This window comes from Mus musculus, chromosome 16, assembly GCF_000001635.26.
Source record: "Mus musculus strain C57BL/6J chromosome 16, GRCm38.p6 C57BL/6J".
NCBI lineage: Eukaryota > Metazoa > Chordata > Mammalia > Rodentia > Muridae > Mus > Mus musculus.
The window spans coordinates 62311701-62383789 of record NC_000082.6 but is presented as its reverse complement, the minus strand read 5'-3'; the positions used below and the strand labels follow the sequence as shown (position 1 = coordinate 62383789).

The window sequence follows — 72089 nt, the reverse complement described above, 5'->3', positions numbered from 1 at the left end:
CATCATACTTTCATAGATGACTAACCCCTGATTAAGACAGATCACCTATTGCTTCATAAGGAACATCTGGCATCAAAGATAATTCCATTGACTCGAAATCTCATAACATGTAACATCATTAAACTGAAGAAAAGACTGTCATTCTCTTTGCTTATAATGATGTATTTCTACCAAAAAGTCACATAAAGGTACTTTATACTTTCCCCCAGAGATCTATGAAGAATAAAACATGGTTTTGAAGATGTCCCAGAAGTTTTCTTCCAAAAGACAGGAGGTCTGTGAACAATGAAGACAGAGGCACAGAGCATCTTTCTCAGAGTGGCTTCTAATTGTCTAATACTCGTTTGGCTGATCTATAACCACATGTACCAAAAGAAGAGGCAATTGATTTCTAATGAAAAATATGTTTCCGTAGACATATGGTCCATAAACATTATCACTTTCTCTCCAGATAATAAACTTAAGTGGGGAAAAAATACCTCATAAAGAATTACATCATTGATAGACTTGAATTGATGAGAAAGCTTTACTGTTTTCTGGGAATAAATCAAGATATCATTATTTTAATACAATCTGTAATGATGTGAAGTCAATGCTGGGAGCTGTTTCAAGTTTATATTAGGTAACTGTCACTTTAAAAATAAACATTTATTCCACATTTATTGAAGAAAATATTCTAAGTTAAACTAGTAGTGAAAATTAAAATAATAAAGTAAGTGTGATTTTCTTAAAAGACAATTTTGTTTGAATTAGGGTTGCAATTATCTACTTAAATGTTCTTAAGAATTTTCCTCACACTAATATTGAGTACTGTGTGTTTTGAGAAGCACTTTTGATATAAATCTTTCCTGGGGTCCATTGGAAAAATTATCCTGACATTACTTTTTAATGGAAATAACACTGTTTTGAGGAATTAAAGTATATAAGACAAAGAGGTTAGCATAAGCTAAAATATTTTCATTTGTGATAAGCCTATGAATGTATAAACAGAAAAATATCTATAAAGTACATGCACAGTTGTGAAAATAGAATACCGTTTTTATTTGGAATACCTTAACTGATGATTTATCTTCCTGTGAAAAATAAATGAGAGCCCCTCAAAAGAAGGAAACACAAATTCACTACATCATCATTTTTATGACTATCATACTGAATTTTGATTAGATTATCACCTAGCATTTACTGTATCTTAAAATATAATATCAGAGAAGAACTATCAATAGTAATATATATTTTCATTTACTAAAGCACTTAAGTTTATTTAAGATTATGGGTTTTTTTTTTTTGACTGTAAAATAAAACCAAACCTAAAACAAACAAATAGCCCAAACTCTCCAAGTGCTTGAATGGTCAGGCCTAGTCCAGAGTTTCTTTTGAAGTGCATCCAGGAAATTACTTTGAACCTTTTTGTGTTCTTGAGTTTAAAATATAAACAAGCTCTGGAATACCAGGTTATGTTTTCAAAACCTGGCGATAGTCCTGGAAGAAGTGGAAAATGAACATTTTTCAAAGCCTGGCTGCGTGGTCTTTTGTTAATACTCTTCATACAATATTTTAGAATGTTTTATACAACACTATAATTTATTTACAGTATATCCACGGAACCTTCCCTCTAGCCCCAATGCCTATGTACTAGAAGTTGGTTTTCTTTATGTTCTTGCTTTATGACCTTGAGTAGTTCACCTAGTTTCTCTGCACCTAAAATACTACAGTTTATCACACCCCATCTCCCCATTCCCCTTCTTCTTCTGTTCCTCCCCCCCAACCCCCCCCCCCCATCCACCATGGTTCTCAACCCACCCTGGCACATCAAGTCATGTTAGGACAAAGGGACTAAATGCATACTCTCACACTGAGACCAGACAAGGCAGCCTATCTAGGGTAAAAGGATGCAAAGGGAGGCGATAGTCAGAGTCAGCCCTGTTCCACTTGTTATGGAAACCACATGGAAAACAAGCTGCACATCTGCTACATAAATGTAGAGGGAGTAGGTCCAGCCCCTGCATGCACTTTAGTTGGTGCTTCAGTCTCTGTGTCCCCTCATGGGCCCAGATTAGATGACTTTGTAGATCATCGTTTGGTGTCCTCGACGCCCCCAGCTCCCTCAATTCTTCCTCCTACTATCTCGCAAGACTCTTAGAGATTCACCTAATGTTTGTCTGTTGGTCTTTGCTTCTTTTTCCATCAGTTTCTGGATGAAGCATCTCAGAGGACAGTTATGCTAGGATCTTACTTAGAAGTACAGTATAGTATCATAAAGTATCAGGTGTTAGTTCACTCCCATTGAATGGGTTTTAAGTTGGGCCTGTAATTGGTTTGCCATTCCTTCAATCTCTGCTCCATCTTTATCTCTGTTCTTGAAGGCAGGACAAATTTTGGGTCAGAGGTTTTGGAATAAGTTGGTGTCCCTCTCTCTCTATTGAAAATCCTGTCTTGCTACATGAGGTGGCCACACCAGCCTCAAAATGGCTATGAGTCTCAGCTAGGCTCACCATTATAGACTGCCTCTCACCTCTTTTGTCTGTGTTCAGTGTTCAGTGGCTTTAAAGGCACTTATTGTTCTTGCAAATGACCTATTTTGTATTTTCAGCATTCTGTGGGGAGCCGCCCTCACATTCGCCGTTACAAGATGGCGCTGACATCCTGTGTTCTAAGTGGTAAACAAATAATCTGCGCATGTGCCAAGGGTAGTTCTTCACTCCATGTGCTCTGCCTTCCCCATGACGACAACTCGGCCGATGGGCTGCAGCCAATCAGGGAGTGACACGTCCTAGGCGGAGGATAATTCTCCTTAAAAGGGACGGGGTTTCACCATTCTCTCTCTTGTGCTCTTGCTCCTGAAGATGTAAGCAATAAAGCTTTTGCCGCAGAAGATTCCGGTTTGTTGCGTTCTTCCTGGCCGGTCGCGAGAACGCGTGTAAGAGTTGGTGCCGAGACCCGGGACGAGAAAATCCGGGACGGAAATTACCACCACCGGCGCAAGGAAGATCCCTCATTCCGGAACCAGAACTGCGGGTCACGGTCATAAAGGTTCCCGCAAAACAGACTGTTGAGAAGGATCCAGCCTGGATTCAGAACTCTTCAGCTGGGGAACGGTGGTAATGAAGTGTTCCTGCAACACAGACTGTTGAGAAGGATCCCGTGTGGATTCAGAACTCTTCAGCTGAGGAATGGTGGTAATGAAGTGTTCCCGTAAAACAGACTGTTGAGAAGGATTCAACTGCGTGGATTCAGAACTCTTCCGCTGGGGAACAGGGGTAAGTACAGCTTTACAAGGTACGTCTGGTCTTGAACTTTCTAACGAAATTCAAGACAGTCTATCAGAAGTAAAGTGGGGAATAGCTTTACAAGGTACGTCTGGCCTTGAACTTTCTAACGAAATTCAAGACATTCTTATCAGAAGTAAAGTGGGAAATAGCTTTACAAGGTATGTTTGGCCTTGAACTTTCTCTAGTGTTAGGAGCCTTTTTGTTCCTTTTCACATGTTATCAAGTGGTTAAGGCAGGGCTGAAAATTCTGGATGAAATTCAGGGCAATCTATCAGAAGTAAAGTGGGGAGAGAGAGTAGGAGCAAAGAGGAAACATGGTGCACAAAATAAGTATACAGGCCTTTCCAAGGGTCTTGAACCCGAGGAAAAGTTAAGGTCAGGTAAGAATACCTGGGGAGAGATTGGAAGGAAGGAGAAGGAAAAAGAAAAGAAAAAAGATCAATCAGCGGAGGTCTCTAGGAGAAGGAGCCTATACCCATCACTAGATGAGCTCAAGGAGCCAGTTCTTAGTAGTTCTGAATCAGATGAAAAGGCTATTAGGGCCTGGAAGGCTCTCTCCCGAGCAGGTGAAGCCACTGGACAACTAACAAAGATCGTCCAGAAACCCCAGGAGTCCTTCTCAGATTTTGTGGCCAGAATGACAGGCAGCAGAACGTATTTTTGCAGATTCGGAGTAAGCCGCACCTCTGGTAGAACAGCTCATTTATGAGCAAGCCACGCAGGAATGCTGAGTGGCCATAGCCCCAAGAAAGAACAAAGGCTTACAAGACTGGCTCAGGGTTTGTTGGGAGCTTGGGGGACCTCTCACCAATGCAGGCTTAGCGGCCGCCATCCTCCAATCCCAAAAATGCTCCATGGGCAGAAATGAATCAACGCATAGATCTTGTCCAGGAACAACTAGATGTATTATGGCAAATAGCTCAGCTGGGATGTGAACAAAAGTTTCCGGGATTGTGCGTTACTTCCATTCAGTATGAGAAATTTACTAGGGCAGCTAATTTGTCAAAAAGTCTTTCTCAGTATATGTTACAGAATTGGACGGCTGAATTTGAACAGACCCTTCGGGAATTGAGAATTGCCATCATTCAGGTCAACTCCACGCACTTGGACCTGTCCCTGACCAAAGGATTACCCAATTGGATCTCCTCAGCATTTTCCTTCTTTAAAGAATGGGTATGGGTGGGATTATTTGGAGATACACTTTGCTGTGGATTAGTGTTGCTTCTTTGGTTGGTCTGTAAGCTTAAGGCCCAAACTAGGAGAGACAAGGTGGTTATTGCCCAGGTGCTTGCAGCACTAGAACATGGTGCTTCCCCTGATATATCTATGCTTAAGCAATAGGTCGCTGGCCATTCAGCCCTTGCACCCCACGAGGCTAGTCTCATTGCACGGGATAGAGTGAGTGTGCTTCAGCAGCCCGAGAGAGTTGCACGGCTAAGCACTGCAGTAGAAGGGCTCTGCGGCATATATGAGCCTATTCTAGGGAGACATGTCATCTTTCAAGAAGGTTGAGTGTCCAAGTGTCCTTCTCCCCAGGAAAAACGACACAGGACCAGACCAGGACCCCTCTGGGTGATGAGCCTGGGAGGAGGTTATGTGTACGGCTCCTTTACCTGCACACTGGGGATTTGACCTCTATCTCCACTCTCATTAAAATGGGTGGCCTATTGCTCTTATTAAAAGGAAAGGGGGAGATGTGGGGAGCCGCCCTCACATTCGCCATTACAAGATGGCGCTGATATCCTGTGTTCTAAGTGGTAAACAAATAATCTGCGCATGTGCCAAGGGTAGTTCTTCACTCCATGTGCTCTGCCTTCCCCGTGACGACAACTCAGCCGATGGGCTGCAGCCAATCAGGGAGTGACACGTCCTAGGCGGAGGATAATTCTCCTTAAAAGGGACGGGGTTTCGCCATTCTCTCTCTTGTGCTCTTGCTCCTGAAGATGTAAGCAATAAAGCTTTTGCCGCAGAAGATTCCGGTTTGTTGCGTCTTTCCTGGCCGGTTGCGAGAACGCATGTAAGAGCATTCAGCTTGGGAGATTGAGCCGCTCACAACTTCCTGTGACTCCAGTTCCTGGGGATCTGACACCCTCTTCTGGCCTCCATGATTAACTGCCTACATGTGTTGTACATAAAGGTAAGCAGGCACACATACACAAACACACATACACATACACACATACACAAATACACACACACACACACAACAAATACACACACACATAAACACAAACACACATACCAAATACACACACACATGAACACACACACAAACACACATACACACACATGAACACACACAATAAAAATAAATATAGTGAGCTTGGAGAACAAAATTCTTTTATTTTTTTTTATTTTTAAGTGACATGAATTTTCCTTCAACATTCAAAATGTTACAAAATCAGGTTTTTGTGAAAATATGAATTAGCTTTTAATAGAAGATTTACAGTTAGTTCTATTTAAGTAATTTTTCTATGAAAGGAAAACCTGCACAGACTTAAAATACTTCTAAATAAGAGAAGGAAATTTTGAAATTATGCACTTGTCTGGTCAGAATTGTGATGGAATTAACATTGTATGATGTCTGCAAAGTCCTCAGTTAGTGTACTTTTTATTTGCACATAAGCACAACCAGACCCACATCCACCCAAACACATTTCACCTGTATCACAAGGTTTCTGGGATATAAAAAGTATTATTAATATTTGAAACTCTGGATCTCAAACTCATGGCTTCATGGCTTTACCCATGTTGAGCAAGTACTACCACTGAGTAGAACCATAGAACTTTTTTTTTTTTTTGCTTACAGCAAAAACAGTGGGTAAGGTGCACCAAACCACTTCTTAGGTAATGCAGGTTGCATATGAAGATGATAGTTTTCAGAAATTTTAGTTCATGTCCAGTGACTTGTACCAGAAAATGAAGACTCCAATTACTGGAGACTTTGAGGTTTTTGTGCTTATCCTTTGGTGATGCTCTGATCTGGAGTACGGTTGAGTATTATCTTGAAACATAACGTGGTGTCTTCTAGGGAAATGAAGGAAGGTATTTCTAGATCCATTACCCAGAAATCTAATGAAACATGTCTTCAAAGGAAAGCAAATGGAAAGGCAAGCAAATGCTTTCTCTCTTTAGAGTCATTCAACATCTCTACTTCTCTCTAGCAGCTCCCCATCATTGCCAGCTTCTCTATGTAAGTGGGATCTTTGTTTGGAACTATACAAAAACAATTGAAAAATTTGCCTTCATAATAATTCTCTTGCCTAGATAAACCACCTATGGCTTGAATTCTACCTCATACTTTTGAATTACTCACACTTTATTATTTTTCTTTGTTTTGGCAAGCCCTTTAGCCCTTAGAAAGCTGTACTTATAAGTATTGTCTTAGAGATTATGACTTTGACAAGAGTTAGAAGCGTGACTAGAAAGGAGGGAGTGAAGCTGAATGCAAGGTCATACTCTGAAATGCTTCAATAGAACCCATGAAGAGTTGTGCCGTGCCCTGACCTTGGGACGTCATTTGCCTCTTTGTGCTGTACACTGAAAAGTGACAGGGAATTGTACGGGTATCACAATGGTTCACATATTTTGTTACCTCAATTCTCTTCTATTCCCCATTTTTTTTTTTTATTCTTGCTTACATACCCTAACAGGAAGCACCTCACTCTTGATTTTGGCTATAGAATTTGATTTCTAGAGACTCATGACTGAAACTGAAGTGTTTTGCAACTTTATGAGATTTCTCCCATAAATATGAACTTACATGATAATTGTTTTAAAATGATATAAAAAATCAAAGTATCATTGCCAGCACAGTTTATTAAATAAGCTTACGAAGCACTAGCATAGCAAGCTTCTGACGTGCCAGTCTTCTGCCCCTCTGCCTCTTCACTGCCAATTTAATCACAGAAGCAGTAATCTTCATCTCTTCAGTAGCAGTTTTATTGACTTCAGTACTCCTTCATATTGGAATTCAGTTTTAAAACCACCAATTTCAGCCAGTGTCTGTTTGCTTCTTAACCAGGGATTAACATTTTTAAGTGTGTCAGGGCTGTTCTTTTGGTTCACTGCATTTACTTATTTACTTTTTAAGATAATAACTTTCCATTTTTAAATTTACCCAGCATTATAGCTACACTCATAATCTATAATTTCCCAGCACAATCTATGAAATATTAATGAGAATATTTTAATGACCATATTTTAAACCACCCAGTGTAGTAAATGATCTATCATTTCTATAGAAATTCATTTTCCCAAGCCTCTACTTATTTCTTTCAATCTGCATTAGTTGATCTCTAAGGCTGAAATACAAATGATATCTTCACAATTCCTTCATCCGCCCCTTAATTTTTTGAATCTTTTTGAATCTTTTATTTTTATGTTTAGTTTTGTGTGTGTGTGTGTGAATTCCTGCATAGTTGCCTGCCTATCTGCCTATCTGCCTATCTGCCTGCCTGCCTGCCTGCCTGTCTGTCTGTCTGTCTGTCTGCCTGTCTGTCTGTCTATATGTGTGCATATAATGGAAGCTGCGCATATCTCCCAAAAGAGAGCTATAGGTGTAGTTATAGGCAGTTGTGCATCTTCTAAAGTGGATGCTTGGGTCTGGAGTCATTATAGCCTTTATTCTTTGAAATTTTTTTCCCATTTCTTAGTTTTGCCATTCAGTTTTTAAAGGAATACATTATATAGCCTTTTTGTTTTTCTTAAATTAACAACACTGAGGTCTTTTGAAACAGGTCAAGTGATAGCACTCATTTAGATTCCAAGTTGGAGAGCCAAAAGTCATTGTGATTTTTCTCAGTTTACTTTGGTTTCTACTAAGCGAGCAAACAACAGTGGACAAGTATAGAGGGTTTAAACATGAACTTGGAAGGAGAAATATTTATTGCCAAATTGTCCTCAAAATTTCATGGTCAGTGCATTCTACACATGCAGCTACCTTGGGGTCAAAAATGCTTTGAACCACATGCTTGCTGCTCTTGATTCTATTAGCTTGGTGGGATGGGTCATGTCAACATTCAAGGGTCTGCTCACAGCTTTCTTGCTTTATTTATTATTGGAGCAGTTGGCCATGTCTAACCATTCTGGCTTGGTGAAAGTGTTGCTATTTTCTTTGTGTGCTTTGTTGATAAGTTGGTTGAAAAGAGTATTGTGGATTTAGAGTAACTTTTCATTAAATTTTGCCCATTTTATCCAATTCCTTCCTGGCATCCTGACATAGTGAGGAAGAGTAGCTTGGGAGGGTCTGCCATATGTTCACACAGGAACAACTGCTATCCTCCCTCATCCTTGAAAATAAAACATCTACAAACAAGTACATCTATACAGTTCAGGAGAAAATGTAAAATGAAAATCCAAAAATAGTTTAGAAAAAGTCAACAAGACAAATAAAATAGAGACTGAGGTAATAATAATACAGATAACTTCTTTGAAACAAGTAGTCTACCTTGTATTCCAACTAAACAGACACTGTTGGAATTTATAAAAGCAAATCTAACTATATGCTATGTCAAGAAACCAAACTTAAAACACAAAACAACGGTGTATTAAAAAGTGAAAAATATGTTATATATTTATCAAAGTGTGCAAATTTGGAGTAGCTATACTAATACTAAAGCAAATAAATTTAAGAACAAGAGCTATCGCCAGAATTTAAAAGTATTATCTCATAATAACAGGGCTGAAATATAAAATGATCATGTCACTCCTAAGACTGTACATGTGTGGTTAAGTGTGCTTCAAGCTGACAAGACTGAAAGAAGAAATAGTCAAATACACAATGTGTCCAAGTAAGACATCAATCCTTCTCTTAAACTGGTTGCTAGAATCGTCTCAAGCACAGTTGTTTTTTCTCATCCACAGTGATGTGTCAAGATCCCAATGAAGGCTGAAGCTGCAAAGCTAAACTATTACTGTTGTACGTTTATTTTTCCTACATACACATATATCAGATAATCTTCTGCCTTCCCTTTCAGGAAAGGAATATATGGCTTTCCTCTGCTACATCAGAATTCTCAGCAACATTAATAGAAGAGTCTTTACAAAGTAAAAAAAAAAAAAAAAAAAGAAGTTTTACTTGGCCACAAGTGCTGCAACAAGTGATAGGAGATCCAGTAGTCCATGGGTGGGCAGTGTCTCTCTCTAGTGAAGAACAGTGGACAAAAGAAAGAGCAGATTCACTTCTTGGGTGAGACAGACATGGGGAATATGAGATTTCATTGAATAATTAAACAGTGTGCAATCTGTAGACTGCTGAGTCTTGCTTGACTATTTCTTGTCACTGCTGTGGAATAGCCTGTGTGATGCCTTGCAGCTCTGTGGGCAGCCATCACTGAAGTTCTGTTTGCGTGAAAGGACTCAAAGTCTCTTGCTCAGAGCAGTGATATCCAGTCAGCCGAGGGAATTTCTCTATAGTTCGTCTGCAGCATTCTTTCATATTTTCTTCATCTGATTGTAAAGCTTTATGAACCTGTTCTGTAATACAATAACGTACTTCACAACCCATTGGTACTGCTGGGATCGGTCTTCTGAGAAGCCTGCATGGACACAATTCTGCAGGTAATGGGCTGTTTCAGTTCTGCTTGAGGTTTCATAGTTATCTCCACTCCAGCAACAGCTGTCTTTTATTGTTATCATTTGGAATAATAAAAGGGAGGACACTAATATTGCTTTCAGTATTTCTTTCCAGTAAGTAATTGGGATAAGTGAAAACGGTGTCCCGATGTTAACAGCGAAGCTGATAGCATTTTAGTATGTTTTTATAAAATGTGAGCATATTTAAAAATTGGGCACTTTTGACCAGCTAACCACAATCTGAGTGCTGTATGTCAAATTTCAGTCCAGTTTATTTTTGGTAAACTAATTTTCATAAGCCAAACAAGCAGATGTCTCTGACTAACAAAATGAGCAATCAAACAATAGAATCAAAGCTGTTTAGCCTCCGAGATTCAGTTTGGATGTGGATACCTATCACCTCTCTGTCAAATCTGCCATTTGTGTGTGCTTTTACAAATACATTTTTATTGTCTCAAAGCTACTTCCATCCATGTATGTGTTATCTAGTCACATGTAGGATACATGAGTAGAGAGAATTAGTTGGGATGTATCACATGCACATCTCAAAGTCTAAAACATGAGTGACTTAGCATTTTGATAAAAGATTGCTCACACCTCATGTAAAGCAAGCATTTAGAACTCTATAGATAATAACTCAGAGTTTCCTATAATTTGGTTGTGTAAGAACTAAAATCAACGACAAAATTCAACAATGCACTCATTTATCCATAAAATACATTACCTATTGTATCAAGGGGAGAAGCCATTGAGAGAAGAGTCAGATTGTCTCCTCAGACATGATCTCAGGTTATAAACAAATGCATGTAATATAACAAAAATGGCTTCTATCTTTACTTGTTTGGCCAAATTAATGATCTGCCATGACTTGAAATGATTATACAGAATCTACAAACCATGTAAATTTTATTTAGTGTGTTTCAGAAAAAGGAATGATCCCTTTGAGTTGATGCTTCAGAGTACACATCACAAGTAACTACTTTGAATTGTGCATTAAACATAGGAATGAATAAGGACTTGAGGAAAAAACATTGAAGTTATCACCTTATGTAAATTTTCTCTATAAGTCTGTCCTATGTGTTTAGGAATTAAGGCTTGTTTGTACATTGTAACATGCTTTGTTCCCTCATTTCACGAAAAATATGTGATTAACTTACTGTTGGCACTGTCTAGAATTGAGTGTAGCATAGTGACCAATATAGGCCTGGTCTTTGCTGTACAGGGATTTCTCTGAAGTGAGCATATAACACAATAGGTACTCTATTAAGGAAGCATAGTGTGTAATGAGGTTGAAAGGAGAATTAACTTACTCAGCCTTAAATCCTCTGAAATCCTTTCAGACTGAATATATTCTATTTGGGAAAAATTAGGAAGTTTAGTATGGCATCCTAGAAAATGATGAAAAATATCAATTCTAGGAATGGAAACAACTTTTGAGTGTGTAGCGTATGGAACAAGATAGATGATGCAGTAGATTTAATGTGAAGAATAATTAGGAGTAAATATAGAAGACAAAGGGACTGGGACTTCCATAAGATATTGAAAGTCCCTAAAGAAATTTTGAATGTTTTATTAAATGATCAATAGGAAAAAACTTAAATTGATATATGGAGAAATGATTCAAGATGAACTAAGTCTTGGGATAAGAGGCACAGTTTTTTGTCTGGTATACACTCATAGAGCCTATCTGAATGAAGTGAGCCAGTGATAGGACTGAAAAGAAATAAAATGATGAGTTTCAAAGCTAATTTGAAGGTATGATAGGTCCACACCAAGGAGACGGCTTGTATATTGGCTACAAAGAGAGAATTTGGGATGATGGAAGGACTGGTTTTGCCTTGGGCCAGGGTAACTCATTTAGAGTGCCAGACATTGACCTATAGCATTTGCCACTTGAGTTTTATATCTTTCTTGCCTCAATTCTGCTACTAAAATACCATAAAAACTCTCTAGGTCTACTGAGACCACCAATACAAAGTCAATTTGCTTCATGACCCTTGAGGAGAGGGCTGATTTTGAGGATTTCATTTTGTAAATGGCTGTGGGCTCACACGGAAATGAGCTGTGACACATTCAAAACCATCTTAATATTGTAAAGTGTTGAAGGCAAGGGTATTTGCATACCTCTGTCAGACAGTCTCCGACAGGAACTCCTTTCACCTTAAAGCTCCATTCATCCTTCCAGTGATCACATTCAATGTATGACTCATATTCATTCGACTGCTGTACTCAGAGCATTTAAAGGATCCATGGGCCATTTACTTCTTTTAGAGATTGTTAGCAATGCTATCTTGGGGATTTATGCTTCCTTTACCATGTTTCGTGAACTGTGAGGTGGGTCTTTGCTATTCATTTATCCTAGTCTGGGAAAAGCAAAAGCAGAAATAAGGGAAATAGTGAGAAGGGCAATGTTTATATTTATTGTTTGCACATTGAGCACTGGCAAAACACTATTCTGCATTCATATGATAAATATTCAGCACCTTGTGTATCAGCTGTAGAATTACACAGTGAAAAGAATAGGTTTTTATCTGCATTCATATTGATTCCTGGGTAGTCATACATCACCTTTATTGAAAACAGCACACGGCTGACTACGAAAGCAGTGTGTTCTTGTACTGCTATGCTATGCTAACTTGCAGCTCTCTGGCTCTACATATTGTACCTTTTTTTCCTCACATATTCAAACATCAGCTGGGTCTGGATAACGGGATGGAAACAAACTGAAATTAGCTAACCTATTTTAAAAATGGAATTTCTTCCTTCCTGTGCTATATTTTTGACCAGACTGGAAAGCCCCTTGCAATATCACAATCTACTTCCCTTCAATATGTTAATTTCTTTCCTACTTTCCAGCAGAGTCAATGCTTGATCTGTACTCAAAGTTTTCATTGTGTTCCCTTTCATTCTCACACTTACACTGAGCTGTCTAAAAGCCATTTTTCCTTAGGCTTCTTATGTAAATGATAGGCATTTTTATTCCTGGTGTCCCTTCTCTCATCTTCTCATCTTCAGATGTATCTATCCCTCTTGCAGAATTGTTGGGGCCTGCCTTCCTTCCTTCCTTCCTTCCTTCCTTCCTTCCTTCCTTCCTTCCTTCCTTCCTTCCTTCCCTCCTTTCAGCAAAATTTGTCATTTGTGCCAACATATAAAAAAAAGTAAGAAATTGTATTAAATGAAGTGAGCTAGTCACACAGCAAATTCAGCATGAACCCACTTGTGGAATCTAAAAGAGGTAAGCTCTGAGAAGCAAAGAGTAGGATGGTGTCAACCAGGGATGCTGAGGGAGAAAGAAGGGAGGAAGGAGATACAGTATACATGCTATAAAATTTCAGTTAGGAAAAAGGCACCTATTAAGCACTGCGGAGACTGTATAATGGCACACAGAATTTGTACAGCTTGCTAAGAGTAGATAGTAATGTCTCACAACAAAATATGTGAAGTCATGAGTGTATTGGTATAGCCATTCCACAATGAACACCTTTCAAACATCATCTTTCAACACATAAGGACATTCAGTTTTTTAGAAATTAAAAATGAAGAAAAAACACATAAGCTACATATATTGTGATCACGTCTTACAGATTTTTAGTTTTTAGAAGACATTAAATATTTTCAAGATCTTTTTGTAATCAATAAATGTAATGTTTTGCCAGTTATTTGGCAAATGTGCCACAGATGACTTCTGAGTTTGTGTCATTTAGAAGAAGAATGTAATCTTGAGGCTAGTTGCAGCTTTTTTTGTTTTGTTTTGTTTTATTTTTGTATTTGCTTGCTTTTTCTTTCCACTACTCATTATCTATTCTCTACCAACTCCTTTACCTTTTTGAGTTTATCTATTATTCATTTTCTTCTCAAACTCCACCTTTAATATCAAATGTTTCCAGTAAGTATCTGAAGTAATCTTTCCCTAATGGGTCCGTGCTGCATATATAGTTCAGATGGTTATCTTTTTAAAGATTTATTTATTTTTATTTTTTGTGTGTTATGTGTTTTATGCATTTATATGTGTATGTTTTACGTATGTGTGGTTTCCTCGGAGATCAGATGAGGACATCAGATCCCTTGAAACTGGAGAAATAGACAGTTGTGAGCCATCCTAAGGATGTTGACAATTAAACTTGAGTCCTTTGTAAGAATAAGTGCTCTTAACTTATGAGCATATGGTCATCAGGCCACAGACTATTATTTTTCTTATTTGTCCTCAAATCAAAATCACTTCACAATCGTGTCTCTAAGAAGAAAATACACAGAAAGTATAATGGGACATTCTTGTTTTGTATTCTCTAGAGTTTGAAGGGTTGGGTGAGATTACTCCTTAATTAACATGTTCAGGGAGAGTATGTTATGGGGTATGATGAATGTGGATATGATCCATTAATACAAACAGGATTGATGGAAGGAACCAACCATCTTGATATTAGAGAAGAGTAAAAGCATGTGCCATGAACATAAGGAGTTGGATGGTAATGAATTTGATGTGATCAGGAGAGAAAAGTGGGGAAATTATACTTTGAATATATGGAAATAAATATTTCAGAAACCTTGACTATGTTAAACCCAGAGTAAAATTTAAAATATATTATATTTATATTTTATTTCTATGACAGGGCATATTTTGAATATACCCTATTTAGTCTAGATGTTCTAATCTATCTTGATGTGTTTTGTCATTCCTGCTTAATCTTGCATTTGACATAGTTAAGGGTTACTTGAAGTTTAAATATTCTAAAAGAGTTGATCAATTTCTTACCCATGGCAGGATTTTGGCTTGCAGCAAATTCATCACTTACCAAAAATCAAAGTAAATTCTTATTCCTTTTTAATATTTAAAATGTGATAAAACTTGCATTCATTATTATATATTCCAGGAGGCTTAGTAGGTAGGCAATACTAGATGGAAGAAATGTTAATAAAATTTATCCATGGGTCTACTTTATGGGAATGTAAAATTGCTGAGAATTTTGCTTCATTCTTCAGCATAGGTTGGTGATTTTGTAGCTTTTATACATGACTTTGAATTCTAGATATTTTCTTTACTGACTATTGTTAACCCATACAAATTAAAAAGTCTTAAGCCCTAATTTCATTCTTCCATAAAATAAAATATCATTCTATGAGTAATTTGTGGGGAATAAATTAGATGAGGTGTGTGGAAGGGTCCTGCTTGCTACTGAGCCCATACTGCATTTATGACATCCTTCTGTGCATAGACTTGACATAGGTGTTGACTCACTATAACTTTCCTTGTTTTAAGGATTTCTTATAGACTGGAAAAGAAGCATTCTGTACTGAAACAATGGTCAGACGTGGTTCTTTTGAGAAGTGTCTGGAAGTGTTTCCCATTAATGGATTAATGGATTAATCCAGTCACTGATTCTAAATTTTAGTAAACTATTAAATAGGGTAGACTTGTAATAGGTGGGACCTAGATGGAGATAGAAGGTAACTGGATATGTTTGTTTGAAGGACATCTTCAGGACCTCTTTCTTACTTTCACTCTGCTTCTTAGTAAAGACAAGCGTGTTTTCCCCCATGCCTTTTCTCCATGCTGTTTTTTTCTTTTTTTCTTTTCTTCTGTTTGTTTTGCTTTATCCCTCTCTTATCATGGTCTCATCCCCCAAAGCAATGGATCTATCAGACCAGGGGCTAATAGTTCAGAAAATATGATTCCAATCAGCCTTTCCTCTTCTATGTTGTTCTTATAAGGTTTTTGTCACAGTGGCGATTAACATGCCTCCTAAAGTCCTACGAGACACTTGTGCACAGAAGCGATCCTGTGCTGCATGATTGATGTTGAGCAAGTCCCAAGCCATTGACATGTAGATCAGAAAATAGAGGAAACAAATCTTTGTCAGCTGATTAGCAATCTGAATATTTCAGAGACTGCACTTATGGTATTGCTGTATTTTCAGTCTTAGCCTGGGGAACTCAGTTTGGCTGCTGGGTGGGAAGTTTAATTTTCTCATAGAATGCCTGTAGATTTTTTTTTTTGACTGCAGTTCATGTTTGCAGAGATTCTTTGAAATGTTCTCTCTGGTCCTCTTGGCTATGGATAGCCTCAAAGATGAAATCCCAGGATGCTTCTCATTATCTTGGCCCTTTGACCCTGAGAATATGTGTGTTAAGTTGGTCTTTGCAGAGGTAGTAATAGCAGTGTTCTCTCTAGGGACAATCTGCAACTCAGAGAAGTGACTCTGTGAGAGTCTAACTCTGCTGATAATTTTCAAGGGATCTTTAATTTGAGATAGAGTGGAGTACAAGTGAATACACTTTCCTACTGGAAAATTATGTAGAATAGTTCTCTGAAATTAAATAGAAACTCAGGGAGCACTAAAACACAAGTGCAGGGTATCATTCCTAAAATTGCAGAATTACCCATCTTAATTTATTTTACTAGGTCTACAGTTTGAATTCTTTCCTGTCAATGTGCTTTAATTGGGTTTCGACTATATATGATTTAAATCCCTTCTTCTGTAGCCCATTCTAGGTTCAAACTCAATAGATAGACCAGGGGAACCTCCTGCATTAGCTGCTTGAGTGCTAGAGTCACTGGCTTGCACCAAGGCCATTAGTGCAGCTAAGTATTTTGATTCCTATTGGCATCTTCAAAGTGTCTTTTTTTTCTTTTCCATTTTTTATTAGGTATTTAGCTCATTTACATTTCCAATGCTATACCAAAAGTCCCCCATAGCCACCCACACCCACTCCCCTACCCACCCATTCCCCCTTTTTGGCCCTGGCATTCCCCTGTACTGGGGCATATAAAGTTTGCGTGTTCATTGGGCCTCTCTTTCCAGTGATGGCCGACTAGGCCATCTTTTGATACATATGCAGCTAGAGTCAAGAGCTCCAGGGTACTGGTTAGTTCATAATGTTGTTCCACCTATAGGGTTGCAGATCCCTTTAGCTCCTTGGGTACTTTCTCTAGCTCCTCCATTGGGAGCCCTGTGATCCATCCATTAGCTGACTGTGAGCATCCACTTCTGTGTTTGCTAGGCCCCGGCATAGTCTCACAAGAGACAGCTACATCTGGGTCCTTTCGATAAAATCTTGCTAGTGTATGCAATGGTGTCAGCGTTTAGATGCTCATTATGGGGTGGATCCCTGGATATGGCAGTCTCTACATGGTCCATCCTTTCATCTCAGCTCCAAACTTTGTCTCTGTAACTCCTTCCAAGGGTGTTTTGTTCCCACTTCTGAGGAGGGGCATAGTGTCCACACTTCAGTCTTCATTTTTCTTGAGTTTCATATGTTTAGGAAATTGTATCTTATATCTTGGGTATCCTAGGTTTTGGACTAATATCCACTTATCAGTGAGTATATATTGTGTGAGTTCCTTTGTGAATGTGTTACCTCACTCAGGATGATGCCCTCCAGGTCCATCCATTTGGCTAGGAATTTCATAAATTCATTCTTTTTAATAGCTGAGTAGTACTCCATTGTGTAGATGTACCACATTTACTATATCCATTCCTCTGTTGAGGGGCATCTGGGTTCTTTCCAGCTTCTGGCTATTATAAATAAGGCTGCTATGTACATAGTGGAGCATGTGTCCTTCTTACCAGTTGGGGCATCTTCTGGACATATGCCCAGGAGAGTACTACTGGATCCTCCGGTAGTACTATGTCCAATTTTCTGAGGAACCGCCAGACTGATTTCCAGAGTGGTTGTACAAGCCTGCAATCCCACCAACAATGGAGGAGTGTTCCTCTTTCTCCACATCCACGCCAGCATCTGCTGTCACCTGAATTTTTGATCTTAGCCATTCTGACTGGTGTTAGGTGGAATCTCAGGGTTGTTTTGATTTGCATTTCCCTGATGATTAAGGATGTTGAACATTTTTTCAGGTGCTTCTCTGCCATTCGGTATTCCTCAGGTGAGAATTCTTTGTTCAGTTCTGAGCCCCATTTTTTAATGGGGTTATTTGATTTTCTGAAGTCCACCTTCTTGAGTTCTTTATATATGTTGGATATTAGTCCCCTATCTGATTTAGGATAGGTAAAGATCCTTTCCCAATCTGTTGGTGTTTTTTTTTGTCTTATTGACGGTGTCTTTTGCCTTGCAGAAACTTTGGAGTTTCAATAGGTCCCATTTGTCAATTCTCGATCTTACAGCACAAACCATTGCTGTTCTGTTCAGAAAATTTTCCCCTGTGCCCATATCTTCAAGGCTTTTCCCCACTTTCTCCTCTATAAGTTTCAGTGTCTCTGATTTTGTCCCATGTATCCTATCAGACCACCATGGCCTAAGACTGATCTTCAATAACAACATAAATAATGGAAAGCCAACATTCACGTGGAAACTGAACAACACTTTTCTCAATGATACCTTGGTCAAGGAAGGAATAAAGAAAGAAATTAAAGACTTTTTAGAGTTTAATGAAAATGAAGCCACAACGTACCCAAACCTTTGGGACACAATGAAAGCATTTCTAAGAGGGAAACTCATAGCTCTGAGTGCCTCCAAGAAGAAACGGGAGAGAGCACATACTAGCAGCTTGACAACACATCTAAAAGCTCTAGAAAAAAAGGAAGCAAATTTATCTAAGAGGAGTAGACGGCAGGAAATAATCAAACTCAGGGGTGAAATCAACCAGGTGGAAACAAGAAGAACTATTCAAAGAATTAACCAAACGAGGAATTGGTTCTTTGAGAAAATCAACAAGATAGATAAACCCTTAGCTAGACTCACTAGAGGGCACAGGGACAAAATCCTAATTAACAAAATCAGAAATGAAAAGGGAGACATAACAACAGATCCTGAAGAAATCCAAAACACCATCAGATCCTTCTACAAAAGGCGATACTCAACAAAACTGGAAAACCTGGACGAAATGGACAAATTTCTGGACAGATACCAGGTACCAAAGTTGACCTTCTAAACAGTCCCATATCCCCTAAAGAAATAGAAGAAGTTATTAATAGTCTCCCAGCCAAAAAAAGCCCAGGACCAGACGGGTTTAGTGCAGAGTTCTATCAGACCTTCAAAGAAGATCTAATTCCAGTTCTGCAAAGTGTCTTTAAAGCACTTGATCTTCAGCAGTGCCTTGCTTTAACCATAATGCAAGTTGCCTCTGCATTTTGATGTTTACCAGAGAAGCAGGTGAGAAGGCAAGACTTTAACCAATGCCCCTGAGTAGTTCTCTAGTAAAAGAGGGTGGGAATTTCCAGAGCATACAGCCTATAAAGTAGCTCTGTGTCTTCTCTGGGAATGAGGGGAGGTGGAGGTGGAGTAGAGTCATAGTGTTGGTGGAGACACTTTCCATATGAATGTAAGAATAATAAAAGGATAGAGAATGATAACTAAAGTGTTTGAAAAAATCACATTCAAGAAACTGTCAATAATTCATTCAAATCAAATAACTGGTCTTATTTTGTTTTTAAGCAGTGCTGGGATTGAACACATGACCTCATGCATGCAGGGCAAGCACTGTACTCGCTGTTCTAAAGTTAACATTCCAAAACCTTTAGGTAAGATGGCGTTCTTCCAAAAATCTGCACCATTGTGTGGTAGTGTGATGGAATTGCCCATGCTGACTTGGTTATTCCTTTGTACGATCACATGGTCTGTCTTTTCAACTTCAAGTATCTTATCAACCTGATGATGAGAAGGAATTTGCTTATAATTGTGCTTGAACATTTTCAGACTTTCTGGGATGAATACAAATGGGCTGAATACACTCCTACCTCCCTTTTCCCCCCTGAAAATTTTGGAAACTTTGTACAGAAATGTATTAGCTGATTGTCTTATAGGAATTTCTTAGCCAGAATACCTATAAATTGACAGCATGTAGCAGAAGAAGGAGGTGTCTCTTTCAGTTTTCTGATATTCTCAAAATATGTAGGCTATCTCTGAGTTTCGGACTCAGCATACTCGCTAAATTCAGGAAATGATCTCGCCTATAGCTTTCCGGTAGAGATGATTTTGTACTCCTAGTAAGTCAAATAATTTCTTCAACTTTAGTAGAATCAATGTCTGGAAGAAATTCAGCATTGGTTTTCATAGCCATTTCTCTAGTCACTGATTAAAAACTGAGAATGAAACAATGCATCTTAACTATTTCCAAAGAATATCAGCAAACCCTGCAGGTTCCCTGTCCTGGGAATGCCACAGTGGGGAATGTGTCACCCAGGATGCTCAACTGTAGCCACTGAGGGAGACAGGTTTCTTGCTTTCTCCTCATCACTTTCCTGCCAGCCTTCACTCCAACACCAATGGGTTCAGATCAGTCTCTCAGTCCTCGTCTGATCTAATTTCTATGTCTCCCTCATAGATCATGTAGCTTCTGAAGGCCAGTATTTTTCCATTTGTACCATAATTCCAAATAAAATGGGGTCTCTGGAAGTGCAAGTTTCAAACTACAATATTTGCTTCAGAGAATTAGGCATATAAATCATCTTTATGGTGGACCTCAATTCTCTATACACAAACTCGTTCGTTTAGTGTATTTTTAAAGCATACATTTTAATCTTTTGTGTTTGCATGTGCACTTAGTTGTGATCACATCCAATTGCAGGTGAGTGCTCATGGAGCTCAGGAGAAAGAGAAAGAGCCCTTGAAGCCAGAGTTCCAGTTGATTGGGAGCTTCTCAGTGTGGGTTCTGGAATTAACCAATCTCAGGTCTTCTGAAAGAGTAGCAAGCTCTCTTAACTGCTGTGCTGTCTGTCTAGCCTCGTGTTACTTTTCTCTATAAATACACTTCTCATCTCTTCGAGAAAGTTCTCTCTCAATGGTTTTCTCCCTTCATCCAATTATGGTCAGACACTCTTATGTCATCTTCAAACATTTAATTTTACTAAATACAATTTGGGACACAGAAAAAAATCATAGTTGCTTCTCAGCATACTCTACTCAAATATTATTATGAACATACATATATATATATATTTATACATATATACGAGTGTATATATTTATCTATCTATCTTCATGTGTTTATACCTATCTATGTATCTATCTTTGTATCTATCTATCTACACAAAAATAGGTATTAAAATAGACTATGAAAGGGAATTGGGAGAAATTGGGGGGAGAAAATAGAGTGGAAAATGATGTAAGTATATGTTAATTACATTTAAGAAATAAAATCTACTTATCTTATCTTTCCAACAGGAATATATGCATTAAGAGCCCTTGTATCATTTAGACTATTTATATACCAAGTGATCATAATCTTGCACTTTTAAATAAGTATTATTGATTTTTGACTATCACCCTCTAAATTATTTTTTCTTACAGCACACAAGGATCCCAGAATATATCTTAAAAACACTTTATCAAAAATTGTGACTTGATTGATAAAATTTGTTTGTTAAAGTAGATTCCAGAGGAGCTTCTTCGTTGAGCTACTGTGGTCATAGCTCTTGGGAGATTAGCATACAGACTGAAGTTTAAGAACTACTAAACTATTGGCATCCTGATAGTGCTAACCTAACTCCTGTTGCATTTGTTCTGTATCACCATGGTCTTCTGATGTCTCTGCTAATAGTTTCCCAGGGAAGACAAGGCTTCGTAGGTTTCATTCAGTGTGCTTTTTTATATTTAATTTTGACAGAAAGCTCAGCAAAAATAATATGTTACTACAGCCTATGCTTACCTCAGATTCCTAGAAAACATTTCTAAAGACTACACACATTACACAGAACCTTTTTATTCAGTTGCAGAAATCACACATATCTGCGCAGTAACATCCCAAAACACCAATGAAAAATCAGGGTGTTTCCTTTGGCTTCAGTAGTTTTTCTGTTTTCAGAACATATTGGAATTCAACTCGGATGTAGATGAGTTAGTGCAAATGACAAACTGCCAACAGGCTTCAGAAGAGATGAAGTATTTGAGGGAAATGAGGTACCATTTATGACTGTTTCATGCAAGTTTCAGTTCGCACTGAAGATATGGCTTCTTAGAAATCGCTCTTTGTTATCAAAGAAGGGGACTGTGTACTGTGACCACCTAATTGCTTCTTCAGTGTCAGATCACTTTCTTTTCTTTTTTTCTTTTGAGAGTCAAAAAACTCCGAAAACCTCCTATCCACTCTCCCTGCTAGCCAACCCACCCATTCCTGCTTCCTGCCCTTAGCATTCCTCGACCCCCCCCGCCCCACCCCTGGGGCATAGAGCCTTCACAAGGACCAAGGGCCTCTACTCCCACTGATGACAGACTAGGTCATCATCTGCTACATATGCAGCTAGAGCCATGATCCCCACCATATGTTTTCTTTTATTGTTGGTTTAGTCTCTGGGACCTCTGGGAAGTACTGTTTAGTTCATATTGTTGTTCCTCCTATGGAGCTGCAAACTCCTTCAGCTCCTTGGGTCCTTTCTCTAGCTCCTTCATTGGGGACCCTGTGCTCAGTCCAATGGATGTCTGTGAGCATACACTTCTGTATTTGTCAGGCACTAGCAGAGACTCTCAGGAGACAGCTATGTCAGGCTCCTGTCAGCAAACACTTGTTGGCATCCAAAATAGTGTCTGGGTTTGGTGATTGTATATGAGATGAATCCTCAGGTCGGGCAGTCTCTGGATGGCAATTCCTTCAGTCTCTGCACTGAACTTTGTCTCTGTAACTCCTTCCATGGCTATTTTGTTCCCTCTTGTAAGAAGGATCGGAGTATCCACACATTGGTCTTCCTTTTTGAGTTTCATGTAGTTTGTGAATTGTATCTTGGGCATTCTGAATTTCTGGGCTAATATCCACTTATCAGTGAGTATGTATCACATGTGTTCCTTTGTGATTGGGTTAGCTCACTCAGGATAATATCCTCCAGATCCATCCATTTGCTTAACAATTTCATAAATTAATTGATTTTTGTCTTCTTAATCTAAAGACAACTTATTTAAGGAAAGGAAGGGATAAGTTGAACTTAAGTAGACCTGTGTAGAAATTAGTTGTAGGAATATGTAAACCCCAATCCTGTACTGGGAACTTTAGAAGTCTCATCAATGAGAATGTGTATTTTGACAATAATCTTCTGTTTTTATTGTTTGCTTGTGGCCCTCAACTTAGGTACTTTTCTTTAGCATACTGGAATCCCAACACTGTATCAATAGTCCCTAGTGAATCTGTTGTATGTGCATAGAACTTGTACCCAAGCTGCCACAGCAATAGAGACTCTGCATTCTGTATCAGTTCTCTTTGCTCTTTTTGGAAAAACATATTTCTTAGCAACTAAAATCAGTTGTCCCAGTAAGAATCAACTTCTAATTTTAAAGAAAATTAACTTCTCAGGTTTGCATGCACAGTAATGTAATCTGTCTTCTTCAGATACACATCTTTATAGTCTGTTCTCCTTTGTTCCCATCCTCTACTGACCCTTCTTCAATTGTTTCTCTTACTTCTCTTGCTTAGTTTTTCTTGTGTTTTTCTTTAATCCTAGATATGCATTCAATTACCTTATTTCCACCTTTGAAGAAAGATTCTTCCTCCCCTCTCATAAGTTCATTTGTAACTTCATGACCTACTCACACAAATATAAATAAACATACACATATCTACCATTGCATAAGTTACATTTCTTGTGATAGATCATCCTGACAGACTCAATTTAAGATAAGGAGGTTTTATTTTGACTCACAGTTCAAGGTCATGTGCTGGGAAGCCACAGTTCTAGGCAATTGAGGAGGCTAATTCCAATGTATCAGCAGACAAGATGCAGACAAAGATGATGTTAAAGCTCACATTGCCTTCCATTTTGTTATATAGTGTAAAACTCAAATTCATGAAATGGTGTTACCAACATTTTAGAGTCTCTTCTGGTCTCTGAGGGAGTGGATGGGTAGGTGGGGGAGCACCGTCATAGAAGCAGGGAGAGGGAGGATGGGATAGGGGGTTTCTGGGGGCAGGTGACCAGGAAAGAAGGTAACATTTGAAATGTAAATAAAATATCCAATAAAAAAGATAATCTATCACTGCATACTCTTAGGGTACTCTCTTTGACCTAGTTGACAATATTAATCACTACAGTAGACATAAGCTTATACTTTTAAGTTTAAGTTCTGCAAATAAATAAAAATATTGTATTTATCTTTCTGAGTCTGGCTTATTTCAATTCATTCAATGATTGCAGTTGCATCCATTTTCCTAAATGCCATCATTTTATTTTTCATGTCTACACTGGATTCCATTGGTGTATATGTGCCACATTTTATTTGTGTATTATCCACTGATGGACTTATATAGTCTCATTTCTCATTATTTTTGTACATATATGTTTCTCTGTTCTGGGATGTTGCCTTTTTGTACGTAACTTGACAGTTCTTTATTGTTCTTATTTAACTTATTGTTCTTGAATTCCTACTTAGATGGCATGTTTAACATGTTAAGGGTTCTTCCTGATTTGTTCCATAGGCAGAACTTCCCCATCATTGAATGCCAATAGATTTTTCAACTCTCAGGACACTTATCACATTCTGTCTCATATTCTTTATTTGTTACCTGGTATCGCTCTTTGCTTATCTTCTGGGACCCTGGATGATGTGCTTGGGAGAAGTGTTCTTTCTCTCTACCAAGCTGATTACAAAATAGTGGATAAATATTTATTGCTGAACAAATAACTGAGTAGAATTTAAAACACATCTGTTTTAGCTTATTTTGTGTATCTATAATGAAACAAATGGACTAGTTAATTCATAAGTTTATATAGTTTAGAATTTTGAAATAACAAAATCATAGTGCCAAAATTTCAAAAGCATTTTCTAAGCTAGGCCATTCCATGGAGGAAGGTAGAAGAAGAAGAAGAAAGAATATAGAAGCAAACTTGTTTGAGGGAAAGAAATCCAGAAGGAGGAGACAAAAGAGGGAATTAGACATGAATATAGTCAAAATATGTTGTATTTATATGTGAAAATGTTATAATGAAATCTGGGACTTTATACAATTAGTGTACACATATTAAAACAGGATTTCTTTGATAACTGGTTCTATCCAAATGAGCTGTTAAAGAATATGCTAAGACTATTTTGTTACATTCATATTTTGAGACTGATCTATTGTATGATTCAATGTAGGGTTCTGCATGACTCATATGTTTCTGAGATTTTTTAAAAAAAAATCAGAGCCGGGCGTGGTGGCGCATGCCTTTAATCCCAGGACTTGTGAGGCAGAGGCAGGCAGATTTCTGAGTGTGAGGCCAGCCTGGTCTACAAAGTGAGTTCTGAGACAGCCAGGGCTATATAGAGAAACCCTGTCTCGGGAAAACAAACAAAAAAAACAAAAAACAAAAAACAAAAAACAAAAAACAAACAAAAAACAAAAATCAAAAATCAAAAAATAAAATTAAAAAAAAATCAGCTTAATTTTCTTTTTTTTTTTTTTTTTAAATTAAGGACTATAGCAATGAGTTGAAGTGAATTTCCTAGTTGTTTTAACTTGTAGATTACTACTGTATGGGTAAAATTACTACTGTGGAGGCTAATTCCTTCTTTAAAAGATACTATGGGTTTCATTAGTATACTTTGTTTTTGAAGTTCATGCATTACCATGCTGTAAAATCAATTCACGAGTGACTTATAATTCAAGGTTACAAAACTTTAGGTATATTTTCTGTATTGTAATTTTTATTTTAGTTAGATACATACATGATCCAAATTGTTCAAAAACATGCCCATGACTTGGGATTCTCCCCATCTTTCTTTTCCTCCTTTCCCTCCTTCTTTGTTCCCTTCCTTCCTTTCTCTTTTTTTACCCCCTTACTTGTCTGTGAACATAATGACACAGCCTTTTAAAGAGCCTCTCTCCAAGGGTCTATGTGGAGTCATGGTGGCAGTGTCATTCAGATCTTACTATTGACTGACGTTAAAAAAGAACATGGTTTCTTCAGAACAAATTTATCCCTAGGCTTTGGATGTGCCTCGCAGGAGCTCACCCCCAGTCTGACAGGCAGGTATCAACTCTGAATAGACATGGATAATTGCAAAGTTGGTAAGGATGGAAGTGGCTGTAGTCCAATTCAGAGGGAAAAAAAAACAAAACAAAACAGAGAAGCTTGTGTCAGCTTCATAACACCTTCCAAGGGGAAAAAAAAGTAAGTTAAAAAAATGGCTTCTGGAAAAGATTTCACAGAGTGGTCTTCACTGCTGGTCATTTGACTCATGTGCCAATCCTTTCAATGTACCCATAGTGAGCATCTTCAGCTGCTATCCTGAGTTGTGCACTTCCTGGATTAAACTCAGATAAGAGTATGAATACTTTCAAGTTGATTTTCTGGGAGAAGCCTTTTGCTAAGGAAGAGGGAGGGTGTATAGCAAATGAAACACAAGAAATTTGGAGGTGGGGTGCATATACACAGGTAGGTAAGAACACAGAGAGGCATATTGCTGTATCCAAAGACAAATCCTACCTACTCAAATGCCCCAGGGTCACAGTGCTCCATTTACAAATATAATACTTAAGTAATTACCCAAGGATGAGTCATTGTGATACTGGCAATGAAATATGGCACTGCCACTGAAGTGTGACAAATGAGCCCTCAGAGGGGATGACCTTGTGCAAACCCATTCTTGGAACTGGCAAGGGGGAAGGTGAGTAGGGGACAATGTGAGACAATAAGAAGTGGTGTGGTACAAAATGCACACATGCAAAAGAGAGTTAGAGGTTTTCAAAACAGGTTATCAGTCTCCATTAAAACAAAATAGAGACTCACAGAGCCTGCTTTGGACTTAAGTTTGAACCCACAATTATCCTTATCTTTATTATTCTTGGTTTTTTCTTTTTTACTCTAAGTATAATGTATAACATTTTTTTCAAACTCTCGTCTATATAGAGTGACAATTCCAGAGCTACCCAGATTCCTAAGGAAAATGAAATTCACAACTCAATATATTTTTCCATTAAGCTCTTCTTTTCCTGTCTCATATTATTTTTCCCTCATTTTTACAATGTGCAAAATCCCATTAATTTATTCCTAGTCACTAGTAATTTATATTTTTCCTCTTATGCGTATAACTAATAAAGTGTAACATTGCACAGCATACATGCAGAGTTCTTTCCATTTCTAATAGTTAAGATTCAAATAGTCAATAATTAAAAAGCTACTTCTAACTTTCAGCATTAGCCATGAGCACCATACTGCCCTCTGGGTAGCTGCATTTGTAACTGGGAGCTGATTGGTCTCATGTCAGCTGATAAAAGATAATAACAAGAGAGTCTCAGAGGGCCACCCCTTTTTATGGTGAAGTGAGATCATCGTGAGCTTCATGTTTTATAGAGTTCATTTTACAAATGGGTATCTGACATCTGCTTTGAAAAATTCTTCTTTTTTAAATTAGGAATTTCATTTACATTTCCAATGCTATCTCAAAAGTCCCCCACACGTTCCCCCACCCACCCACTCCCACTTCTTGGCCCTGGCATTTCCCTGTACTGAGGCATATATCTCCAAAATGGCTACTAATGACAGCTTATACCTGTTAGACAGTGTTATCTCCTCTGTGGTCTGTGGATCATTTAGGCCGACGTATAATTATAATTCATGTTTGGCAGAATATTTGATTCCTTCAGGTCTATCAGCATTGATGCATAATTTTTCATTTAATACTTCTATAAATCTATTAATTAAAATCCTTTCTTGTTTTTTAACTGCTTACAATTGAACAAACTCTAGCAAAAACTTCCCATTAAGGATATTATAGCTTCCTGCTTGAGCTCTAGCTGACATGATCCCCACCCCGTTGGTGGGACCTTGATCCATATTCGGAGAAGGGAATAAAATTGCTTGTATCTCAGCAACAGAGAGTATTGTGTGTGCTGTCATTCTGACAGGTCTGGAACAGGGGCTGCACCCGGAGGGCTGCTTTTGAACAATCAGCCAGGCAGAATTTCCTTCTGCTCTCTAAAGGCACCTCGCTCATTACAGTGGGTAATGATTAGAAAATGAGCTCGGAGGGAGGAGAGAGTATGCAGATCTTTCAAAACTCCCTTTCAGGTTCCTCCTCCATTGTTAAACCTTCCATTTCATTTCAACCCCCTGCAAGCCCCGTGCTCGGAATGCCTGCAACCCTTATTACGGCATTCTCTCATTGTGACTTCTACTCAGGTGCAGTCTCCAAACATGCTGAAAGTGTTCTGCTCTGTGCTGCAGTAGGAAGACACCCGTCCCCCTATCAACACCTCTGGTCTCCATTATGGGATCTTCTTAAGGTTAGTCCATAGATTGAAGCCTTGCTGAACAACTGAAGTGTAACCATTATCAAACATTTAAAGAGCTTCAAATTAATGTGTTACTAATTAGCTCAAACACCAAATGAGCTGATTTCAACCACCCAATAGGATGCATAATGGGCTCCAATACTTAAATGTATTGCCATGAAAAATGTAGGTATTGCCAACACAGTGACTTCTTTGTGTTTAATGGTACATTTCTTTTTGAGTTTGTTTTCTCTGAAGATTTGGAAAACAATGATTGTCTGTTGTTCAATGCACCAAAGAATGCCCCAAGGTGAACAAGGCAATGCCTCAAAGAGTGAGATAATATGTAGCAGTTTACAGGAAAGACCTAAATCAATCTAAAAGCAGGAAGGAGTGCAAATTGTACCTTTATGAAGAGACAAGAGTAAAGTATCCAATATTGACATGAGAGGACAACCTCACAAGGTGTTGTCTCCAGAATGGAAAATTAGAAATTTCTGTCTTCAGAAGGAGCAGCAGTGAATACACAAGGAAGCCTCAGCACTGTGGGCTTTTGCCTGTGTTCCCTTCAAATGGACTCAACTCCTTTCTGCTTGTTTATTCATTTTTTAAAGGAATTGTTTTCAGGGCCCATTTTATTTCAGGAAACAGATATATCTAGAGATAAGATGCTTGCTCTTATAAGTATTATAGTCTGTATAGTCTGTGTGTGTGTGTGTGTGTGTGTGTGTGTGTGTGTGTGTGTGTGTGTGTGTATTGTGGGAAGTGGTTAAGTGTTGAAATACATAAACTGTAGAATATAGGCCTTCTTAAGCATCAGCTATCATTACTGTCATACACCAAAAACTTTCTGTGCATTGTTTCTCCTAATATTTTAGTCCATTTGTTTTAGCATTAGAAAACAAAGAAATTGTTTTAGAAAGGCATGTTATTAAAAATACTTAGTGAAATAGCCTAAATTAATTATTCATAATAAATATCAATTTTGTTTACAGTTTCTTGATATTGCTCTTCATGATATATGTTAATGTAAGACTTGTACCATGTACAGGAACTTGAGGAATGATGTGGTTCAATCTATATGTTACAAATGCTACTGGGTTTATGAAGAATAAATTTGATTTTTTTTTAACCTCTCATGTGGTAGGAAACAAAAATTCATTTGAAAAATCTATCTCAGATTTAGAGTTTTGATCTTTCCTGGCCTAATGATTCTGCAGGTCAGGAAGCTTTTGTGATATTACATAGAAGCTTGGATCTGTCACCTCAGCCAGGACAGGATTTCATAGTTAAACAGCTGCTGTTGTACAATGTGCTATTGCTAAGATATGATTGTATGTTAGGGTAAGCACACTGCATCATTTTCTGTTTTTGATGTTTTTGGATTAACACGAGTTTACTAGAATATAAATAGGATTTAAGTTAAGGGGGAGCTTTATGGGGTTTGGAATGATGAATTGTTTTGCTTATCTTTTATTATCCAAGTTAGGTATTGTCAATTCACAACCCCTTTGCTTAGTTGGTGTTTTTGTTTTGTTTTGTTTTTGTTTTGTTTTGTTTTTTAGATATTTTCTTTATTTACATTTCAAACGTTATCACCTTTCCTGGTTTCTACTCCAACCGCCCCCCCCCCCACATGTCCTCTCCCCTCCCCCTGCTCACCAACCCACCCACTCTTGCTTCCTGGTCCTGACATTCCCCTACACAGGACCATCAAGTCTTCTCAAGGGCCTCTCCTCCAATTGATGACCCACAAGGTCATCCTCTGCTGCATATGCAGTTGGATCCATGGGTTCCTCCATGTGTACTCTTTGGTTGGTGGTTTAGTCCCTGGAAACTCTGGGGGTTCTGGTTAGTTCATGTTGTTGTTCCTTATATGGGGCTGCAAACCCCTTCAGCTCCTTGGGTCCTTTCTCTAGCTCCTCCATTGGGGACCCTGCGCTCAGTCCAATGGCTGGCTTCCAGGCTCCACCTTTCTATTTGTCAGGCACTGGCAAAGCCTCTCAGGAAACAGCAATGTCAGGCTCCTGTCAGCAAGCTATTGTTGGCATCAGCAATGGTGTCTGAGTTTGGTGACTGTATAAGGGAAGGATTCCCAGGTGGGGCAGTCTCTGAATGGCCTTCCCTTCAGTCTCAGCTCCACATTGTAACTCCTTCCATGGGTAATTTATGCCCCCCTTCTAGTAACAACCAAAGTATCCACACTTTGGTTTTCCTTTTTCTTGAGCTTCATTTGGTCTGTGGATTGTATCCTGGACAGTATAAGCATCTGGGCTTATATCCACTTATAAGTGACTGTATACAATGTGTGTTCTTTTGCGACTGGGTGATCTCACTCAGGATGATATTTTCTAGTTCCTTCAATTTGCCTAAGAATTTCATGAATTCATTGTTTTTAATAGTTGAGTACTACTCCAATGTGTAAATGTACCACATTTTCTGTATCCATTCCTCTGTTGAGGGACATCTGGGTTCTTTCCAGCTTCTGGCTATTATAAATAAGGTTGCTATGAACATAGTGGAGCATGTGTCCTTATTACATGTTGGAGCATCTTCTGGGTGTATGCCGAGGAGTGGTATTGTTGGGTCCTCCAATACTACAATGTCCAAGTTTCTGAGGAGCAGCCAAACTGATTTCCAGAGTGGTTGTACCAGCTTTCAGTCTCACCAGCAATGGAGGAGTGTTCCTTTTTCTCCACATCCTCCTTGCCAGCATCTGCTTTCATCTGAGTTTTTGATCTTAGCCATTCTGACTGGTGTGAAGTGGAATCTCAGGGCTGTTTTGATTTGCATTTCCCTGATGACTAAGGATGTTTAACATTTCTTTAGGTTCTTCTCAGCCATTTGATATTATTCAATTGGGAATTCTTTGTTTAGCTCTGCACCCCATTTTTAATATGGTTATTTGATTCTCTGGAGGTTAACTTTGTGAATTGTCTGTATATATTGGATATTAGCCATCAATCATGTGTAGGGTTGGTAAAGATCTTTCCTAATCTGTTGGTTGCCATTTTGTTCTATTGACAGTGTCCTTTCCTTTACAGAAGCTTTGCAATTTTATGAGGTTACATTTGTCAATTCTTGTTCTTAGAGCATAAGCTAATGAAATGATCATGTGTTTTTTTTCCTTTGAGTTTGTTTATATAGTGGATTACATTGATGGATTTCCATATATTCAACCTTCCCTGTATCCCTGGGATGAAACCTACTTCATTATGATGGATGATTGTTTTGATGTGTTCTTGGATTCGATTTGTGAGAGTTTTATTGAGTATTTTTGCGTCGATATTCATAAGGGAAATTGGTCAGATGTTCTCTTTCTTTGTTGGGTCTTTCTGTGGTTTAGGTATTAGAGTAATTGTGGCTTTATAGAACAAATTGGAGAGTGTTCATTCTGTTTCTATTTTGTGGAATAGTTTGAAGAGTATTGATATTAGGTCTTCTTTGAAGATCTGATAGAACTCTTCACTAAATGCATGTGGTCCTGGCTTTGTTTGTTTGGTTTTTGTTTGCTTGTTTGTTTGAGAGACTATTAATGACTGCTTCTATTTTCTTAGGGGTTATTCAACTGTTTATATCATTTATCAGATCTTGAATTAACTTTGTTATCTGGTATCTGTCTAGAAATTTGTCCATTTTATCCAGATTTTTCAGTTTTGTTGAGAATAGGCTTTTGTAGTATGTTCTGGTGATCTTTTGGATTTTCTCTCTTTCTGTTCTCTCTTCCTTTTCATTTCTGATTTTGTTCATTTGAATACTGTCTCTGTGCCCTCTGGTTAGTCTGGATAAGGCTTTATCTATCTTATTTATTTCCTAAAGACCTAGCACCTGGTTTGGTTGATTCTTTGTATAGTTCTTTTTGTTTCTACTTGGTTGATTTCAGCCCTGAGTTTGATTATTTCCTGCCTTCTACTCCTTTTAGGTGTATTTGTTTCTTTTTGTTCTACAGCTTTCAGATGTGTTGTCAAGCTGCTAGTTTATATTCTCTTGTTTTCTCCAGTTTTGGAGGCATTCAGAGCTACAAGTTTTCATCTTAGCACTGCTTTCATTGTGTCCCATAACATTGGGTATGTTGTGGATTCATTTTCATTAAACTGTAAATAGTCTTTAATTTCTTTTTTTTTTTCTTTCCATTTTTTATTAGGTATTTAGCTCATTTACATTTACAATGCTATACCAAAAGTCCCCCATACCCACCCACCCCCACTCCCCTACCCGCCCACTCCCCCTTTTTGGCCCTGGCGTTCCCCTGTTCTGGGGCATATAAAGTTTGCATGTCCAATGGGCCTCTCTTTCCAGTGATGGCCGACTAGGCCATCTTTTGATACATATGCAGCTAGAGTCAAGAGCTCCGGGGTACTGGTTAGTTCATAATGTTGATCCACCTATAGGGTTGCAGATCCCTCTAGCTCCTTGGGTACTTTCTCTAGCTCCTCCATTGGGAGCCCTGTGATCCATCCATTAGCTGACTGTGAGCATCCACTTCTGTGTTTGCTAGGCCCCGGCATAGTCTCACAAGAGACAGCTACATCTGGGTCCTTTCAGCAAAATCTTGCTAGTGTATGCAATGGTGTCAGCGTTTGGATGCTGATTATGGGGTGGATCCCTGGATATGGCAGTCTCTACATGGTCCATCCTTTCATCTCAGCTCCAAACTTTGTCTCTGTAACTCCTTCCAAGGGTGTTTTGTTCCCACTTCTAAGGAGGGGCATAGTGTCCACACTTCAGTCTTCATTTTTCTTGAGTTTCATGTGTTTAGGAAATTGTATCTTATATCTTGGGTATCCTAGGTTTTGGGCTAATATCCACTTATCATTGAGTACATATTGTGTGAGTTCCTTTGTCAATGTGTTACCTCACTCAGGATGATGCCCTCCAGGTCCATCCATTTGGCTAGGAATTTCATAAATTCATTCTTTTTAATAGCTGAGTAGTACTCCATTGTGTAAATGTACCACGTTTTCTGTATCAATTCCTCTGTTGAGGGGCATCTGGATGCTTTCCAGCTTCTGGCTATTATAAATAAGGCTGCTATGAACATAGTAGAGCATGTGTCCTTCTTACCAGTTGGGGCATCTTCTGGATATATGCCCAGGAGAGGTATTGCTGGATCCTCCGGTAGTACTATGTCCAATTTTCTGAGGAACCGCCAGACGGATTTCCAGAGTGGTTGTACAAGCCTGCAATCCCACCAACAATGGAGGAGTGTTCCTCTTTCTCCACATCCTCGCCAGCATCTGCTGTCACCTGAATTTTTGATCTTAGACATTCTGACTGGTGTGAGGTTGAATCTCAGGGTTGTTTTGATTTGCATTTCCCTGATGATTAAGGATGTTGAACATTTTTTCAGGTGCTTCTCTGCCATTCGGTATTCCTCAGGTGAGAATTCTTTGTTCATTTCTGAGCCTCATTTTTTAATGGGGTTATTTGATTTTCTTAAGTCCACCTTCTTGAGTTCTTTATATATGTTGGATATTAGTCCCCTATCTGATTTAGGATAGGTAAAGATCCTTTCCCAATCTGTTGGTGGTCTCTTTGTCTTATTGACGGTGTCTTTTGCCTTGCAGAAACTTTGGAGTTTCATTAGGTCCCATTTGTCAATTCTCGATCTTACAGCAGAAGCCATTGCTGTTCTGTTCAGGAATTTTTCCCCTGTGCCCATATCTTCAAGGCTTTTCCCCACTTTCTCCTCTATAAGTTTCAGTGTCTCTGGTTTTATGTGAAGTTCTTTGATCCATTTAGATTTGACCTTAGTACAAGGAGATAAGTATGGATCGATTCGCATTCTTCTACATGATAACAACCAGTTGTGCCAGCACCAATTGTTGAAAATGCTGTCTTTCTTCCACTGGATGGTTTTAGCTCCCTTGTCGAAGATCAAGTGACCATAGGTGTGTGGGTTCATTTCTGGGTCTTCAATTCTATTCCATTGGTCTACTTGTCTGTCTCTATACCAGTACCATGCAGTTTTTACCACAATTGCTCTGTAGTAAAGCTTTAGGTCAGGCATGGTGATTCCACCAGAGGTTCTTTTATCCTTGAGAAGAGTTTTTGCTATCCTAGGTTTTTTGTTATTCCAGATGAATTTGCAAATTGCTCCTTCTAATTCGTTGAAGAATTGAGTTGGAATTTTGATGGGGATTGCATTGAATCTGTAGATTGCTTTTGGCAAGATAGCCATTTTTACAATGTTGATCCTGCCAATCCATGAGCATGGGAGATCTTTCCATCTTCTGAGATCTTCTTTAATTTCTTTCTTCAGAGACTTGAAGTTTTTATCATACAGATCTTTCACTTCCTTAGTTAGAGTCACGCCGAGATATTTTATATTATTTGTGACTATTGAGAAGGGTGTTGTTTCCCTAATTTCTTTCTCAGCCTGTTTATTCTTTGTGTAGAGAAAGGCCATTGACTTGTTTGAGTTAATTTTATATCCAGCTACTTCACCAAAGCTGTTTATCAGGTTTAGGAGTTCTCTGGTAGAATTTTTAGGGTCAATTATATATACTATCATATCATCTGCAAAAAGTGATATTTTGACTTCCTCTTTTCCAATTTGTATCCCCTTGATCTCCTTTTGTTGTCGAATTGCTCTGGCTAATACTTCAAGTACTATGTTGAAAAGGTAGGGAGAAAGTGGGCAGCCTTGTCTAGTCCCTGATATTAGTGGGATTGCTTTCAGCTTCTCTCCATTTACTTTGATGTTGGCTACTGGTTTGCTGTAGATTGCTTTTATCATGTTTAGGTATGGGCCTTGAATTCCTGATCTTTCCAACACTTTTATCATGAATGGGTGTTGGATCTTGTCAAATGCTTTTTCTGCATCTAATGAGATGATCATGTGGTTTTTGTCTTTGAGTTTGTTTATATAGTGGATTACATTGATGGATTTTCGTATATTAAACCATCCCTGCATCCCTGGAATAAAACCTACTTGGTCAGGATGGATGATTGTTTTAATGTGTTCTTGGATTCGGTTAGCGAGAATTTTATTGAGGATTTTTGCATCGATATTCATAAGAGAAATTGGTCTGAAGTTCTCTATCTTTGTTGGATCTTTCTGTGGTTTAGGTATCAGAGTAATAGTGGCTTCATAAAATGAGTTGGGTAGAGTACCTTCTACTTCTATCGTGTGAAAAAGTTTGTGCAGAACTGGAATTAGATCTTCTTTGAAGGTCTGATAGACCTCTGCACTAAACCTGTCTGGTCCTGGGCTTTTTTTGGCTGGGAGACTATTTATAACTGCTTCTATTTCTTTAGGGGATATGGGACTGTTTAGAAGGTCAACTTGATCCTGATTCAACTTTGGTACCTGGTATCTGTCCAGAAATTTGTCCATTTCGTCCAGGTTTTCCAGTTTTGTTGAGTATAGCCTTTTGTAGAACGATCTGATGATGTTTTGGATTTCTTCAGGATCTGTTGTTATGTCTCCCTTTTCAGTTCTGATTTTGTTAATTAGGATTTTGTCTCTGTGCCCTCTAGTGAGTCTAGCTAAGGGTTTATCTATCTTGTTGATTTTCTCAAAGAACTAACTCCTCGTTTGGTTAATTCTTTGAATAGTTCTTCTTGTTTCCACTTGGTTGATTTCACCCCTGAGTTTGATTATTTCCTACCGTCTACTCCTCTTGGGTGAATTTGCTTCCTTTTTTTCTAGAGCTTTTAGAAGTGTTGTCAAGCTGCTAGTATGTGCTCTCTCCCGTTTCTTCTTGGAGGCACTCAGAGCTATGAGTTTCCCTCTTAGAAATGCTTTCAATGTGTCCCAAAGGTTTGGGTACGTTGTGGCTTCATTTTCATTAAACTCTAAAAAGTCTTTAATTTCTTTCTTTATTTTTTCCTTGACCAAGGTATCATTGAGAAGAGTGTTGTTCAGTTTCCACGTGAGTGTTGGCTTTCTGTTATTTTTTTTTTTTTTTTTTTTTTTGTTATTGAAGATCAGCCTTAGTGCATGGTGATCTGATAGGATACATGGGACAATTTCAATATTTTTGAATCTGTTGAGGCCTGTTTTGTGACCTATTATGTGGTCAATTTTGGAGAAGGTACCATGAGGTGCTGAGAAGAAGGTATATCCTTTTGTTTTAGGATAAAATGTTCTGTAGATATCTGTCAGATCCATTTGTTTCATCACTTCTGTTAGTTTCACTGTGTCCCTGTTTAGTTTCTGTTTCCATGATCTGTCTATTGGTGAAAGTGGTGTGTTGAAGTCTCCCACTATTATTGTGTGAGGTGCAATGTGTGCTTTGAGCTTTATTAAAGTTTCTTTAATGAATGTGGCTTCCCTTGTATTTGGAGCATAGATATTCAGAATTGATAGTTCCTCTTGGAGGATTTTACCTTTGATGAGTATGAAGTGCACCTCCTTGTCTTTTTTGATGACTTTGGGTTGGAAGTCAATCTTATCAGATATTAGGATGGCTACTCCAGCTTGTTTCTTCATACCATTTGCTTGGAAAATTGTTTTCCAGCCTTTCATTCTGAGGTAGTGTCTATCTTTTTCTCTGAGATGAGTTTCCTGTAAGCAGCAAAATGTTGGGTCTTGTTTGTGTAGCCAGTTTGTTAGTCTATGTCTTTTTATTGGGGAGTTGAGGCCATTGATATTAAGAGATATTAAGGAAAAGTAATTGTTGCTTCCTGTTTTTTTTTTTGTTGTTAAAATTGGCATTCTGTTCTTGTGGCTGTCTTCTTTTAGTTTTGTTGAGGGATTATCTTCTTGTTTTTTCTAGGGCGTGGTTCCCGTCCTTGTATTGGTTTTTTTCTGTTATTATCCTTTGAAGGGCTGGATTCGTGGAGAGATAATGGGTGAATTTAGTTTTGTCGTGGAATACTTTGGTTTCTCCATCTATGGCAATTGAGAGTTTGGCTGGGTATAGTAGCCTGGGCTGGAATTTGTGTTCTCTTAGTGTCTGTATAACATCCGTCCAGGCTCTTCTGGCTTTCATAGTCTCTGGTGAAAAATCTGGTGTAATTCTGATAGGCTTGCCTTTGTATGTTACTTGACCTTTTTCCCTTACTGCTTTTAGTATTCTATCTTTATTTAGTGCATTTGTTGTTCTGATTATTATGTGTCGGGAGGAATTTCTTTTCTGGTCCAGTCTATTTGGAGTTCTGTAGGCTTCTTGTATGTTCATAGGTATCTCTTTCTTTATATTTGGGAAGTTTTCTTCAATAATTTTGTTGAAGATGTTTGCTGGTCCTTTGAGTTGAAAATCTTCATTCTCATCCACTCCTATTATCCGTAGGTTTGGTCTTCTCATTGTGTCCTGGATTTCCTGGATATTTTGAGTTAGGATCTTTTTGCATTTTCCATTTTCTTTGATTGTTGTGCCGATGTTCTCTATGGAATCTTATGCACCTGAGATTCTCTCTTCCGTCTCTTGTATTCTGTTGCTGATGCTCAAATCTATGGTTCCAGATTTCTTTCCTAGGGTTTCTATCTCCAGTGTTGCCTCACTTTGAGTTTTCTTTATTGTGTCTACTTCCCTTTTTAGGTCTAGTATGGTTTTGTTCATTTCCATCACCTGTTTGTATGTTTTTTCCTCTTTTTCTGTAAGGACTTCTACCTGTTTGATTGTGTTTTCCTGTTTTTCTTTAAGGACTTGTACCTCTTTAGCAGTGTTCTCCTGTATTTCTTTAAGTGATTTATTAAAGTCCTTCTTGATGTCCTCTACCATCATCATGAGATATCCTTTTAAATCTAGGTCTAGGTTTTCGGGTGTGTTGGGGTGCCCTGGACTGGGCGAAGTGGGAGTGCTGGGTTCTGATGATGGTGAGTGGTCTTGGTTCCTGTTAGTAGGATTCCTACGTTTACCTTTCGCCATCTGGTAATCTCTGGAGTTAGTAGTTATAGTTGACTCTGTTTAGAGATTGTTCTTCTGGTGATTCTGTTACTGTCTCTCAGCAGACCTGGGAGACAGATTCTCTCCTCTGATTTTCAGTGCTCAGAGCACTCTCTGCTGGCAAGCTCTCTTACAGGGAAGGTACGCAGATATCTTGTTTTTAGACCTCCTCCTGGTCGAAGAAGAAGGCCCAAAACAGGGCCTCTCTCAGAAGCTGTGTTGCTTTGGCAGTTCCCAGAAGCTGTCAGCTTCTGTGGCAGACTCTCACCTGTGCAGACTAAATTCTTAAGTTCCAGGGAGTCCTGGAACCAAGATGGCGACTGCTGCTCCTGAGGCTGAGGCCGCCTCCCGAGCCAGGTGGACACCTGTCCTCTGGTCCGGACGGTGGCCGGCTGTCTGCAGCCTGCAAAGGGTACTGCCTCAGCGGCTCTGTGCTTCCGCCTGTCCCAGAAGCTGTCCGGTTCTCTGGCGCACCCTCTAACCTGTTCAGACTAATTTCCTAGGTCCTGCGGAGTCCCGGAACCCAGGTGGCGACCGCTGCTGCTGAGGCTGAGGCCGCCTCCCAAGCCAGGCGGACACCTGTCCTCTGGTCCGGATGGTGGCCGGCTGTCTGCAGCCTGCAAAGGGTGCTGCCTCAGCGGCTCTGTGCTTCTGCCTGTCTCAGAAGCTGTCCGGTTCTCTGGCGCACCCTCTGACCTGTTCAGACTAATTTCCTAAGTTCTGCTGAGTCCCGGAACCTAGTCTTTAATTTCTTTCTTTATTTCTTCCCTTAACAAGTTATCCTTGAGTAGAGTATTGTTCAACTTCCATGTGTATGTTGACATTCTACTGTTTTTGTTGGTATTGAAGCCTTAGCTAGTCCTTGGTGATTTAATAGGGTCCACAAGGTTATTTCAATCTTCTTGTATCTGTTGAGGCTTCTTTTGTGACCTACTATATGGTCAGTTTTGGAGAAGTTACCATGAGGTGCTGAGAAGTTATATTCTTTTGTTTTAGGATAAAATATTGTATAGATATCTGCTAAAACCATTTGGTTCATAACTTCTTTTCGTTTCACTGTGTCTCTGTAGTTTCTGTTTCCAGGATCTGTCCATTGATGTGAATGGAATGTTGAAGTTTCCTACTATTATTGTGTGAGGTTCAATGTTTGCTTTGAGCCTTAGTAAAATTTCTGTTATGAATGTGGATGTCCTTGTATTAGCATCCTAGTTGTTCAGAATAGAGAATTCTTCCTGGTAGATTTTTCTGTTGATGAGGATGAAATGTCCTTCCTTATTATTTTTGATAAGTTCAGGTTGAATGTTGATTTGATTTGATATTAGAATGGCTACTCCAGCTTGTTTCTTGGGACCATTTGCTTGGAAGATTGTTTTCTAGCCTTTTAATCTGAGGTAGTGTCTGTCTTTGTCACTTAGGTGGGTTTTCTGTATGCAGCAAAATGTTGGATCCTGTTTATGTATCCAGTCTGTTAGTCTTTTATTGGTGAATTGAGTCCAATGATATCAAGAGATATTAAGGAAAGGTGATTGTTGCTTCCTCTTATTTTGTTGTTAGATGTTTATGTTGCTATCTTTTTTGGTTTGTTAAAACATCATTTTTTTGTTTTTTCTAGGGTGTAGTTTCACTCCTTGTGTTGGTGTTTTCTGCCTATTATAATTTGTATGGCTTGATTTGTGGAAAGATATTGTGTAAATTTGTTTTTGTCATGTAATAGCTTGGTTTCATCATCTATGTTGATTTAGTGTTTTTCTGGGTACAGTAGCCTGGGGTGGCATGTGGGGAATTACAGGATGGTTTCCAGTCGAGCTGAAGTCTGAACCCCGATGGTCATAATTCACCTACATGACATGGTAGGTGTTCCCTCATACTCCAGGAACTCTGGCCCCTGCCTAAATTACCACCCACCACAGCCCCTACAAGAGAAGCATGGTCAGTAGTCACTTAAGCAATGGCCCAAATTTCTGACCTTCAGCTTAAATTCCTCCTGAGTTATCCAGCAACAGAGAAGACCATAAAAAGGGATGCTCAGTCCCTACTATGGTCTCTTACTTTTCTGCTCTTACCTCTTACCACTCACTCTCACCCTCTCTCTCTCCTCTGTCTTCTCTTCTCTCTCCTTCTACCTTCTCTCTTTACCTCTGCATTTCCATAATAAAGCTCTTAAACCATAGTCAGTCTCTGCTCCTTCAAGGCACACTGCACACTCTGGTCAGTGTTGGGAACTTCTTCCCCTATTCCCTCTCTCCTGCAACCCTGGGGTGTTAGCAAGGTAGCTGGGGGGGGGTCCCCGGTTGGGGCAGCCCCTTTTCCACCCCCACCCAACGTGAGTCAGGCATGTTCACCCGGGGCTCTGTGGAAAAGTGTCTGGCAATCTCCCCGAGTCTGCCTGCCCAGAGTACAGGAACTCTGGCAGGACGGGGCATATTTCTACTTCCCTTTCTTCCCCCGGGCCCACCCTGGGCCCCCCTTTTATTTTGTTCCCAACAGTGGCATTTGTGTTTTCCTAAGGACTATATGACATCTGTCCAGGATCTTCTGGCTTTTATAGTCTCTAGAGAGAAATCTGGTGTAATTCTGGTAGGTTTGCCTTTATGTGTTACTTTACCTTCTTCCCTTATTGCTTTTAATATTCTTTCTTTGTTTTGTGCATTTGGTGTTGTAATTATTATGTGACAGGAAGAATTTCTTTTTTGGTCCTTTCTATTTGGTGTTCTGTAGGCTGTTTGTATTTTCATGGACATCTCTTTCTTTAGGTTAGGGAAATTTTCTTCCATAATCTTGTTGAAGAGATTACTTACCCTTTAAGTTGGGAATCTTCACTCTCTTCTATTCCTAATATCCTTAGGTTTGTCTTCTCATTCTGTCCTGAATTTCCTGGATGTTTTGGGTTAGGACTTTTTTGCACTTTGTATTTTCTTTGTCTTCTTTGTCAATGTTTTCTATGGTAACTTCTAAACCTGAGATTCTTTTTTTCTATCTCTTGTATTCTGTTTGTGATGCTTGCATCTATTACTCCTTATTTCTTTCCTAGGTTTTCTATCTCTAGGGTTGTCTCCCTTTGTGATTTCTTTATTGTTTCTACTCCATTTTTATATCCTGGATGGTTTTGCTTAATTCCTTCACCTGTTTGATTATGCTTACCTGTAATTGTTTAAGGGATTTTGTTTGTTTGTTTGTTTGTTTTCTCTTTAAGGGCTTTTAGCTGTTTACCTGTGTTCTCTTGTATTTCTTTAAGGTAGTTATTTATGTCCTTTTTCAAATCCTCTATCAGCACCATGAGATGTGATTTTAAATCCAAATCTTGCTTTTCCTGTGGGTTGGGGTATCCAGGACTTGATGTGCTGGGAGAACTGTGTTCTGATGATGCCAAGTAATCTTGGTTTCTGCTGGTAAGATTCTTGTGTTTGCTTTTCACCATGTGGTTATCTCTGGTGTTAGATGTTCTTGCTGTATCTGGCTGAAACTTGTCCCTCCTGTGAGCCTATAAGCCTGTTTCAGCACTCCTGGGAGAATAGCCCTCTCCTGGTGGAACCTATGTACTGTGGCCTGTGGAATAGTCCTAGCCCCAGGGTGCAAATGGCAACCAGAAGCATCCTGTTCCAACTGTTGCACTGTTCCTGTACCTTGTGTGTTCCTCAAAGGTCTAGCTTTGGACAATTATTTGAGAGAAAGTAGCTATCTTACCTCTGAGCCTGGAAGTGAGAGCACTCCTTGGAGAATGGCTCTCTTCTGGTGAGACTCATGCACAATGGGCTGTGGAATAGCCTTAGGTCCTGGGTGCCTCATTGGTCTTTTAAAATAAGTGGTTTTGGTGTTTTGTGTGTGTGTGTGAGTGTGTGTGTGTGTGTGTGTGTGTGTGTGTGTAGTACTCATTATTGCATGTGTATATACGCACATAGGTAGGAACATGATTGTGTGTTTGTGTGAGACCTAGTGGATATCTAGAATTGGTATCAGGAATTCTCTGTGATTGTTCTGTCCACCTTATTCATGGAGTCAACTTCTCTCAGTCAAACATGAAGCTGACTGATATGTTTGTTCTTGCTAGCGAGATTACAGTGAAGTTCTCCTTTCTCTGCCTTTCAAGGTTGAAATTACAGGTAGCAACCAGACATTTACATGGGCTTCTGGAGATATGATAACAGTTTTCATGTTGCACAGCATCAGCACACACTTTAAATCCTGAGCCGTCTCCCTAAGCCTAGAAGTTTTTAAGAGGGAAAAACAAGTTTCACGTATGAGAACACTTATTTTATCACAACAGACTCAGGTGACACATATTTAGTCGAGGCATCAGAGGACAATTAGATTGCTGGCTAACAGTCCTATTGGCTACCCTAGCAAGATTGCCTTTTTCAGTGAGGTGTGCTCAGCTGGGCAACAGCATTCAACTTCATGTTGAGAAAGTTCTGCTAGGTTCTGCTAGGCTTCCCAATTTTCTTCTGCCTCAGTCTTATGATCATTAAACTACCTTTGTGTAATTGCAAAAGGTACCTCCAGTTTTTCTGTTCATTTAGCTCTTCTTTGCTACATTATCCACTCATACGGTGATAAAAAACCTTCCACATGACTGCAGACACAAGCGTGTGACCATTGTGTGTGTAATGAGCTATAAGTGAAAGTTCTCCTGCTGCAGAAAGTGTTTCAGAATCAGTACAGAGCAGGTGAGGGGAGGGGCAGCCTTATTTTATTACTCAGATAATTTTTAATGATAGTCATTAATTACTTAGTTGACAGTCTGTTATAGGACAAGGAAAATAATATGTGTAGAGCGGGTGTGGACAGGGTCAGTGTTTATTTTATTACTCAGATAATTCTTATTGATGATCATTAATTACTTAGTTGACAGTCAGATATAGGATAAGCAAAATAATATGTGTTCAGACAAAAATGACAGGCAAAGAATATAGTTCTGTTGGAAGGGTTCTGATCTAGCATGGATGAGGCCCTAGAGGTTAATGCTCAGAACTCCAGCAGCTGAAGGATAGAATCAGGAGAAACAGAAGTTGAGGGTCATCCTTGGTTACAGAGCAACTTCAAAGTCACCCTGGGCTCTATGAGATCCTGTAACAATAAAGAATATTTTATTGAATAAATAAGTAACAAAAGTTTAAATTGATAAATTCAGGTTCTACTGTGTAATATAACAGTTTGCTGTAGTATTGTTTTTATGTAGAGTTGATTTGCATCTCTCGGAGGTTAGACTAAGATGCAAATGCTCAAAAAGCTGAAAAGTATATTTGGATCTAGCGTTAAATGCCGCATGAAGCAATAATTTGCTTTTGTTCACTTTAGAAAGATTCTGCCTCCTAGAGTGTGGCATATGTTGGGTCTTTCGTATGCTTTTATGAAAGGAGTAAAGCGTAGCCTTGGTATTCACATCTTTGAATCATGAATGAGCACATGAATGACAGCAATCAGTCCTCTAGAAGCTCAAGTGAAAGAGATAAATTCAGGCCCAGGAAACCTTATAGCTAATCATACCACCTATGACTCACTTGAGCAGGCATGATATTTTGCATGTCTCATTTCATTTTTGAACTTAATATTTCTGAGAGGAAGACACTAGGTAGGTATCACTCATCTTACAGATGAACTGGCAACCAGAGATTAATAGAACTTTTTCAAGTGTTTTAGATAGTACACAGCAAAGTGGGAACATAGTCTTCTGATCCCGAGTCCTCCCTAGAGTAGGGCTGTGGTCCTCTCAATTTCCCATTAGCAGGCTGTCTCATGGCATTCCTACAGATTACTTAAGGTACAATTGGCCTTTACTTGCTTTCCTAGAAGCTGAAGGAGCATCCTCAGATCCCTGTCCCTATCATTCAGGAGGTGCCTGTGAACCATGGGTGTTTATGTCTCCAAAGACAATCAGTGTTGATCCAAGATGCTCTTAGCTTTCTAAATGGTGTAGAGTTCAGATTCAGTGTACATAGAACAGGTGTATCTTTTGTGAGATAAATGGAAGAAACAGAAAAGTAATACAAAACCGGGAAGGAGAGCATTCTAGTGACCTAGCCACTCACTTATAAACGGTTGTTGGACATTGAATGTCTAAGCTATAAAGAGGTACAGGATGCAAAGTCTGCTCTAGTTAGTTTTCTGATGAAAATTGTCTCTTAAGTGTGTTTTAGTCCATATGGTAAAGCTCATTTCTGGCATGAGTGCTTTCTAAACAGCAGGCTTCCTTGTAGGGACCTTAACAGATTTCACAGGTGATAACCTGTCTGTGCCCTAGAGCAGATGCAGTATTCTGCAACAAGAAGCTGATACTTAACCTTTGCCTGGCCTCAGAAGCCCGCAGAGGCAGAAGCCAAGTAATTTCAGATATTTCAAGTTAATGTACCTTCAAGTCTCCATATTGCTCTGATATGCCTTGAATATTATCTATTTTGTGGAAAGTCAAGCCCCTTAATAGTCCAGTAAAATCTTTAAGAAAGTGAACCAGCAGAACGGTGATGGTCCCACTGTGACTCCTGGGCTGCTGAATTCCAGCTGCCAGGTGAAGGCTGGGAGGGTTGAGCTGTTTGCAGCGCATGCCAGCCTTGAGTAGTTGCTCCAGTTGCCTTGTGCTGCATTAATTTTTGCCTGGTCGTCTGACAAAGCAAAAATGAGGTGCACTAGATGTGTGGATATAGGGTTTGGCCCCCCAGAGTTGGAGTTTTCCAGAGGAAAGACATTAATTTGTTAATGATCTATTTTTTTTATAATTTGACTCGAAGCTCTGTTGAAGAACAGACCTTAATCTCTGATACCTTCTTTCTGACATTTGCCTCATGTTTCTCTCAAATCACTACAAACTAGATTTCCGAGAGCAGTCTGCCTTTTGTGCTGATAGATAGAGCATATCATTCCTGATCTCACAGATACAGAACTCAAAATAGCATCAAAAGTCCACATGGTTAGGTCCTGATGCTCATTTTAAAAAGTATCTCTTGAGGTAATGAAAGCTGTATCATTCTGGACGTAGCTTGATGTCATATAGGCCACATTGATGGGGGAATCTGCTTTTTATTTATCATGCCTATTAAAAGATGCCTTTCACATTCTCCATACCTTTTTGCTCTTTAAAGCCTTCTGTATTTTCATATTACATTACCTTAATTACATTTCAGAATTTCCCATGTACAACTGTATTTCAATCTGCACATTAGGCCTATTTTCTAAGCTAGAATATATGATATTTGTTGGCATCATCTAAGGCATCTGTCTATAGTATAAGCACAGATTGATATGATATTAAGGGATTCTTGTCAGGCCCAGATTTCTACCTCTTACATTTAGGAAAGTGAAGACTAGTTGAAGGTTAATTTCTTGCTCAGGATATTCTTGTGATCTGTTTGCAAAATTGAGATGCTCTACTCAGTTGGAGGGTATCTTGGGTATCAGCCCACTCTCCTTTTTATCAAATTCACCCATCAAGTAAGTAATTGTATTGATTTGTATACCCTGATTCAGATACCTTGAAGAAGCTCTTTTGTTTTTCTTGCAGTGGTTAAGATCCAGTCCAAAGCCTTGTAGAAGCCAAGCAAGTACTCTGCGACTGAGCTATACCCTCAGCATTTTGGGTCAGCAATTCTCGATTGTCACCTCTGGTGTCATGTGATTGATACTCCAGTAGGTATATTAATACGAATGTACCTGTATACACACACACACACACACACACACACTCACACACACACACACACACACACACACACATATATATATATATATATATATATATATATATATATATATATATATCTGTCTGTCTAGATTATAAAATACAAACAGTTTGGAACTTTTTGACATGTGAAAAGGATATTTAATTATTAGGATTTACTGCATTTTAACAAAAGAGTAATCCTGTTCTCATAAGAAGTAGGGCGGAACCATGAGAATAATGAGGTCTACTAGGAAAGTGTTCTGGATGTTATCCACAGAATATGTTATTAAAAATCAAAGTTTAATAAGTTAGGGATATGACTGAATCTGTAGAACTCCTGTAAAAATTAGACATAGAAAGGGCCTTTATAATCTAAGCACTGGGTTGACGGACATAGACATGTGGGTCATTTTCAGTTCAGCCGAGTCAAGAAGATGAGCTCTAGGTTTTGTGAAGGATTCATCAGGTGAAAAGCAATTGAAAAAGACACACGCACACACATACACATACACACACACACACACACACACACACACACACACACACACACATCAACATTCACATGGAGATAGTTTCCTATCATTCTGCTTCAGTTGGTGAACTCAAATTAAAACAGACCATGGTAAAGATTATTTTGTAGCTGCTGGTTTGATTCCCTAGTCATTGAGTAAACACATGTACTTACAGGTGCATTCCTCATGGTTGTTAAATTAGCAGAGGTTCTCTAAGAGTCATTCTTGATGGCACATGCCTTTAATCCTACCACTTGGGAGGCAGAGGCAGGTGGATTTCTGAGTTCGAGGCCAGCCTGGTCTACAAAGAGAGTTCCAGGACAGCCAAGGCTATACAGAGAATCCCTGTCTCAAAAAAAAAAAAAAAAAAAATAGAGTCATTCTTTCCTTTATTGCATGTTGCCTTAATTTTTATGTTATCTCTATTTAAGAGAAGAGCATCTCATGATCAGTGAGATACCGTTTTTAACTTTAATTGACTGTTACATATTTTATTTTCATCCACACTCCAATGTAGATAGTTTGACAATGATTATGGCCAGAATTCATAATTTTATTCATAAATTTGCTCATTTATCAAACATTTTTGTGGCCTCTATTGCTCAACTTTGAAGATAATAGTGAAGCAAATTTCAAGAAGTCTGTATCTTAGCAGCTGTATGCTTTTAAAAATATTTATTTATTGAGATTATAGTATAAATATATCACTTCTCCCTTTCATCTCCTTCAAGTCCTCCCATATAAACGTTCTTGTTGTCTTTTAAAGTCAAGGCTCTTATTTCATTAAATTTTGCTACTTGCATTTATTTATGTATATACATCTATATTCCTAAATACAGAAATACACCTTGCTCAATCTGTATAAAGTTACTCATATATTTTTTCAGGACTGACCACTTGGTATTAGATAACACATTTATGTGCTGTTCTCTATATTCTTAGTGACTAACATGAGTAAATTTCACAGCTATTCTTTTCTAGTTGTCTTATTTGTGAATGTGTACACATGTAAGGTTTCCTTGAAGCACAAAAGTGTGCCTGCTTCATACCTGGGGCTGAATGTTTTGGTTAGTCAAAGTATAATAGTAAAATGTTTTCATCAAAGCATTTATTTATTAGGTTGACTTGGTGCTTTGACAGAAAATATGCACCTTTCACCTTATTAACATATTTACATTACTGTCTGCTTTGAGAACTGCATGCCAGTTCTGGGAAATAGGCAACTTCAGGCAACATCTAATAAGTTTTCCTCAAGGCCTAGAACCATTTTGTATTTTATTCACGGAGATTTGCATAATCTCCATTGAACTAGTATTCCAATGAAACAGAATAAAGTGGTCAATATTAAATACATTGTACTCAGAGAAGAAAATAAAATGTAACAAGTCCTAGATTATTAATTTATCTGTATTGTCTCCAATAAATCTGTATTTAAAAATTATTCCTAAAATAATTTTCAAGTTTTGACTTTAATTTTCAGTAATGACTGATTGGAAATTTTTCTTCAATGAAACGATGCTTTTTAGCTGGGTGCAGATTTCTTTATTTCAATGGTGGGGGAACATGGAGACATCTAGAATAGTTACAGAGTTTTAGAGGATTTAAATAGTCAATTAAGGGGCTTCCCATCTAAGCAAAATCCTCTTAAGTACAAAGATGCTTTGATAATTATCACTGCATGTATGAAGGTATACCATCAACCAAAGGTAATTACAAACCATATGAATTTAACATAACCAATGAACACATAACATTCCTTAAAGATCATATTCGCTTGAGGCAGGCAAAAATAATTAACACTAAGTTCATTCTCAGGCTAATAGCCTCTTTAGATCATGAGGTTGAGGCTTTATAGAAAAGAATTGATTTCTCAAGACTAAGATAACCAGTCTTATACAAAAGAGCACCAGTACTTCTACCCTGAACTTTAAAAGTCACCTTTATTTGCCTGATTTAATTGTCATCTCCAAGGATTTCTGATGAAGAAGCTCACCCTTTCTAGCTCTTTCTGAACTCTGAATGGCTGTTTAAACTCAGATGTTCAGGCTCAAACTGCTCCACACACTGACTGATTCAAATTGGATTTTTTTCAGTGTCTCTCAGAATTTCTCTATTTAGCTTCAAACTAACTCTAGCTACCTATCCTAATCTTCTGGTTCCTTCTCACTCTCTGTCTTCACCTGTGTCTAGCTTGTTTATTCTGCAACCAGTTTGGAAAACTGTCTCTGTAAAAATTGCCTCTGAAATCCATGAACTAAATTGTCACCAAACGAACTGTCATGAACTCAACTCAACTGCACTTCTCTCAACTGACTTCCAACCCTTGTTTTTACCAGAGTTGGGTATATCCTACTTCTGACTCATTCTGTAAAGTCTTTCTCTGACTCCTCACTTTGTCTGCCCATCACTTAGACTTTCAAACATGGCTGCTTCCTTCTACAAACTAAATTTACATTCATTGTTTGGGATTAAAGGTGTATACTAAAGGCATGTCTGTATTCTAGCCAGAGGGATAAAATGTTTATCATTTCAGCCAGATCTCACAGATCTAGAAAGACTTTGGATCTGATCCCTTGTCCAAGCAAACATATTGCTGGTGTAAAATTCCCTTACAATTAAGTAGTGCTTTTTCAGCTTCAGACAAAGTTCCCTTTGTACACTAATGGAGCCCTGAAGAAAAGCTCTTGAGAGTTCCAGTGTAAACTCAAAGACAGTGACATTTTGTGTGGAGCATCCCCCTTTTTGATAAAGCCATCTTCTTTGTTGTCAGAGGTCTGTAAGAAAGCCAATTTAAGATTTTACAGCCTGGAAAAGAGAAATCAGCTCAGTATTTAGGCCAGTGCTGCTGGGGTCTTGAAAGATTATGATTTCTGGGGATAGGGTCTACGTTTCTCTGAACTAAGAGCTCAGGAGGATTGAGAAATTTTGCGACTTAAATGAGATATTAATTATATGTTAAATACTTAAATATATTTAGCCCATTACAAATTTTTTGAAATGTAATCTCTGAAAATTGAGGGATATGCAAGTTTTGTTTCATTTGTTTCTTTTCCTTTATTTTATGTTATCAAGTAAAGTTTACATAGCTTGTTATGTTACTTAACTTGATCTACTTTGGTAAATTAATGTATCGTTGAACCATCCACTCATAAATTTCTTTCATGTGTTACAAAATAATTTTCCCTTTGGTAATGTAATTACTGTGGTTTTAGAATTTTTTGTCCCAGTGAATTTTAGACACTTTGATTCTTCTCTTGCTAGTGTTCTGTAGCTTTTAGCTAAATAGTCAGTGGTCCTTTCGGAATGGTGTGTCTCTTCCACTGTGTGGATGTTACATATTGATAAAAGATTTCTTCACATTGTGGAATCTGCTCTACCTGACATTTTTTTAAACCAACATTCCTGAGGCTGTTTGTGTGTTCAATATCATTATTTGTAACTTAAATGTTTTCTAAATTCTTGTTTCCATTCTTGAGTTGATATTGTTAAATGAATGTTAATAATGAAACTTGTATTAATTAACTAATTTTTGAAGGGAATACCTCAAATGAGTTATTGTTGCATTGTCCTATGACTTCCTATCTTACTTCTCAATTTGTAACTGAATCAGATCATTTTGAATAAATTGGTTACAGATAACAATGCATCCTGGATAACAACTACCCAATCTCCATTCCACTGTCAAACGTAGCTCAGTTTCACTTAATGTAATCCAGAAATTTATAATCTTTTCCATCTCAGCATGAGTCTTAAACATTTCTTAGTAGAGAAATATATACAAATATCTTGATGGAGTTTTACATTATTATGATCATGATTACTTGTGTAAAAGTCACTTTTATTTTTTCAGATAAAATAATGAGATGAGATACATACCTATGCTGTGCCCAGAGTCTTTCCTTCTTTCATCCAAATATATCTATACCTAGACAAGGAAGCTTCTAGCCTCTGAAAAATCTAATCTTCCAAGACGCCTGACTCAATCTGGCTTCTCTCACCTTCTGACTGAATTGTTATGCCTGGCCTTATACTAACTTTGATAATATGTTCTAATCTTCTGGCTCCTACTCATTCTCTGGCTCATTTGGTCTTCATCTGTGTCTTGCTTATTTTCTCTGTAACCTGTTTCCTTAAAATTGTCTTGGTAAAGCTGCCATACACACAACACACAACCCACAGCACATGCCACCTACCATCTCTCTCTCTCTCTCTCTCTCTTTGCTCTTAAGTAGTGTTTAGTAAGGGCATGTCTGTATTCTAGTCATACCATATTGTAATCCAGTGCATGTGTGCATTTTGACCAGATAATACCTTTGGATGTTATCTATTGCCAGATCAAAATATCTCTACAATATATGTGAATATTTGTCAATATGTTTCTTGAAAAATCATTATTTATTTTTCCAATTAAGCAACACAGCCCTCAGAGTCAATTCACAAATACAGTTATCAAATATTGCATATCTTGTATGAAATACTTGCTTACACTGTGCACACACACTCTTTGTAGTTTTCAGATGATAGCAATGGCAGCTTACTCATCAAAAACTGATGAAAATGCATTTCCAGGATTTATAGGCAGCTTTGCTGTATACTTGCCCTGAAATAATTATTTTATGATTAAAAAATACATTGGAAACCTGTGCAGTAACATTATTCTACTATCTTTAAATTTAAAGTACAGACTTTCTTTTTTATTTTTAAATAATTTATATTTTTTCCTGAAAATCAATTTTCCATGTAATATATCCTGACTACAGTTTCTTCTACTTCAACTCATCCCAGAACCTCTTCACTTGCTTAGTAAATTCTATTATCTAAAATTCAAGCCTTTATTATTATTTTCAACTTAAAAACTTATAATTAGATGCCTAAAGTTACCTTAAAAGAATTGTTTACAAACCAGGTTGGTAAGAAGAGCAGCTAGAAAAAGTTGTAGTTCATGATGATAATAGTAATTTCAAAGTCTATATCCTTCTAAGAAAACTCTTTGACAGCTTAACATCTTTGTGTGTGTGTGTGTGTGTGTGTGTGTGTGTTTTATTTGTTGCAAGATATCAACAGTTCTGATAGACATTCTTTGCAGACAGGCTATTTCTTATCTTTTTATTTTTTAGTTGGATAGGATTTTATGCCATTTATATTCTTTTCCCCAATTAGTGGAGATCTCTCAGAGCTAATATGATAATCTGTTTCTAGCAAGAGTCAATCATCACAAAGAAAAGAAAAATAACTTCACTCAGCCCTTCAGGAGAATATGCTGTAGACAATCTGATAATTAAAAAAATTACAGCTATCATGACCAGGACACTTCAGTGAGAAGAAACTTATCTTTAACAGTATGACTCCATATGACTACTTACATTTAGCTGTTTTATTTAAATTAATTATCACATGCTATATATTTCAAAATTGTTTTTTATCAGTTAATAGTTGCATATATTTATATTATGAATTTTATTGTCTTCTTCCCCCCACTTTCTTCCTCTTATCACTTTCCTCTTCCACTGAAACCCCCTTTCCCAGGAAGTGCCCACCCTATATTTATTTACCTCTTTGTGTGTGGCCCACTGAGTTTAATTAGATTCCTGCCCAAACATGGGACAAGTTCAACTTATCAGTAGGTATATCATTGGAGAATAGCAGCCATTAACTCCGAAGGGTCTGAAAAGGGCAGGGCTAATAAATTATATTTTACATGCTTTGATTTAAATCTTGAAAAGGTAACACAGAATAAGGAAGATTTTATCTTAATTTTTCTAAACACAGTCCCTAACATTCAGTAATCAAATAAGTTAAATTTGGAGATAAAAGCCATATAAACATTCAAGTATAAATATAAGTGTATCAGTGTATACTGGTTTGTATAGTATCAACTACTTGTCTCTCACCTACTTATCTTGTGTAGGATAGTGGAAAGTGTGGCATCAAGTCTTTTCCCATTTCATCTTCATACATTCAGATGGATTATATTAGAGCAAGAAGTCTATTTGGATGGGATATAGTGAGGGGTCCTCACATTTAGGGTTATATTGTATTTCTCTAGGAAACATGAGAAAATGTATATGCATAAATTAATTGAGGGTATGAGTCATGAAGGAGTATATAAAACTAATTATTTTTGTAGTTAGAGCTGTGTCACAGATTTTTTAAATTTTCGTAGGCAAATATATATGTGAAACTGAAAACCAATGTGAAGCTACAGATATTTAGAATGACTATTCTAAAAGGTTAGATGTCATTGATGTATATAGAGTTGGGGTTTGCTTCATTCCATTGCATGGTGTTTTTAATTTCTAAGGATTTTTTATATTAAAGCTTTAATAATCTAAAAAAATGAAAAGTCACATTTCTAGCCATAGTCATAAAATAAGTGATATATGACTTATATACTTGCTTATCCATTTATTTCCCATGGGTTCTAAACACCAGTCCCTGCAGCCTGTTTGAGATATTATAGAGAAGTGAAGAACAGTGTGAATAAGGTCCTCTCATTCACTCTATACCTGTTTTAAGACAGAACTCAGGGTTCATTGAGTTGGGTCTGTCCACTGTGTGATGTTTAAAAAAAATAGACTTATACATATCAATTTTAACATTAAACATTTTAGTTTTTCATAGATATAATGTATATTTGTTAGCATATGAACACTAACTAATTAAAATTATAAGCATAGAAGGGAGATAAGGCACCTATATTTTCTTTAAATGAATCATTTTCCAATTTAGGTATATCCTTCTTTATCTGAGGGTTAAAGTGCCTCATTCCACCCTTTAAACTTGGGATGGTCTCACATTGCCCTAGAAGAGATTTCTGTCTGTAAGGTCTTTCTCTCATCCAGTCTCTTACTGTCCTTCTGTATCATGTTAAATATCCTTAAAGAATCAGTATATACATTTTTCTTAGTATTATGTTTTTATCACACTTTAATTTTGCATTTTCTACTCCTGATCTAGATTCTCTTCTAACTTTGCATTTTTAAAAATTAGATATTTTCCTTTTTTACATTTCAAATATTATCCCCATTTCTGGTTCCCCCTCCAAAAACCACCTATGCCACCCCACCCTCACCAACCCACCCACTCTCAATTTACTGTCTTGGGATTCCCCTAGCCTGGGGCATTGAGCCTTCGCAAGACCAAGGGCCTCTCCTCCCATTGATGTCCAACAAGGCCATCCTCTGCTACATATGCAGCTGGAGCCATGAGTCCTTCCGTGTGTACTCATGGGTTGGTGTTTTAGTCCCAGGGAGCTCTGGGGGTACTGGTTGGTTCATACTTTTGCTCCTCCTATGGGGCTGTAAACCCCTTCAGCTCCTTAGATCTTTCTTTAGATCTGCCATTGGGGACCTTGTGCTCAATCCAATGGTTGGCTGAGAGCACCCACCTCTGAGTATGTCAGGCACTGGCAGAGCCTCTCAGGAGACTGCTATATGAGACTCTTGTCAGCACTTGTTGATATCCACAATAGTTTCTCGGTTTGGTGACTGTATCCATTCTCAGGTAGGGCAGTTTCTGGATGGTCTTTCTGGTGAAACCACTCTGAAAATCAATATGGTGGTTCCTCAGAAATTTGGTCATATACCCAGAAGATGCTGCAACATGTAATAAGGACACATGCTCCACTATGTTCATTGCAGCCTTATTTATAATAGCCAGGAGCTGGAAAGAACCCAGATCTCTCTTAACAGAGGAATGGATACAGAGAATGTGGTACATTCACACAATGGAGTACTACTCAGCCATTACAAATAATGTATTCATGAAATTCCTAGGCAAAGAGACAGAACTAGGAAATATCATCCTGAGTAAGGTAAAATCATAAAAGAACACACATGGTATGCACTCACTGATAAGTGGTTATTAGTCCAGAGGCTTGGAATACCAAAGATAAAATTCACAGATCAAATGAAGCTCATGACGAAGGAAGACCACAGTATGGATACTTCAGTCCTTCATAGAAGGGGGAGCAAAATACCTATGGGGCGGGATACAGAGATGCAGTGTAGAGCAGAGACTGACTTTGCCTCTTTTAACTAGAGACAGAGACATCACCTGCTTAGGTTGCTTTTCTTATTTGCCTGTCAAAAGAGCTTCCTTCATGCCGCAGGTTCCCATGAAATGTTTGTTGAATGATGATGATGATGTCACCATCTGCTGATGATGTCAAACTTAATTTACTTGTAATTTATTCTTGAGTAATAATAGCTGTTTTGTCTCTCATCCATTAGCTTCCAAGTGCTCGAAGCATTGCAATCTGGAGAAGATGACAGGAGAATTAAGTTTTCATTTTAGCTTTTGTGTAATATAATCATTGGTTTAGAAACTTCTTTGTAATGTTTCCCATAAAGTAGAAAGGCCAAATTTGAATGACATCCAGAATGTTTCTAAGATATTCCCAGTGATTAGAAAAGGTATGAATTTTGTCCATCACTAATGATTCCACAGGCAGGTAGCAATCCCTCAGTAAAGACAAGTTTCTTTTCCTTTAGCAAGTAGTAAACTTCTCAAATGGCTGGAGATTCCCTTTGCTCTGGGTCAATGTCTGATTTTTCTACTGTTAAATTCAGCTCAAGGTAGACTTAAGGAGAGAGTGAAATTCACTGCCAACAATTTTACTTTCAGGGACACGATACTTACGGTACATTTGTCCTCATCTGCAAGGAAGCATGGCGGTATCCACTTTGATAAATATACATGCATGTGAGTCTTAAATACAGTAAGATTGTGGCCTGTTTACAGATACACACAAGTTATTTCCCCAAATTCTTCAGGATTGATGGTAATCATCCCAAGGTCTTAGCAAGGAAAGGAAATCCCGGCATACACTTGTTAGTCAGTGTTTGGAAGAAGAGAGTGAGAGACCATATCATGGGTTCAGATTCCATCTTAGAGAACCTGACCTAAGGTTGAACTCTCTAGCATCAGTTTCCAGGTTACTCCCCATGCACTTCCAGGTTACATGTCTGTTCTTGGCACTTCACTTCCTAACAACCACCAATCAGGAGGAAAGCAGAAGTTAAGTTTATAGTTTGGCTACCAGCATCAGGCAATTATTTTATAGGGATGACAAAATTCCATAGTAGCCCCACAATCAGATGTGTGCTAGGGTAGAAACCCCCTTGCTTGTTTGCCATTTCCTATAAAACTTTGTCCTGCTAAGAGCTTGGGGCTCATGTTCTGCTGTGTCAGATATGGGAGGTGATGTGGCTCAAGCTCGAGTTTGAATAAAGAGACCCTAGTGAGATTACTTGTGGTAAGCTCCTTGGTGGTCTTTTGGGGCTAATGAATGAAACAAAACAATAGAGAGGAGCTGTACTTACTAAAGGCTCATGGATCTCTCTCTCTCTCTCTCTCTCTCTCTCTCTCTCTCTCTCTCTCTCTCTCTCTCTCTCTTGTGTGTGAAGAGATAATCCACATTTGTGATTGACTTGTTTAATTATTTATTTAAAAATTTTCAATGTGTAGGTCTTGAGAGGGCATGCATGATCTGTCTGAGTTTTGCTACTTAATAGAACATGATCTAAAATATACATGCTCAGCAACTACCTGTTGAATAAATAGTTATCTAGCATCAGGCAGTGGGCAGTTTTATGAGGTTAAGAATCAGAAAACTAACAGAAATTGCTGTCTTTGAATACCAACTTGGTGGATTCCAGTTTCTTGATCTGGCTCTCCCAGAGGGTTCTGATGGGGACCATCAGGGGATCTCCTGGGGCTGAATATATGGCAAGCGGTGTATTTGTAAAGGATCCCTCCAGCCCTCAGTGATATGGGTGAATCAGAGCCGCCTTCCCAACAATCTGTGAGAGGAGGCCTCTGGAAGCACACACTTCGAGGAGACAGATTAGCCCTGCATCCATCTCAGAACACAGCGATTATAGTTCTGACTTTTGAAGGGATAGGAAATGAGACTTCCTAAGGACATAGTTTGGCAGTCTGGGGCTGTGCTGAGTCTCTGGGCATTGGATGCCTGCCAGAAGCACTTGGCCAGCACTAATTGCAGAGCACCTGAACTTTTATCCATCATCTGTTCCGCTGCACAAAACTTGAACACTCTGATGAATGCTTTGTATTCTTCCCAGCATCTCCAGGAGAGAGGAAAATCCTTTCATTTAATTAGGTTATTATTTTCCATTTTGAAGCTTCAATAGAGATTAGAAACAGGTGCCAATTTCTCTTCAGCCTCTAGGCCTAAGAAACGGGGATAACTGCTATTGAGGAAGGAAAGAAGATAAGGCCTCATCAGTGTGGCCATTAACTTACCTCTACTCTGTAGCTCAGAAACAGATGTTAATTACCCAACAATACAGCCCTAACTGAAAACAGCTTAATCAATGCCTGAGCTCTGGTTGATTCCCCATTAATGCTTTCTGCTAGGTTTTTAGTACCCAGAAACTAACTCTCTCTCTCTCTCTCTCTCTCTCTCTCTCTCTCTCTCTCTCTCTCTCTCTCCCTCATCTCTCTCTCATTCCCTCTTTCCCATCTATTCCCCTCCATCTCTTCTCTCACATTTTCCCCCTTTTGCTCTTCTACCCCATTTCTTCACATCTATCATAATATGTACTTCCTTTTAATTGAAAATTCCTTACACTTCTGATATTCTTTTTGTTCGTCTATTTGAGATGCCATAAAACAAACATCTTAAACTGGGTGTGTCATATATAAAACACACACACACACACACACGCGAGAGAGAGAGAGAGAGAGAGAGAGAGAGAGAGAGAGAGAGAGAGAGAGAGAGAGAGAGAGCAGTCAGCAGCATTTATGGAATTCCAAGATTAAGACTTGATTAGTGTATTTGTGGAGAGCTATACATGTCCCTATGTAGATGAAGGCATTTCTTTTATAAAGACTCTATTACCATACTTCATGGATTCTCTTGATTAATCTAATCACCTTTAGACTCTACGTCCTAAAACTATCATATTGTTAAATCCAACTTAGGGATTGTAGAGGACATAGACTTTAGGATTGTGTCACCCCTGTACAGACAGCAGCATTCAGAGCATTTAGCTTCCCAAGTTCATTGTTAGCAGCAGAGATCCTTGATAGCATTCACATTGCATTTGTGAGGTATGATTTTGCTGCTGCACACAGCCTTCCACTTTCACCTCTACCCAAAGTTTATAAGATTATTCCTAGAAAACAAGACAAAAGAAAATAAACATATCAGACACTAACTTGAAGATTCCAATATAAAACTCACTTTACTAAACAATGGGAGGCCTGTGTGTGTGTGTGTGTGTGTGTGTGTGTGTGTGTGTGACATGTTTTAGTCTTGAGAAATAAAGACTATGAGAGGAAACAAAATGTACTCTGTGGAACAAGAGATTACTGTGATAGATAGTTTTGATTGTGGTATATGTGAGGGGCCTAATGCATTGGTTTGTCTTAAGTAGTTTTACGTTAAAGATATATTTTTATTATATGTGTGTGTGGGTTGGGGGAATTGTATGACATATGTGTAGACACACAAACTATCTGGAGGTGGTTTTCTTCTTCTACCAGATTGGTGCTAGGAATGAAATTCAGGTCATTAACTTGATAGTATAAGGTCATGAAGGAGAAAAAAGGAAGGGGAGTATATTAAAAGACTCAGTGTAATAAAGACACAGAGTTTACTCTGGGAAGAAGACCTCCAGAAGGGAACTGGGGATAAGTCCCAGAGGGAAAAATAACTGAAGTCTTTCTTTCATAGCTCAAGCTCTGGTGTTGCTGGGTAAGTAACACTAGGAGTATCTAGGCTATACTGTGTAGTGGGGTCAAGAATGTCAGGCACACAATAAATCTCTTTCCTGGTCAGCTGTTATAAAGGGCTGTATGTTACAAGGGTCAATGCTATGGGGAGGGCAAAGATTGTTCTCCTTACTTTTAGTTTCAGGAAATACTGCATATCCAATTTGAAGGCACTTTAGAAAATGGCTTCACCATGAATAATAAGCAGCAAGTGTCTTTACTATCCCGGCCATCTCAGTAGCCCATGTCAGGACACTTCAAAGAACAGCAGGAACCTGAAGCAGAAGAGGCTTGAAAATACATTTTGAGTGGCAGGAATTCGAAGTTGTTTGCTCCCTGTGAGCTCAGACCAAGCAGAAGGAATTGGGTTCAGTCTACAACTGACATATTTATTGCTAGGGCAATACAATAAAGCTCTAAATGGTCATTTTGTGAGATAACTCAAAGGTAGTAAAAGGACAGTTGGAGTGACTCAGGCAGTGCTCCAATTCTTTGAAACTGAAAAGTAGAAACTGATATATTGTCACGTCTCTTCAGGACTAGAGAAGCAATATCAACAGTTTACTTTTGCCTGAAGTAAGTTGACGTAAATTCTAATTTTTATGAAGGCCAAGGAAGTAATGGGAATGAACCAAGTACCCTGTATATTGACATATTGGAAGCGTTCTTTCTCATTAAATTGTACTTTCTTATATTTGTAGACATTCAGATGTAAGACTTTTTCATAATTTTACTACAGGAACAATGTCTGACTGTGATGGTAAGAATTGAAAACACTGCCCTAGGCCAGGGAGCTCTTGAGAGCAACAGTGGCTACTGTACCTCCAGGGCTCTGTGTGTAACAGGCAGTCATCACGCAGTCTGGCCAGAGGCTGGTATGCCTAGTTCTTACACAGTTATTTCCAAGAGAATATAGACAATTTAATATTCACACAGAATCTCATTATTTTTTTGCCAGTATAGATATTCCTCAGTCTAAGACTTAGATAATTATCCCAGCATCCTTTTTTTCCCCTAGCCTATAGCAGAATTCCCAGAGGCAAAGAGTGATGTGTGATTTACTTTGTCCTCAATCCTAGAAGATAACTTCCTAGTAAGTTGATAAACAACTCCTTTTATCTTCTACCTAGAGCTTAACTAATTGTTTCTCCTTTGCTCCTAGACTCAGAAATTTTTCCTCAGTGCCTCATCAGAGGAAGGAGGAAAGTATTTATAGTATGAAGAAGGTTTTAGTATACACACATCAAATCATTGTTTCTTAAGTATAACACATGAGACAGTAAAGGACTAGTAGACAGACACTGCAATATAATTTGGAAAAGGACCTCTGTTGGATACTTGATTTTTCAAAAGTATTAGAATAGTGTCAGTACAATAAGTATGGATCAAAATAAGAATTCACAGTACTAGAATATTTACCAAGTCTTTATTTGTAGAAACGGGAGGATGGACAACGAACAAAGAACAGAATGCAAAGGAAACAAAATGCCTGAGAGTTTTTATGAGGTTTTAGAAAATGTTTCAAACACTATAAGCCTAAGCTGTTTCTAGAGGTCTTCCAGGTACATCTCTGAAAGGATAGAGATCATAATAAAAAAATTAAGGATGTATCAGAAAGCTTTTATACAGCTTTGATATGTGGTCATGTATCTATGAAACATGCTCAAATTTCAAGTGCCTCTTTGATTGTTAGTATAAGAAAACTTCAATGCTGGGTAAACACATTTTAGATTTTAAGTGTCTTAATGGCATATTGTAAGCATAGGTTGCTGAGGGCCCATAATTTCAGAAGTCATTAAACTAACCTCCCTCTTCATCGTCTGGACTAAAGCATTACAACTGGTGTATGATTTGTGTGATATTTAATAATTTTCTCTTCCCTTATCATCTGTCCCTCTAATCAAATAAAGAAGCCCTACTATTATCTATCATATTTGTGGTAGTTCTTATAAATCTGATTTTGAATCTCTCACATTCCAGTTATCTATGGCTACACACAAACTTCCCAAATCTATTGGTTTAACACAGAGCAATAACCTCTTTGAAAATGGAATCTGTAGTCATTTGTGGCTTGAAGAGTTCTTTCATCTCTGCTTTTACTACTGTGCTTTTAGAGTTAAGAATTTACTTTAAAGCAGCTCTCTTTGATACTGATTGTTAGTAGTAAGCTTCATCAAGTTTGGAAACATAGAAAATTGAAATCTCGCTCTGAGAATGTTTGTGATTCCTCACATTGTGATAGCTATGCAAGCCCTACCCCACCAAATGCAAGCTAGAAGAGGGAAAATCCTTACAACTTCTGTTGGTCACATATTCATAGAGTGTGTACATTTTTGAGCAGAGGGGTCATAGACCACAGAAGTAAATGCACATATATATATGTGTGTGTGTGTGTGTGTGTGTGTGTGTGTATAGTATAGAAAATATTATATTAGTCTTTGTATGCATGTCTACATTCTTTAATCACAATACTTTTATTGATTATTGGGGAATTTTACATATTTCCTGATCAATTTTAATTCCCAGGCCTTCTTGATTCGCACACTGACCAAATCTTGTGGTGCTCCCCACAGACAAAAAAAAAAAAAAACATTTTGAACGTCCAATTTGTGTTGTTCTTTTAGTCACTGGAGCATGGTCAAACTCCCAGTGGCCAGCCCCTTAAAGAGGAGTGTGTTTTTCCCCAGCTCCACTCCCAGTGCCCCTAGCAGCCCTCTATTGTAGAGACCTACACTTCAGCAACCTTATCTCCAATTTTAAGAGTTCTCTTTGATGGCTTCCTATTGACGTTGTTACTTTTGTGGGTGTTGGGCTAGGGTGGGAGTTGTCACAGAATCTTTCTATATCCCTTTCTCATCTTTGAGTATGCAGTCATGGATACAACTGCAGATGACTCTTCCTAGTCTTTTACAGTCACCAAGATCATGGATGCATGAATTCCACATGATAGCTGGCAACAGCATGGACTATGGACACCCACCTGGCCTCTAGAGCCAGTAGGTGCCAAGGTCCTCAGCATGTTCTTCATAGGCAGTCCAGCCCATGAATATCAATGGGACTCTAGGTGGCAGTATAGACCATGAACATCTGCATGGATTTCAGTGTTAGCACAGGCTACAGACATCAACATAGCTCCAAGCTGCAGCAGGACCACAGACCCGATGTGGGCCATGGTAGCAGTGTAGACTACCCCCTGCCATAGTTTGGCTATGGATACCACAATAGCCTCCATGGCACCACAGGCCATGGACATCAACATTATCTCTGGGGCTACCCAGTTCCCAGACACTAACACATCCCTAGCATCTGCCTGGCTCATGGACATCATCATGGTTTTCAGCAGTGTTTTTCACTTTTCCATGGCCACTGACATGTCTATATTCAAAATTTCTTCTGATACTATCTGTCGCCATCTTGGCACCTTCTCTCTCAGCACACTTTATATATCATGCCTGGACCACAACTATGTTATTGCTTTTCCTGAACTATCTGAATCTAATCAACATGGTAAAATATAATTTTGCTTATTATTTATGGGAATAATACCATGTCTTATGTCTTTTCTAACTGCGTTAGCAAATAACTAGAGTTAAGGATGTTTTCCCATTTTCACTAAAACACTACCTTTGAACCTCTTGTTTCATTGTTATTTTAAATGTAAGATTAAACACAGAGTATGGATTATTTGTTAAAAAAATAATTCTGTAAAATTAGAGAATGAATTACTGAGAAATTGAATCTTTAATAGACTTTGAGCTACAGAATTCAGCATCCTTTTATATCACTTAAGCCAGTCCCATTGGGTTGCTTCCCTTACCCAGTTTTCTTATCTGTCAAAACAAATACTTGCATCTGTGTCTGTGTTATAAGCCACCCAGGGATATGGAGGATAAACGAAAACTACATATAAAGGCAGCTTACACATAAATTTCTATATATAATCTCTTAAATTATCATTGCAATGCTAATTCCTTCTATGTTCCATGCCCCAGCAGATAAAGTTGTTATTTTGAGTTGCTGACAAGTCTAAATTCAAGGCAAAAAAAAAAAAAAAAAAAAAAAAAAAAAAACTTTACACTGTTTTAATTCCTGTTATAAATTTCATGGATTTTCTAGAAGTTTTTTCCTTATATAAGTGAAACTTCACTCCAGGATTAAAAATGAATCCTTATAATGTGACTGTTGTGCAACTGTCTCGGGGGACAAAGCGGTTTCTTCTGGTCTAACTTACTTGTCCCAAGTTGCAAGCACTCATAAGAAAATACCCCTCAGCTTTGCTGGCTTTGAAAAGTGAAGGGAAAGAAGCCATCTCACATTCATCATGTGATTTGCAGAGGAATGTTTGATGGCATCTCCTCCTCAGGCAATGGTCCTTGTGCTGATGGTGCCTGCAAAGCCATTCCCTTGCTCTAAAATCATTCTGCTTTATTTGAAAGTAAGTAGCTTCTTTCATTATGTGAAAAAAAGCAAGTGAGAGAAATGTTTTCTGAGAAATTAATGACCTGAGAGGGCAAGTTAGGAAGGTAGAAGGAAAAGTGCAGAGGGGGTTTTGGGAGAGGAGACAGGCAGTCATCTACCTTTCACAGTAAATGGGCTAAAAAGTGCTGCCTTGGTACAAAGGCAGGAGAAATCCATACAGAAACCAAGAATAAAAAATAAAATAAAATAAAAAGGAAAGTCTGTCATGTCAGAATGCATACAAGCATCATAAAGAGGCAAATTGTAATTCAGAAAGAAAGGATCCAAGTGTGACACAAAGGACTTGTTACATGGTGTAAGGGAGAAGCTTCGGCAATTGAGTGAGACAGCTCTAGAGAGAGCAAAGTGCAGACACACTGTAAATACTCCGTGGAGTGTGAAGAAGGGAGAAATATATAAAGTAAGAAAAATTCTGCTGCAACATGGATGGAAAAAGGCAGGTGATTTCATAACTCTAAAGCAGTGCTGTAAGTTTCTACTTGGGAACTGAGTGGGAAAGGCATGAATTCAAAGTGTTGCAGGATAGATACACAAAGAACATCCAGCATGAGCAAAGTATGGACTGAGAGTTTGTATTAAGCCTAACAGAGACTGCCTGGTGAGAAATACTTCTCAGAGAGCAGCCTTTAATGCATTTTCATGGAGATTTTATATTTTTAGTTGCGAGCCTAGCCTTCAATAGCTGAGCTATCTCTCCAGCCCATACACAGAGCTTGTAAAGGCAAAGAACACAGAAAAACTACATCTTGGTTGTTGTTGGAGGGGAAGTAAGGCAAGGAAGCATTTTAACAGAAGTCAAAAGAACGGCAGTTAGCTGGGGTATTTCCATCCTAAGTTTCTATAACAGGCTTAGATAATTTTCAAAAAAAAAAAAAAAAAAAAAAAAAAAACCAACTTTTCATGGGAGGGGTAGAAAAGGGAGGCACTTTCAGGTTAAACCAAAGATAGCTCCAGCCAAGGCAGGAGGAAACTACACTCGGTCACAAAATATGTCAATGAATTCTCAGCAACAAACATGAAAAAAAGACTAGAAGGTGAGGAGAGCTTGACCTCTTAATTGTGTTGATCAATAAAAGTTATGCCAGGGCAGAAACTCAAGGCTGTGTTAGACACGAAGGCAGAAGCTCAAATTTTTAGGAGCCTTGCATCTATGTAGGGATGTTTTATTGGGAAGGTTGTATTTACTTGCATAGTCTACCCATTTGCTGTTCACTTCCCCTTTAAGTCAGTTTCTCCATACCAAAGTCCCTTGAAGCAATGTCATGAGAAACCACTATAAGCAAGTATCTGCACAACCTGAGATGATTTTTCAGGGTTCTAAGAAACTCTGTCATGTGGTTTCCACATGGCAACAGTAATTCTTTCCAAGGGAATACCATTTTCTTGAGATACAAAGACAGCTTTCAAATGTTATTTTGTCCTTCTGAATTTCCTAGCTATGGAGAGTGAAATCACTTTGTATTTCTGATTCCACTAATCCTATTTTTACTTTGCTGTGGTAAGTGATGTTCACATTCACTTGTATATTTTTATACAGCATCTGAAATAAAAAAGGATTTAGATTTCATTCTTAACTTGAAAATGCTCTTTAGTACTTAGTTGTTTTTCTTTTTTATTTTTTTCTTGAATCTGACTCTGTATTAATGTTTGATGCTCCAGAGGATCATTGTGAAACTCAGTTGAAAGTAAGTCTAAAATTTATTTCATCTACTACAAATTATTTATTTAATTTTGTTATTCATTAGAATATTTTCTATATAAATTGATTCGTGAAAGCAGGCTTTGTTACTAATAATTGAGGATAAAATTGAAGTAAACTTCTACAGTGGTACTCTAAAGTCATCCAGTCACCAAATGCAATGGGGGACATATAGCTCCATTTGTGTGTGTGTGTGTGTGTGTGTGTGTGTCTGCACTTTCCCTCAGAAACCAGGTAAGAGTGGTCCTTGAAGCTGAGTTACATGTGTGTGTCAGCTATATGAGATATGAGCTAGAAAAAGAATTCAAGTCATTTGCATCAAGAGTATCTGCTATTAATCACTGGGCCATCTCCCAACACCATGCATCTGTATTTAAGAGGAGAAGTTGCAGTGGGTTTGATCTAATGTTTGTACTATGTTAATTTGCAGCCCCAAATTACATGAGAATCTACACTTCTGTGTGTGTAAGACACCAAGGGACCCTGTCTCCAGTTGTTTTTGATTGGTAAGCAAAGTTGTCAGCAGCCAATGGCTGGTCAGGGCACACAGAGGAGAGACTTTTAGGATTCACAGGCTAAGGAGAAAGGTGAGGAAAGAGAGCCATCATTCTGGGAAAGGGTAGAAGAGAGGAGATGCCGCACCTGACAAGGTGCAGGTCTGAAAGCTTAGCTGCTGTGTGGGAGCCTGTGAGGCCCATAAGGGCTGCCTGACTGGGTTCAGCGCAGTAAAGATAAAAATATAGATTTTAGTAATTAATGGCTTGAGATTATTGGAGGGGTGGATTAGCCACATGGAAGTTAGGAAGTGGCTGAGCCATTGAGCTGTTTATATCAGAATATGAAGCCTGTGTATGTGTGTATTTCCTTTGAGAACCTAGATCATTTGAATGGATAGGGAGGAATGCCACTGCTGCTGGGAACAATTTAATTGGGTACTACAACGTGAGGCTCCACTATGTTTCCCAGACTGAAGTACAGAGGCTAATCACAGGTATGGCCCCACTGTCAATCAGCATGTCCAACTGCAAAGTCTCCATCTCCTTGGCGATCATTTTATTTCTGCCAAACTTAGGTTGGATAACTAATGATCAAAACCACTATAGTCGTAAACTCCTTTGTTCAAAGGATCATCCTGAGTAGCTGGCACCATATGTGTGCAAGTCTATAATAGGTGTTTAACAATTACATGTGTAAGCCCAGTGAAATGATCAGTAGGTAAAAGCTTGCTGTGCAAATCTGATGATCTGAGTTTGATCATCCTAAATGCTTATGGAAAAAGAGACTGAGAATCCACATTGAAGAAGAGAACTGTCTCTTGAAAATGGTTTTCTGGCATCAACACAAGATTTGCAGGATTCATGTGTCTCGACATACTTGCAAAGAGACACACAAACACATTGAAAAATATATATGTATTTCACATCCTGTTAGTATGTAAAAGCACATTCCTCAAGAATATATTGTCACCAAATTAAGCATAATTGATAGACTATAAATAAATGATGTACACACTAAGAGAAGATCTTTCAAAAACTCCTTTGAATAGATCATGGCATCCTTCTTCAGTGTGAAGTCCTGTATTTAAAGTTTTCTTTTAAGTTTCCACACTGAGCTATAATCCAAACAGTGTAAATGCAAGATATAGGATAGAAATGACTCATGTTTGTTTTTTTTTTATACTTTTCATGACTTTGAGTAACAGGAAGTCTTGCAAAGCTTAGTCTTGCCCTAGGTCATATGCCAGTATTTGACATGCCCTGTGTGTCTAAATTGTATATGGCAGTTATCTGCTAATCCATATCTGTTACCAGATACACTCTCATGACATTACTTTGGCTCTCGTAGTTGTTACCTTACTTAATAGTAACACCAAACACAAGACTAATGAGTCTGAAAATTCAAATACACTAAAGATCTATAATGTACTTCCTTATAACTGAAAGGGCAAAAATCCATCACTTTGTAATATAAAACACATGTTGAAGTTTCTAAGATCAGTGGTACAGATTAATATTCTACCTGTGAAGTGGGGGAAGGAATGAAGAAACACATTGAAGCTGGGTTATAGTAGTTCAAACTGCAGAAGTTATGGTCGTGGTAAGTAGTAAATAATTAAAATTGAGAAAGAATTCAGTTTGGGTATTTGTGGGAAAAACACTGATTTTTAGTATTCACTGGGTGCCTTGGTTTTTTTTTAATGTTTTGTTTTTAATTAAATATAGTTACATTATTTTCTTTCCTTATTTTTCTTCCTCCAATGTTTTCCATGTACCTCCCCATATCATCTTGAAATCAAGAATAAAGAAATCTTAATTACTGAATAAAAGTCATTTAAAATTTTTTGTCGACCGGCCACCTTCCTGGTGAGAGCACAGGGGTCCACCCGGCCCTAGAGGCTTCTGCCTCACGTTCCTTGGGGGCCACCTTGGTTCCCGGACTCTGCGGCTGGCGGTCTGCGGGTGAGAGTGTGGAACACAGAGGCCTCTGAGGCTGCGCCATTTCCGGCTCCAGACAACCTGCCACCTTCCTGGTCAGAGCACAGGTGTCCGCACAGCCCGTGAGGCTTCTGCCTCACATTCTGTGGGGGCCACCTTGATTCTGGGACTCCGCAGCGGGCAGTCTGCAGGCCAAAGCAACACAGCTTCTGGGAAAAATTCTGTTTTGAGCCTTCATCTTCGGCCAGGAGGAGGTCCAAACACCAGATAACTGTGCACCTCCCTGAAAGAGGAGAGCTTGCCTGCAGAGACTGCTCTGACCACTGAAACTCAGGGAAGAGAGCTAGTCTCCCTGGTCTGCTGATATAGTGTAACAAAATCACCAGAGAAACAATCTCTAAACAGAGACAACTATAACAACTAACTCCAGAGATTACCAGATGGCGAAAGGTAAACGTAAGAATCTTACTAACAGAAACCAGGACTACTCACCATCATCAGAACCCAACACTCCCACTTCGCCCAGTCCAGGGCACCCCAACACACCTGAAAAACTAGACCTGGATTTAAAAGCATATCTCATGATGATGGTAGAGGACATCAAGAAGGACTTAAATAACTAACTTAAAGAAATACAGGAGAACACTGCTAAACAAGTAGAAGACATTAAAGAGGAAACACAAAAATCCCTTAAAGAATTACAGGAAAACATAACCAAACAGATAGAAGACATTAAAGAGGAAACACAAAAATCTCTTAAAGAATTGCAGGAAAACACAACCAAACAGGTGATGGAATTGAATAAAACCATCCAAGTCATAAAAAGGGAAGTAGACACAATAAAGAAAACCCAAAGTGAGGCAACAGTGGAGATAGAAACCCTAGGAAAGAAATCTGGAACCATAGATGCGAGCATCAGCAACAGAATACAAGAGATGGAAAAGAGAATCTCAGATGCAGAAGATTCCATAGAGAACATCGGCACAACAGTCAAAGAAAATGGAAAATGCAAAAGGATCCTAACTCAAAACATCCAGGAAATCCAGGACACAATGAGAAGACCAAACCTACGGATAATAGGAGTGGATGAGAATGAAGATTTTCAACTCAAAGGACCAGCAAACATCTTCAACAAGATTATTGAAGAAAACTTCCCAAATCTAAAGAAAGAGATACCCATGAACATACAAGAAGCCTACAGAACTCCAAATAGGCTGGACCAGAAAAGAAATTCCTCCCGACACATAATAATCAGAACAACAAATGCACTAAATAAAGATAGAATACTAAAAGCAGTAAGGGAAAAAGGTCAAGTAACATATAAAGGCAAGCCTATCAGAATTACACCAGATTTTACACCAGAGACTATGAAAGCCAGAAGAGCCTGGACAGATGTTATACAGACACTAAGAGAACACAAATTCCAGCCCAGGCTACTATACCCAGCCAAACTCTCAATTGCCATAGATGGAGAAACCAAAGTATTCCACGACAAAACTAAATTCACCCATTATCTCTCCACGAATCCAGCCCTTCAAAGGATAATAACAGAAAAAAACCAATACAAGGACAGGAACCACGCCCTAGAAAAAACAAGAAGATAATCCCTCAACAAAACTAAAAGAAGACAGCCACAAGAACAGAATGCCAATTTTAACAACAAAAAAAAACAGGAAGCAACAATTACTTTTCCTTAATATCTCTTAATATCAATGGTCTCAACTTCCCAATAAAAAGACATGGACTAACAGACTGGCTACACAAACAGGACCCAACATTCTGCTGCTTACAGGAAACCCATCTCAGGGAAAAATACAGACACTACCTCAGAGTGAAAGGCTGGAAAACAATTTTCCAAGCAAATGGTCTGAAGAAACAAGCTGGAGTAGCCATTTTAATATCGGATAAAATCGACTTCCAAACCAAAGTTATTAAAAAAGACAAGGAGGGACACTTCATACTCATCAAAGGTAAAATCCTCCAAGAGGAACTCTCAATTCTGAATATCTACGCTCCAAATGCAAGGGCAGCCACATTCATTAAAGACACTTTAGTAAAGCTCAAAGCACACGTTGCACCTCACACAATAACAGTGGGAGACTTCAACACACCACTTTCATCAATGGACAGATCGTGGAAACAGAAACTAAACAGGGACACAGTGAAACTAACAGAAGTTATGAAACAAATGGACCTGACAGATATATACAGAACATTTTATCCTAAAACAAAAGGATATACCTTCTTCTCAGCACCTCACGGGACCTTCTCCAAAATTGACCATATAATTGGTCACAAAACAGGCCTCAACAGATACAAAAATATTGAAATTGTCCCATGTATCCTATCAGACCACCATGGCCTAAGACTGATCTTCAATAACAACATAAATAATGGAAAGCCAACATTCACATGGAAACTGAACAACACTCTTCTCAATGATACCTTGGTCAAAGAAGGAATAAAGAAAGAAATTAAAGACTTTTTAGAGTTTAATGAAAATGAAGCCACAACGTACCCAAACCTATGGGACACAATGAAAGCATTTCTAAGAGGGAAACTCATAGCTCTGAGTGCCTCTAAGAAGAAACGGGAGAGAGCACATACTAGCAGCTTGAAAACACATCTAAAAGCTCTAGAAAAAAAGGAAGCAAATTCACCCAAGAGGAGTAGACAGCAGGAAATAATCAAACTCGGGTGAAATCAACCAAGTGGAAACAAGAAGAACTATTCAAAGAATTAACCAAACGAGGAGTTGGTTCTTTGAAAAAAATCAACAAGATAGATAAACCCTTAGCTAGACTCACTAAAGGGCACAGGGACAAAATCCTAATTAACAAAATCAGAAATGAAAAGGGAGACATAACAACAGATCCTGAAGAAATCCAAAACACCATCTCATCCTTCTACAAAAGGCTATACTCAACAAAACTGGAAAACCTGGACGAAATGGACAAATTTCTGGACAGATACCAGGTACCAAAGTTGAATCAGGATCAAGTTAACCATCTAAACAGTCCCATATTACTTAAAGAAATAGAAGCAGTTATTAATAGTCTCCCAGCCAAAAAAAGCCCAGGACCAGACAGGTTTAGTGCAGAGTTCTATCAGACCTTCAAAGAAAATCTAATTCCAGTTCTGCACAAACTATTTCACAAAATAGAAGTAGAAGGGACTCTACCCAACTCATTTTATGAAGCGATTATTACTCTGATACCTAAACCACAGAAAGACCCAACAAAGATAGAGAACTTCAGACCAATTTCTCTTATGAATATCGATGCAAAAATCCTCAATAAAATTCTCGCTAACCGAATCCAAGAACACATTAAAGCAATCATCCATCATGACCAAGTAGGTTTTATTCCAGGGATGCAGGGATGGTTTAATATATGAAAATCCATCAATGTAATCCATTATATAAACAAACTCAAAGACAAAAACCACATGATCATCTCGTTAGATGCAGAAAAAGCATTTGACAAGATCCAACACCCATTCATGATAAAAGTGTTGGAAAGATCAGGAATTCAAGGCCCATACCTAAACATGATAAAAGCAATCTACAGCAAACCAGTAGCCAACATCAAAGTAAATGGAGAGAAGCTGGAAGCGATCCCACTAAAATCAGGGACTAGACAAGGCTGCCCACTTTCTCCCTACCTTTTCAACATAGTACTTGAAGTATTAGCCAGAGCAATTCGACAACAAAAGGAGATCAAGGGGATACAAATTGGAAAAGAGGAAGTCAAAATATCACTTTTTGCAGATGATATGATAGTATATATAATTGACCCTAAAAATTCTACCAGAGAACCCCTAAACCTGATAAACAGCTTCGGTGAAGTAGCTGGATATAAAATTAACTCAAACAAGTCAATGGCCTTTCTCTATACAAAGAATAAACAGGCTGAGAAAGAAATTAGGGAAACAACACCCTTCTCAATAGTCACAAATAATATAAAATATCTTGGCGTGACTCTAACTAAGGAAGTGAAAGATCTATATGATAAAAACTTCAAATCTCTGAAGAAAGAAATTAAAGAAGATCTCAGAAGATGGAAAGATCTCCCATGCTCATGGATTGGCAGGATCAACATTGTAAAAATGGCTATCTTGCCAAAAGCAATCTACAGATTCAATGCAATCCCCATCAAAATTCCAACTCAATTCTTCAACGAATTAGAAGGAGCAATTTGCAAATTCATCTGGAATAACAAAAAACCTAGGATAGCAAAAAGTCTTCTCAAGGATAAAAGAACCTCTGGTGGAATCACCATGCCTGACCTAAAGCTTTACTACAGAGCAATTGTGATAAAACCTGCATGGTACTGGTACAGAGACAGACAACTAGACCAATGGAATAGAATTGAAGACCCAGAAATGAACCCACACACCTATGGTCACTTGATCTTCGACAAGGGAGTTAAAACCATCCAGTGGAAGAAAGACAGCATTTTCAACAATTGGTGCTGGCACAACTGGTTGTTATCATGTAGAAGAATGCGCATCGATTCATACTTACCTCCTTGTACTAAGGTCAAATCTAAGTGGATCAAGGAACTTCACATAAAACCAGAGACACTGAAACTTATAGAGGAGAAAGTGGGGAAAAGCCTTGAAGATATGGGCACAGGGGAAAAATTTCTGAACAGAACAGCAATGGCTTGTGCTGTAAGATCGAGAATTGACAAATGGTACCTAATGAAACTCCAAAGTTTCTGCAAGGCAAAAGACACCGTTAATAAGACAAAAAGACCACCAACAGATTGGGAAAGGATCTTTACCTATCCTAAATCAGATAGGGGACTAATATCCAACATATATAAAGAACTCAAGAAGGTGGACTTCAGAAAATCAAATGACCCCATTAAAAATGGGGCTCAGAACTGAACAAAGAATTCTCACCTGAGGAATACCGAATGGCGGAGAAGCACCTGAGAAAATGTTCAACATCCTTAATCATCAGGCTAATGCAAATCAAAAGAACCCTGAGATTCCACCTCACACCAATCAGAATGGCTAAGATCAAAAATTCAGGTGACAGCAGATGCTGGCGTGGATGTGGAGAAAGAGGAACACTCCTCCAGTGTTGGTGGGATTGCAGGCTTGTACAACCACTCTGGAAATCAGTCTGGCGGTTCCTCAGGCAATTGGACATAGTACTACCGGAGGATCCAGCAATACCTCTCCTGGGCATATATCCAGAAGATGCCCCAACTGGTAAGAAGGACACATGCTCCACTATGTTCATAGCAGCCTTATTTGTAATAGCCAGAAGCTGGAAAGAACCCAGATGCCCCTCAACAGAGGAATGGATACAGAAGATGTGGTACATCTACACAATGGAGTACTACTCAGCTATTAAAAAGAATGAATTTATGAAATTCCTAGCCAAATGGATGGACTTGGAGGGCATCATCCTGAGTGAGGCAACACATTCACAAAGGAACTCACACAATATGTACTCACTGATAAGTGGATATTAGCCCAAAACCTAGGATACCCAAGATATAAGATACAATTTCCTAAACACATGAAACTTAAGAAAAATGAAGACTGAAGTGTGGACACTATGCCCCTCCTTAGAAGTGGGAACAAAACACCCATAGAAGGAGTTACAGAGACAAAGTTTGGAGCTGAGATGAAAGGATGGTCCATGTAGAGACTTCCATATCCAGGGATCCACCCCATAATCAGCATCCAAACGCTGACACCATTGCATACACTAGCAAGATTTTATCGAAAGGACCCAGATGTAGCTGT

At 38.4% G+C, this 72089-nt stretch overlaps 1 long non-coding RNA gene across 1 annotated transcript; it reads left to right on the top strand.

Annotated features, from left to right (window-relative positions):
* The first annotated feature begins 27824 nt into the window (after positions 1–27824).
* On the top strand, positions 27825–54658 carry Gm33797. The gene is made up of 3 exons (XR_384919.1): positions 27825–27984; positions 45301–45425; positions 54597–54658. It is a non-coding gene; the product is annotated as a predicted gene, 33797 (long non-coding RNA).
* The last annotated feature ends 17431 nt before the right edge of the window (positions 54659–72089 follow it).